Below are 72,089 nucleotides of genomic sequence, written 5' to 3'. Positions count from 1 at the left end.
CTTTCGGCGACCACGTTGTTTTGGGTCGGCCTCTGAAGCGAGGCGACCATCTCTGTCAGCGTCATCTTGCTGAAATAATGTCTGTAAGGTCTTTTTGCAAACAGGATACATGTTTTGGAATATTTTAACTCTGTACAGGCTTCCTTCTTTTAACTTTGTCAATGATGTTAGTATTGTGGAGTAACTACAATGTTGTTTATCCCTCCTCAGTTATCTCCTATCACAGCCATTAAACTCTGTAACTGTTTTAAAATCACCATTGGCCTCATGGTGAAATCCCTGAGCGATTTCCTTCCTTTCTAGCAACTGAGTTAGGAAGGGTGCCTGTATATTTGTAAGTGACTGCGTGTATTGATACACCATCCAAATAACTGCACCATACTCAAAGGGATCTTCAATGTCAGTGTTTTTTTGTTGTTGCCCCATCTACCAACAGGCACCCTTCTTCGTGAATCATTGGAAAACCTTCCTTGTCTTTGTGGTTGTATGTGTGGGGTACTGAGATGGATGAGGTAGTCATTTAAAAATCATGTTAAACACTATTTTTGCTAAGATGTCGAATGCTTCCCCAGTCTGGACGACCTGCAATGATACAGCGAAGATTTCTAATGCTCACTAGCTTCGTCCTGCTTCTCAGGATCATGCCCATACTCTAAATAACTCAACCGTCTAGTTTGCCTGTCTGTAAAGAGAAGGGTGTGTTGTATATTGATCCTGCTGCTCTGATTGGATAGAGCGAAGCCATCTTCATTCACCTGCTTTATATTTCACCCAATCACTTCTCATCACACTGCTTTCAGTTTTCACACAGTTTTTAACTGTAGTTTAGACACTGACAACAACCACCCAACTGCTGACTACAACCACACAACTATTGACCAAACAACTACTGAACGACACAACTACTAACCACAACCACACAACTACTGAACACAATTGCTGACCACAACCACGCAACTACTGACCACAACCACCCAACTACTGACCACACAACTATTGACAACAACTACTGTCCACAACAACACAAATACAGACCATAACTACTGACCAGTACTGACCACAACACCACAACTACTGACCACAGCTCGTGACCCCAACTCGTGACCACAACCATACAACGACTGACCACAACCACACAACTGACCACATCTACTGACCACCACTACTGACCACATACTACTGAACCACACAACTACTGACCACAAATACGGAACAAAACTACTGACAACAAATAATGAAGAAAACACCAACCACAACCACACAACTAGTGACCACATAAGTATTGAACCACACAACTACTGACCACAAATACTGAACAATACTACTGACCACAAGCACACAATTGCTGACCACACAACTACTGACCACAATTAAACAACTGCTGGCCACAACCACACAATTACTGAACATACAACTACTGACCACACACTTACTGAACACAACTACTGACCACAACCACACAACTACTGACCACAACTACACAATTGCTGACTACACAACTACTGAACACAACTACTGACCACAACTACTGACTACAACCACACCACTAATGACCGCAGCTACCGAACCACACAACAACTGACCATAACAAGTGACCGCATCTACTGACAAAAACTACTGACTACAACCACACAACTATTGACCACAACTATTGACCACAACCACACATTTGCTGACCACAACTACTGACAACAACTACTGACTACAACCACACAACTACTGATATAAAGAAAAGTTTCAAAAAACATAATGTGCGAGCAACATTAGGGGAAATGGATGAGAGATGGATGGAAATAAAAACTTTCTGGAAAATGTACCAAATCCTGACAGCATTTAGCAAATCCTAACTGCAAGTTAATGTCATTTATTCCTTGCATCTGTGATGCAGCGTCGATAGCTTTTGATGTAGCTGCTGTCAAACAACCACACATTTCATGAAGCAGCATCAGCTGAAAACCACGTTGACTAAATACTGCTGCTCACCATAATGGAGACTCAACTGTGATGCTACTTTCTATAACCTGGCTGTCCCCTAACTCTTTTTCCATGGTGCATCATAGACATCCAACCTGTAATTAATTACTGCACCAGCAGGGTCAAATAATAATAATCACAGTGGTTGTAGAAGGGGCAACAGGTCAGCACCTCAGGAGTAAATGTCAATTGGCTTTTCATAGCCGATGAACTGACTACAATGGTTCGCAAAGAAGGGTGCCTATTGGTAGATGGGGGAGAAAACAATTACTGCACCATGCACTAATGCTCACTGGTTTCGTCCTGCTGCTCTGATTGGATAGAGCGAAGACATCTCCATTCACTTGCTTCATATTTCATCCGATCATTTCTACTGAACACACAACTACTGATCACAACCACACAACTACTGAACACAACTACTGACCACAACCACACAACTACTTACCACAACCACACAATTGCTGACCACTGCTACTGAACCACAACACTACTGACCACAACTACTGAACCACAACACTACTGACCCACACAACTACTGGTAACAACTACTGACCTAACCTACTGACCACAACCACATAACTACTGACCACAACTACTGACCACTATCAATGACTATCAATGATATGAAAGTAAAGTTAAACTCTTTTTCCATGGTGCATTATAGACCGTTCTCACTTCGGTAATTTCACACTTAGCATTTTTTCCCTAACCTCTGACCTCGAGCACTCCTAAGCAGAGAGTAATGGTTAGATAGATGTGGTTTTAGTCATGGAAAATGTCCCGTCCCACGCATCTGAGTTAACTGAGAAAAGGGGACAGGGTATGAGAGAGGGATACCAGAGATCTAAAGATAAGCTACTGCTCAACACCTCAACCTGACTATGAAGACAGACAGCCATGAATCCCACCAGCCTGATCGCCACTACTCTCCTCTTCTATGCATTGTGTGTTCTGGCTCTCTGTGAATGTCAGTTGTCATCTATTTGGTTCTCTTTGTCATCTCTTTGTGACCTTACTGTGTAATCTTTAGTGTGGTTTATGCTGATCCAGTGGTACTGCAGTAATGTAGTTCTGTTATAGTATAGGAGAATGCCACGCTCAAGCTTTTCTTGATTTAAGTCAAATATATGTTTCACAGCATCCATTGATTCCAGTGTGCATGTAAATGAGAAGTGTAACGACACAAATCTTTACATTCACTTCACAGCCAGCTTTGGGGCAAGTGAATGCTGCTTTAAATACTACCCCAAAATGCTCCCAAAAGATTGAGTGGTGAAAGGACTATTCTAGTCTATGCTCTATAGATGGTGTCATGTGAGTAGGCTATTTACTATTTACTACATACTCTCCTTTATATAGTATATTTGAAGGGAATCTCAATTAACCAGTATGGGCCTTATATGATACTCATAATTAGTATTTCAGATTTGCCATTAATAACGGTGTCAGAAGATGTGCCAACCCGGATCAGGAGTGGGTGCATGATTTGATGCGTAGAGTTGTGCCTGTAATACAGGAGGGGTCTCGGACCCTGGAAAACAGAATCGAATCACCATCTATTGTATTACCTGGACACCATGCCTGTACGCTTTTGTCAAGTCAAAGCCACAACCTGTAAGATTTACAGGCATTTCAACAAATTATTTTTTATTTCAACTTAGAGTACATAAAATATTGTTGGATATGACTGACGAGAGGGATAATATTTGTTTTGGGATGGTATGCAAATCTGTATTTGTTTTGCTTTGTTATTGTGGGATGTACATTGAAGTTGTATAAGCTTATTAATTTGGAAAATAAAATATATCTAATTTTATACATGGCTTAATCCTGTAAAGATGATTTTTTATAAAGAACCACTGATGTGTAATTTCATGTAGGTGTTAGACTGTGCTGTACCACAGAGGGCAATAGATGTCCCTGTTTTCCCACAGTCCCGCAGCTGAGCTGACACTAAACATCAGCAATGCAATGTTCTAAAGATTACATCGCATTGAATAGGCATCTTTATGGTACGCTTGTTACGCTATTAGGCCCAACAATAACCACATGATGAACTGATTGAGGTTGAATGGAAATAATACATCCTATTTGGATATGATCAGATGTTATTTATGTTCTTGTCAGTTTTGCCACCCACTGTAATATAAGGTCTGAAGACCTCAGAATAAATTACCATATTGTTATTATCTACATGCACTTAATGTCAGGGGTACATTGACCTTGGTAATTGACCTTGATGAAGGAAATTAAGAGGTCAGTCGTGGTGGAACAACATCATATTAACATTAGCATTATTTATTACTCTGTGTGAGTAACATCCTGATGCAGACTGTGGCTCTCTCAGCTCCTAATACTGGTCTCTTTCTCAGAACAAGATAAAAAATGGAGGGCTACTTTCTAAATAAACGAACATGGACGCGATCAAATCAGATGTTATTTTATTTGTCACATGCTTCGTAAACAACAGGTGAAATGCTTACTTTACGGGTCTTTTTCCAATGATATAGAGTTAAAGACAAAGATACAAATAATACAATAAAAATATAAATAGTGACATGAGGAATAAATACACAGTAATTAACGAATAAAATAACGAGTAAAGATAACATGGCTATATACAGGGAGTACTAGTACCGAGTCAATGTGGAGGGGTACAAGGTCATTGAGGTAGCTATGTACATATAAGTAGGGTCAAAATGACTAGGCAAAAGGATAGATTTTTATTTTATTTTATTTTTTATTTCACCTTTATTTAACCAGGTAGGCCAGTTGAGAACAAGTTCTCATTTACAACTGCGACCTGGCCAAGATAAAGCAAAGCAGTGTGACACAAACAACAACACGGAGTTACACATGGAATAAACAAACATACAGTCAATAACACAATCGGAAAAAATATATTTACAGTGTGTGCAAGTGAGGTAAGATTAGGGAGGTAAGGAAATAAATAGGCCGTAGTGGCGAAATAATTACAATTTATCCATTAAACACTGGAGTGATAGATGTGCAGTAGATGAATGTGCAAGTAGAGATAATGTAAATAAATAACGTGGGGATGAGGTAGTTGGATGGCCTATTTACAGACGGGCTATGTACAGGTGCAGTGATCTGTGAGCTGCTCTGACAGCTGGTGCTTAAAGTTAGTGAGGGAGATATGAGTCTCCAGCTTCAGTGATTTTTGTAATTCGTTACAGTCATTGGCAGCAGAGAACCGGAAAAGACAGGCGGCCAAAGATGGAATAGGCTTTGGGGGTGACCAGTGCAATATACCTGCTGGAGCGCGTGCTACAGGTGGGTGCTGCTATGGTAACCAGTGAGCTGAGAAAATTCGGGGCTTTACCTAGCAAAGACTTAGATATCCTGGAGCCAATGGATTTGAATATGAAGCGAGAGCCAGCCAACAGGTATACAGGTCGCAGGGGTCAGTAGTATATGGGGCTTTGGTGACATAACGGATGGCACTGTGATAGACTGCATCCAATTTGTTGAGTAGAGTGTTGGAGGCTATTTTATAAATGACATCGCCAAAGGATCGTCGAGGATCGGTAGGATAGTCAGTTTTACAAGGGTATGTTAGGCAGCATGAGTGAAGGATGCTTTGTTGCAAAATAGGAAGCCGATTCTAGATTTAATTTTGGATTGGAGATGCTTAATGTGAGTCTGGAAGGAGAGTTTACATTCTAACCAGACACCTAGGTATTTGTAGTTGTCCACATATTCTAAGTCAGAACCGTCCAGAGTAGTGATGCTGGACTGGCGGGCAGGTGCGGGCAGCGATCGGTTGAAGAGCATGCAATTAGTTTTACTTGCATTTAAGAGCAGTTGGAGACCACAGAAGGAGAGTTGTATGGCATTGAAGCTCGTCTGGAGGTTAGTTAACAGTGTCCAAAGAAGGGCCAGAGGTATTAAGAATGGTGTCGTCTGCATAGAGGTGGATCAGTGAATCACCAGCAGCAAGAGATACATCTTTGATGTATACAGAGAAGAGAGTCGGCCCGAGAATTGAACCCTGTGGCACCCCCATAGAGACTGCCAGAGGTCTGGACGACAGGCCCTTCGATTTGACACACTGAACTCTGTCTGAGAAGTAGTTGGTGAACCAGGCGAGGAAGTCATTTGAGAAACAAAGGCTGTTGAGTCTGCCGATAAGAATGTGGTGATTAACAGAGTCTAAAGCCTTGGCCAGGTCGATGAATACGGCTGCACAGTATTGTCTTTTATTGATGGCGGTTATGACATAATTTAGGACCTTGAGCATGGCTGAGGTTCACCCATGACCAGCTCTGAAACCAGATTGCATATGGGAGAAGGTACGGTGGGATTCAAAATGGTCGGTGATCTGTTTGTTAACTTGGCTTTCGAAGACGTTAGAAAGGCAGGGTAGGATAGATATAGGTCTGTAACAGTTTGGGTCTAGAGTGTCTCACACTTTGAAGAGAGGGATGACCGCGGCAGCTTTCCAATCTTTGGGGATCTCAGATGATACGAAAGAGAGGTTGAACAGGCTAGTAATAGGGTTTGCAACAATTGCGGCGGATAATTTTAGACAGAGAGGGTCCAGATTGTCTAGCCCTGCTGATTTGTAGGGGTCCAGATTTTGCAACTCTTTCAGAACATCAGCTATCTGGATTTGGGTGAAGGAGAAATGGGGGAGGTTTGGGCAAGTTGCTGTTTGGGGGTGCAGGGCTGATGACCGGGGTAGGGGTAGCCAGGTGGAAAGCATGACCGACCATAGAAAAATGCTTATTGAAATTCTCAATTATCGTGGATTTATCGGTGGTGACAGTAATTCCTGGCCTCAGTGCAGTGGGCAGCTGGGAATAGGTGCTCTTATTCTCCATGGACTTTACAGTGTCCCAGAACTTTTGGGAGTTTGTGCTACAGGATGCAAATTTCTGTTTGAAAAAACTAGCCTTTGCTTTCCTAACTGTCGTGGGTTGTGGGTGAACAGGGTGTACAGGAGGGGACTAAGCACACAACCCTGAGGGGTCCCCGTGTTGATGGTCAGCGTGGCAGATGTGATGTTACCTATCCTCGCCGCCTGGGAGTGGCCCGTCAGGAAATCTATGTCATGATTCCTCCGGGCACTAGAGGGCGGCAGAGACAACCCTAGAGACTTTGTTTGTTACCCAGGTGTTTCTTATAATTTCATTATTGTTTCTCCTTTAAGATATGTGTGTTTTCTGTTCCCTTTTGTTAGCTCTTGAATTTAGTTTCTTGTATGTCTTCCCTGTGTAGTTTTTGAGCATTAGTGTTTATTGTTTTGGTTTTTGATTTTCCTGTATTGTTCCGTTCTCTATTTTTTCCAAGTCAAGTCTTTACGTTTTCTCAAGTCGCTATTTCCTGGTCTGGTTCATTCTCTGATCTTGGGTTCAACATTACCATGTCACAATCCAAGATTCAGTTGCAGAGAGAGGTGTTCAGTTCCAGGGTCCTAAACTTGGTGATGAGCTCAGAGGAGACTATGGTGTTAGTCAATGAACAGCATTCTTACATATGTATTCCTTTTTTCCATGTGGATGAGGGCAGTGTGGAATGGGTCCAGGGTGTCTGGGATGATGGTGTTGATGTGAGCCATGACCAGTCTTTCAAAATATTTCATTGCTATAGATGTGAGTGCTACATCATTTACAGTCATTTAGGCAGGTTACCTTGGAGTTCTTGGGCACGGGATTATAGTGGTCTGCTTGAAACAAGTTGGAATTACAGATCAAACTAACATGCAAACTCGTCAAGTAAATATGGACACCCTCTAAAATATGACTCATGATTCTGACAAGGAAGCATGTTGACTTCTTCTCAAGTGTCTCAACTCTCAAGTATGACTCATGCTATATAGCTCCTGAAATAGAACACATGATATGATGGGAACACAGTACTGAGCTCCTGTTAACTCAAGCCATACTGTGTTCAGCTGCTGTAGCTTTGGTGTAGCAGCAGAAAGAAAAACACACAGACGAGCTCCAGCAACAGTTGCCTTTCATGGTCTTCAGCCATGGCCTGTCTTAGAATGTTTACACTCTGTCATTCTTTCCATTTTAAGTTGCACGTTTGAACATCTCAGGTTTTGCCTAAGACAAATGTGTTGAAGTTAACTCTTCTTGCACGCCTCTTTAATAACTGCTTATGCTCGACTTACGTGCTGTGATCATTGCAGCTGGTTACCTGACTAAAATCACAATCTAACACTTTATATACACAGCCTCATTGCTCATATAGACTGTTCTATAATGAGCCCTTTCTAGGCTTTCTGGGCATGTGAGAAGGGTTAGTAGAACATGGGTCATGCCATGTGAGCACGTAATCCACATGGCTTATTAAGAGGACATGATCCATTTGTGAAACAAAGATGTCTCTCCAAAGAGAATCCTTGTACCTGAAAAGGTAGCAAGAGCCAGAATCCAATTCCACTAATTGCCCTGTTTTTTTTCTGTGAATGCGATGATATGTAGAGTGGATTGCTGCACAATCACCACAGTAATCATCCAGTTACAGCCTTCTGCACAATAGGGTACCAGGGGCTTCAAACAAACCCTGGGGTCTCAGCCAAACCTCTGTGATGTCAGCTTTCACTGACAGATGGAACCAAGTCAATTAGCATCATGGTATTAAAGAGGGAGAGAGAAAGAGGGAGAGAGAAAAGGGGAAGGAGAGGGGGAACAGGGAGAGAGAGAGGGGGGGGTGTATTTAATTGCACATGGATCCTTTCGTGCACTCCAAAGTGTGGGCAGGGCGTATTTTCTGACAGCTTGAGCAAACAGCTCGTGCCGACAGTGCGGGCCGACAGCGCATGCCAACGCCAAAGCCATGGAGGAGAATGCCAGCTCCAGCTTCAACTCTATCCACACACTGGGGCCTATTTCTGTGCTGGAGACACAAAGGAACGGGCTTCATTATGCCTGTGTCTACTCCTAATTGCTGCTCATCGCTGAGAGACAATATCTCTGTCCAACCCCAGGTGTTAAGACAGTAACACAAAGCCAACCAATTAAACATTAGAATCTTACCATCATTAAGAGAAGTGTTAGCAGGGGAGAAGCAACAGAGCCCATAAATGTTGTGAGGTTTAAACTGTATCTAATGATGCAGTATCTATTATCCTTGTGTGCAAATGTCATGGTATGAATATATGAATTTGCAGTGTTGGGGAAGATACTGTGAAAATATAGTTTGCCAAGCTACCAATTGCTTCACACTGGAAGAAGTTAAGAAGCTACACTAATGCTACCCTTCAGAAATATATAGTTTACTTCACTGAAGCTACTTTGAAAAAGTAGTGCACTACATCCAAACTACTTTGTGAAGAATTATCATATTTTAATCTGAAATGTCATTGAATACAAATGGCAAGAATAGATCCCTCTGTAGTCAGATGTTAACAGAATGTGTAATTAATCCTTTTAAACACAAAAAGGATGTTTCAGGTGAAAATTAGGCAGGTCTGATGCTGAAAAGAAAGGACATTCTTGCCTACTTATTTTTGCAAAGAAAAGTAGTTAGCTACACCCCTACATGGCAAAAAAAGTAATGAACAAGTGAAAACACTACCAAGATTTGTATTTAGTTCAACTAACTCCAAAATACTGAAAACTGAAGTCTCATTATTAATTAAACTACATGTACTACACTGCTACCCAACACTGTGAATTTATCATCTACAGAGCGCCAATAATGCTTTACTCTACTTAATGGAATTTTGAGTCAAATAGAAACTATTTTTAAAACCGGTATAAATTGATTTTGAAACATAAACTGTAGATTTGATATTTTAGACCAATATTATGACTATCTCTTTGTTTCATCGCTGGAAAGTAGTTAAAACAGTGTCTGTTCCACTTTAAGGTTAGGGTCAAAAAATGCACTTGTAGAGAGCACAGTGCAGCTCGATTCAGGAGGCGGGTATAATGGGAAAGAGAGACATGGGGTGAGAAATTAAGGACATTCCTTTCTTACATTTTGCCTATTGCGAACCAAACCACCAAGACTAAAGTTTCTGAATCACTATGTTGGCTTGCTTTAGAGAGTGCACCCTGGATGTCAACTAACCTATGTGGTACTTTTAGATTAGGGTAATATACAGGAACCTGCACTTTACTGTAATCTCATCAACAAACCTGTTGAGAAACGTAATTGTGTTTCCTTGTCGTGAGTGGCATCTCGGTCCCCCACACACTGAGGCATTAACACAATATTATTCCCTGCCTGCTAGACACTGGGACAAACTGGACTCGTTTAGCATTGGGAAGCATTTAGACAGTACTTCTCTGTTGTTCTGTTGAAAATTTCCAGTTCAGTTGGCAATGCCTTCCGTATTGAGCTTGTGATCAGTATGCACTTGCCCTACACTCTTCGAAAAAAGGGTTCCAAAAGGGTTCTTCAGTTGTCCCGATAAGAGCACCCTATTTGGTTCCAGGTAGAAACCTATTGGGTTCCATGTAGAACCCAATAGAGTGTATAGGTGTGGAGGGGCACCTATACAAAGAGTGTATAGGTGTGGAGGGGCACTCTGCCTTCCCAGAAACAACAGGAGAAGAGAACTGAACGTGTACATTATTAGAGTAGGGGTGTAATACAATTAAAACTGTGAACTATATGACCCTGTGATGCATGCGTGTCTTTGCATTTTGAAAATTGAACTGAAGCTTGACAACCGCTGAATATAAGATGTTTTGCTGTCTGGGGTTGAAAGCACCTGTTGGTTGTGCCCAGTCGTGCTCACAAACACACTGGCATAGATGCATGACAAGCCGATGAATGTTTCTCATGCAACACATGCAAAGACGGTCCTTAGTTGACAGTTGTCAGTGATGAGGAATTTGGAAAGCAACTATTTTTGGGACAACATACGGAAGGATATCACTTACTGTTTTCAATACATCACAAATCAGACAGGCAATATGATTGAGGGACGTAAGCAGAAAGTAGTCCTGTCCTTCTTGCTGGGCTTCCAAGGCTCTCTCTCTCTCAGTGAGTGACAGGAAGCCTAAATTGTAGGCTTTTGAAGTTCACCCCAACCCTGCCTTGGGGTCCCAGCTCAGCTGGATCCTCCCCACCTCACCTTTCCAGCTCCCCCTGCCCTAGCCCCTGCCCCAGCCTCAGATCTGACTAGGGATTATCCATTATTTACAGTAGCATTATGCACAGTAACTGCTGCTCAGAACCAGAGGCGGACTTAATGATTTGGAGGCCCCAGGCAGAGGCCAATCCAAGGCCCTCCCATGTCGCTTCCAAACAGTCATGGCTCCTGGACGAAGGGCTGTTCAGAGCTGGCTCTTTTAGGTGAACGAACCAGAATGAAAATGCTAACAGATAAGACTTGAAATGCCCTTCACTGGTAAAGGTCTTTGCAACACCACATAGAACAGGATTGGTCAACAATTCTTGCTCAAATTTAATGGAGGGTCTTACATTTTGGAGGGGGGGGGGTGATTTGTTTGTCAAAAGCAATTTGTGGGCCAAAAAAAAGGCAGCTATTTAAAAATATAGACTATAGGTGCATTATCATTTATAGATCATTGCTATCTGCTATTAGTTAGTGAGGGATGCACTGATGTAGAAACTCTGGGCTGATATTTTTCATTGCAATATCGACCTTCCTGTTCATACATTTACATTTACATTTAAGTCATTTAGCAGACGCTCTTATCCAGAGCGACTTACAAATTGGTGCATTCACCTTATGACATCCAGTGGAACAGTCACTTTGCAATAGTGCATCTAAATCTTAAAAGGGGGGTGAGAAGGATTACTTATCCTATCCTAGGTATTCCTTAAAGAGATGGGGTTTCAGGTGTCTCTGGAAGGTGGTGATTGACTCCGCTGTCCTGGTGTCGTGAGGGAGTTTGTTCCACCATTGGGGGGCCAGAGCAGCGAACAGTTTTGACTGGACTGAGCGGGAACTGTACTTCCTCAGTGGTAGGGAGGCGAGCAGGCCAGAGGTGGATGAACGCAGTGCCCTTGTTTGGGTGTAGGGCCTGATCAGAGCCTGGAGGTACTGAGGTGCCGTTCCCCTCACAGCTCCGTAGGCAAGCACCATGGTCTTGTAGCGGATGCGAGCTTCAACTGGAAGCCAGTGGAGAGAGCGGAGGAGCGGGGTGACGTGAGAGAACTTGGGAAGGTTGAACACCAGACGGGCTGCGGCGTTCTGGATGAGTTGTAGGGGTTTAATGGCACAGGCAGGGAGCCCAGCCAACAGCGAGTTGCAGTAATCCAGACGGGAGATGACAAGTGCCTGGATTAGGACCTGGTGCCGCTTCCTGTGTGAGGCAGGGTCGTACTCTGCGGATGTTGTAGAGCATGAACCTACAGGGTTCATTGAGAACTACAGGGTGTTGTCCAGGATCACGCCAAGGTTCTTAGCGCTCTGGGAGGAGGACACAATGGAGTTGTCAACCGTGATGGCGAGATCATGGAACGGGCAGTCCTTCCCGGGAGGAAGAGCAGCTCCGTCTTGCCGAGGTTCAGCTTGAGGTGGTGATCCGTCATCCACACTGATATGTCTGCCAGACATGCAGAGATGCGATTCGCCACCTGGTCATCAGAAGGGGGAAAGGAGAAGATTAATTGTGTGTCGTCTGCATAGCAATGATAGGAGAGACCATGTGAGGTTATGACAGAGCCAAGTGACTTGGTGTATAGCGAGAATAGGAGAGGGCCTAGAACAGAGCCCTGGGGGACACCAGTGGTGAGAGCACGTGGTGAGGAGACAGATTCTCGCCACGCCACCTGGTAGGAGCGACCTGTCAGGTAGGACGCAATCCAAGCATGGGCCGCGCCGGAGATGCCCAACTCGGAGAGGGTGGAGAGGAGGATCTGATGGTTCACAGTATCGAAGGCAGCCGATAGGTCTAGAAGGATGAGAGCAGAGGAGAGAGAGTTAGCTCTAGCAGTGCGGAGCGCCTCCGTGATACAGAGAAGAGCAGTCTCAGTTGAATGACTAGTCTTGAAACCTGACTGATTTGCATCAAGAAGGTCATTCTGAGAGAGATAGCGGGAGAGCTGGCCAAGGACGGCACGTTCAAGAGTTTTGGAGAGAAAAGAAAGAAGGGATACTGGTCTGTAGTTGTTGACATCGGAGGGATCGAGTATAGGTTTTTTCAGAAGGGTGCAACTCTCGCTCTCTTGAAGACGGAAGGGACGTAGCCAGCGGTCAGGGATGAGGATGAGTTGAGGTGAAGGCGAAATGGTCTGAGGAGAGGAGGGGAGAGCGGGCAGGGTCTCCGGAAATTTGGTCTGGAGAGAGAGGGAGGAGGGGATAGGATGAGCAGAACCGGTGTCGTTTGACTTAGCAAACGAGGATCGGATGTCGTCGACCTTCTTTTCAAAATGGTTGACGAAGTCATCTGCAGAGAGGGAGGAGGGGGGGGGAGGAGGATTCAGGGGGAGGAGAAGGTGGCAAAGAGCTTCCTAGGGTTAGAGGCAGAAGCTTGGAATTTAGAGTGGTAGAAAGTAGCTTTAGCAGCAGAGACAGAAGAGGAAAATGTAGAGAGGAGGGAGCGAAAGGATGCCAGGTCCGCAGGGAGGCGAGTTTTCCTCCATTTCCGCTCGGCTGCCCGGAGCCCTGTTCTGTGAGCTCGCAATGAGTCGTCGAGCCACGGAGCGGGAGGGGAGGACCGAGCCGGCCTGGAGGATAGGGGGCATAGAGAGTCAAAGGATGCAGAAAGGGAGGAGAGGAGGGTTGAGGAGGCAGAATCAGGAGATAGGTTGGAGAAGGTTTGAGCAGAGGGAAGAGATGATAGGATGGAAGAGGAGAGAGTAGCGGGGGAGAGAGAGCGAAGGTTGGGACGGCGCGATACCATCCGAGTAGGGGCAGTGTGGGAAGTGTTGGATGAGAGCGAGAGGGAAAAGGATACAAGGTAGTGGTCGGAGACTTGGAGGGGAGTTGCAATGAGGTTAGTGGAAGAACAGCATCTAGTAAAGATGAGGTCGAGCGTATTGCCTGCCTTGTGAGTAGAGGGGGAAGGTGAGAGGGTGAGGTCAAAAGAGGAGAGGAGTGGAAAGAAGGAGGCAGAGAGGAATGAGTCAAAGGTAGACGTGGGGAGGTTAAAGTCGCCCAGAACTGTGAGAGGTGAGCCGTCCTCAGGAAAGGAGCTTATCAAGGCATCAAGCTCATTGATGAACTCTCCGAGGGGACCTGGAGGGCGATAAATGATAAGGATGTTAAGCTTGAAAGGGCTGGTAACTGTGACAGCATGGAATTCAAAGCAGGCGATAGACAGATGGGTAAGGGGAGAAAGAGAGAATGACCACTTGGGAGGGATGAGGATCCCGGTGCCACCACCCCGCTGACCAGAAGCTCTCGGGGTGTGCGAGAACACGTGGGCGGACGAAGAGAGAGCAGTAGGAGTAGCAGTGTTATCTGTGGTGATCCATGTTTCCGTCAGTGCCAAGAAGTCGAGGGACTGGAGGGAGGCATAGGCTGAGATGAACTCTGCCTTGTTGGCCGCAGATCGGCAGTTCCAGAGGCTACCGGAGACCTGGAACTCCACGTGGGTCGTGCGCGCTGGGACCACCAGATTAGGGTGGCCGCGGCCACGCGGTGTGGAGCGTTTGTATGGTCTGTGCAGAAGAGGAGAGAACAGGGATAGACAGGCACATAGTTGACAGGCTACAGAAGAGGCTACGCTAATGCAAAGGAGATTGGAATGACAAGTGGACTACACGTCTCGAATGTTCAGAAAGTTAAGCTTACGTAGCAAGAATCTTATTGACTAAAATGATTAAAATTATACAGTACTGCTGAAGTAGGCTAGCTGGCAGTGGCTGCGTTGTTGACTTTGTAGGCTAGCTGGCAGTGGCTGCGTTGTTGACACTACACTAATCAAGTCGTTCCGTTGAGTGTAATAGTTTCTACAGTGCTGCTATTCGGGGGCTAGCTGGCCAACTAACTTGAAACGGAATAATACTTTGCCTTCAGAAAGTATTCACACACCTTGACTTTTTCCACATTTTGTTGTATTACAGCCTGAATTTAAAATCTATTCAAATTAGATTTTTGGGGGCACAAGCCTACACACAGGACCCCATAATATAAAAGTGGAATTATGTTTTTCAAAATGTTTACAAATTAATAAAAAATGAATAGCAGATATGAAATAAACAGACAAATCATAATATAAGTCCAAAATATACAATCCCCAGTTGATGCTTCAAGGTTATATTTGACTCAACATTCCATGACGTTCACAAAGGCACTGTTGGCAGAATAGATGATGAAGTTCACTGCATGAATCATATAGTTCACCACTACCTTACTTGGTAGTCCAAAAAACAGGTTGTAAATCACAGCTGGCCTGGTATACTGTTTGCTGGCTCCATTCGGGATTCACTGTTTCAGTTTCAATGAGTCAACATTTTGGACAAAAACAGACGAATGTAACTAAGGCTGGGAATGTCAATACAATCAAATTAGCAAGGACATTGATCACAAAGCAGTCATAACGTGGCAAATCGGCTAGTGTATCTATTTATGTAGCAAGCTAAAAACAAGGAGCCTAACATTAGCTAGATAGCTAGCTGCTAGGATGTCATGTCATGTCATGTCATTGGAGGAATAGATGAGTGACTGACTTTTTCCCTCCTATCATATTTTGGTGGCAATACACAGCTAGACATGCAGGTGTGATTTGGTTAGCTAGCAATAACTTGAATAACTGCTATCCAGTTAGCATCTCTCTTGCATTCGCAAATTTACTCTGGCTATCTATTCCGATTTCAAAGCACTCTCGTCTGAGTGTGCCAGATTGCAGAATAACTGATTTATGAACGAGCAACACCCGGTCAGTAAATGTAGATAACATGTAAACAGCCTAACCAGCTCTGCTACCATGAGTAAAATGGTCAGAGTGAGGTGTTCTCTAATTTGTGTCTGGAAGTAGCTAGCTAGTGATGGAGTCAAATTGGGGTCATGATAGGGGCTGTACCAAGTGTTTGATGTATTATAATAATTGATTATGCTTATGTTGTATTAATAGAAGGGGAGGGGTTATAAGACCCCTCCCCACTACATTTATAGGATCCTAGACTACAGATTAACAATATTTATTCATTATAAGATTTTAAAATTGTTCCACAGTATTTTCTAAGTCTCTGCCTCTTATGAAGAAATGGTCTGAGAAATGTGTGAGTTATTGCATGGGGTCTGTGAGAAAGCACTTCAAAGATAAACATAGAACCCTGGGGAGTAAAAGAGATAAGAGGCTAGTCAGACATACCTCTATAAATCAACTTGGGGGAGTGGACATTTACTGCTGAGGCTTTAGAAAACACTGGAACTATTGTATAACTCTTGCAAGTTTGTATAGCTGTGTATGTATGGACTTGGTCTGAGGAGTAGCAGGTAATGATGTATGCAGTGACATCACAGGGGGTTGACTACAAGCATGATAAAAGTAACTTGGACTTTTCCTATTTTGCAAAACTCAGGAGAAACATTAATTGTATGTGTGATGTTTGATCTTTGACTTCTGTCTACAGCTGTATTTTGATTTAAATTGTTATGATTTATAAGTGCATATTTTGAGTGTCCTTATTTGTTAAGTAATTAAAATGGAGCACAGAACAACGGAACCAACACTAGCAAGCAAGCCAACTTTAGCCAGTTAGCTTGGGTGCTTGGTTGGGACAAGAATGAATGCATTGGTTGCGGCAGGTAGCCTACTGGTTAGAGCGTTGGGCCTGTAACCAAAAGGTTGCTCGATTGCATCCCTGATTATAAAAAAGAATTTGTTCTTAACTGACTTACCTAGTTAAATAAAAAAAACATTTTTTTTAAATGGTAGGCAAGCTGCAGAAGGACAAGTAGGCTACAATTCCCCATCGTTTTTCAGTGCAATTTTGACGGGCATCTAGCTGAAAAGGTTTGAGAGGGTTTATCTAATCTTCCTTTGTTAGATTTTAGCTAATCTTTCTCTGGCTAGCATTAGTGCTTGATCTTGTTGTTATTGATGTGCATAACTGAGGGAGAGAGAGCCTACTTTTTCATGGTTGTTTGATCAATAGGACTGTAATGTCACCAAATGTAAGAGGACTCCTGTGGTATTTACATATTGAAATCCATTCAGGTGTATTTTGTGGCTTTTGGCGAATGCTTTCTAATGATCTAAAATTGTGCTGTTGCAACTGCCTGCAAACACACAGTCCAGTTCAAAGTGAATGATGACAGGCCTGTGTGACAAATGGCTTGTTTGTATAAAGGCCTACTCCTTGCTGTCCCCGGTCCACCTGACTGTGCTGCTGCTCCAGTTTCAACTGTTCTGCCTTGTTATTATTCGACCATGCTGGTCATTTATGAACATTTGAACATCTTGGCCATGTTCTGTTATAATCTCCACCCGGCACAGCCAGAAGAGGACTGGCCACCCCACATAGCCTGGTTCCTCTCTAGGTTTCTTCCTAGGTTTTGGCCTTTCTAGGGAGCTTTTCCTAGCCACCGTGCTTCTACACCTGCATTGCTTGCTGTTTGGGGTTTTAGGCTGGGTTTCTGTACAGCACTTTGAGATATCAGCTGATGTACGAAGGGCTATATAAATACATTTGATTTGATTTGATTACTGTAGCTCTGATTGGCTATGGCCCACCGGTCTGCGTAGACGAGAAACATGTTTTTATTAGGTTTTATTTCCTGCAGTGTCTAATGATTGTCCAAATGAACGGCCGCTTTCCCACTCTATATTGCCATAGAATTGCACAAATTCCTTAGTATACTTAATTCCCAGACATTCTAAGAGTTGTTGAAAACATGAAAATGACCATATCTAAGTGCTTGCTTGTCAGAAAATGTTTAATATTATATTCTTCATGGGGGTGTATATGAACAGATTTGAATAAGATTTCATGTTGCTAAAATGCTGTTGGTTCCACTTTACGTCAACTTTACGTATTCAACCCCTTTATTATGGCAAGCCTAAATAAATACAGGAGTAAAAATACCTCATCTGTACTCATACAATACAATTATCTGTAAGGACCCTCAGTCGAGCAGTGCATTTCAAACACAGATTCAACTTCAAAGACCAGGGAAGGTTTCTTGTTTGCAACAAGGCACTAAAGTAATACTGCAAAGAATGTGGCAAAGCAATTAACTTTTGTCCTGAATACAAAGTGTTATGCTGGGGCAATTCCAATACAACACTTTACTGAGTACAAATTTCCATATTTTCAAGCATAGTGGTGGCTGCATCATGTTATGGGTATGATTGTAATTGATAAGGGAGTTTTTCACAATAAAAAAGAAACGGAATGGTGCTAAGCACAGGCAAAATCCTAGAAGAAAACTTTGTTCAGTCTGCTTTCCACCAGACACTGGGAGATTAATTCACCTTTCAACAGGACAATATTTCTTTTTAAACAAGGCCAAATCTACAAAGTAATCGCTTACCAAGAAAGGGAAAGGAAAGATACCTAGTCAGTTGTACAACTAAATGCCTTCAACTGAAATGTGTCTTCCACATTTAACCCAACCCCTTTGAATCAGAGAGGTGAGGGGGGCTGCCTTAATTGACATCCACGTCTTCAGCGCCCTTGCTCAGGGGCAGAATGACAGATTTTTACCTTGTCAGCTTAGGGATTCAATGCAGCAACCTTTCGGTTACAGGCCAAACGCTCTAACCACTAGGCTACCTACAGTGACTGTTACAGTTTGACTTAAATTGGCTTGAAAATCTAGTAGGAACAGAGAGACATGATCTGATTGGCCGATTGAAGGCGGGGGATGGCTTTGTATGTGTCACGGATGTTTGTATAAACATGTTCTAGCACGTTGTTTCCTCTCTCGTGGGGCAGGATACATAATTTGTTTTAAAATTGCTTGGTTAAAATCTCCCACGACAATAAAGACTGCTTCCGGGTGTGAGGATTATTTCTGGCTAATGTTCTTGTAAGTGAGTGCTGCCTTGATGTTTGCTTGTGAAAGTATGTACAGAGCTGTGAAAATAACCCACGTGAATTCCCTCGGCACATAGTGAGGTCGGCATTTTAGCATCAGAAACTCCAGTTCAGGTGAACAGGAACTCTTAGCAGAAGGCGCCATTCAGTACATACGGAAAATGGAAAAAAACAAAGACACAGCTTTGCCTGATGTCCGCCTGCAATTGAAGCCTTAGCCATTAGGATACTAGGAAGATGAAGCCGTGTATATACTGTATCAGCTATATTTTATTTTATTTTATGGGCTTTAACCATTCTAGCACAGAGATAAACTGCAACCAAGTTTCTATGTTTATAAGGGTAATTTGAAAATATGTAATATGACTTGAGTATGGGAAAGGTGCATTACTCAATCAAAACTGAATCAAAAAATGAGTAATGCATAAGAAATATTGTAAAGTTTGGGAAAACATCAGGAAACATCATCAGGTAATACTTGTGAGCGTAGAAAAACAAAAGATAGCGCCAAATTCAGAGAAAGAAAACAAAAATCGCTCCATTTCTCACAACCTGAGACGGTCACAACTGCTATATAGCACACATTGGAGGAGTGACTTCAGCACACATCAGAAAAATGATATATTATTAAACAAAATTATGCCAAGTTCACAAGGCCCCTGATGATGTGAGGCCCCAGCCAATTGACTGAATTTCCTAATGGTAAGTCCACCACTGCTCAGAACAGGGGGTATAGAGAATACAGTGGAGCGTAGAGAAAAGCTTTCCCCTCCCATCAGTCCTGCCGATAAAGACCCTTCATTGAAAGGTCACTCTGACACGAACAACGAGGAAACAGGGCAGCCCAACAACAGCCTAAATATGAGGAGCTGCTATCTCGGAAGTCTCACATACTGTGGAAAATATGAGAGAATAATCAACGCTGCTGTGCTCATTGAGAGACTCAAATGAAATATACAATTAATTGATTGTGCATCTCCTTGATGCAATGAGCCTTTGTGAATAAAGTCACAGTGCTGAATAGCGAGCTACTTCAAAGGGAGTGTTATGTTATGAATAAGATAGTCTTTATTACATTAGAAGGGTTGCTCTTACTCCTCTCACACTGAGGCAGAATGGGAAGGCTAATGAACCACTGTTGATCTATTACTGAATCTAACCATGTTATTAAGCAAATGGCATTGCCCTGTGAGAAGAGAGATTCTCACCGATCAGAAGGTTGTGCTTTGAAAGGCTGGCGTTTCCTCCCGTACACCTCATGTATTTTTCAAAGTCAGGTATAGTTATTCTGTGTGAAATGCTACATCAAGTCAGGTTCTCTTATTCAGAACTGTAAAATCAGACTCTGGATCAGTGGTATTCAACGTCGGGGTCGCAACCCTTAGAGGGACGCGGGGGAACTGCAGTGGGGTCGCGAATATATATATATATATTATATTAAAAATAATATTTTTCAAATTATCTTTCTCAAAAAAGTTTGTATATTATCCCATACAATAATCTGAATATATATATATATATATATATATATATATATATATATGATGATAATAATAATTACAAACAAAGAATTAAGAGTTCAGATTATTGTATGGGATAATATACAAACATTTTTGAGAAAGATATTTAGAAAAGTATTATTTTCATGAGTAAATATATTTCTTGGTTTCGCATTGATGGTGAACACTTACGTCATTTTAACGCGTCATCCGGTTTAATCTGCCTGATACACAAGCTAGCATTGAGGCTAACCAGAAAACACATAATATGTCACCTATCTCAGAACATCATTTAGGAAATGGGAAATACATCTCACATCCTAGCAAACTTTGCAAAGTACACTGAACAAAAATATAAACACAACATGCAACAATTTCAAATGTTTTACTGAGTTATAGTTCACATAAGGAAATCAGTCAATTGAAATAAATTCAGTAGGCCATAATCTATGGATTTGACATGACTGAGAATACAGATATGCATCTGCTCGTCACAGATACCTTAAAAAAAAATAGTTTGGGACGTGGATCAGAAAACCAGTCTGTATCTGGTGTGACCACCACTTACCTAATGCAGCGCGACACATCTCCTTCACATAGAGTTGATCAGGCTGTTGATTGTAGTCTGTGGAATGTTGTTCCACTCCTCTTCAATGTTTGTGTGAAGTTACTGGATATTGGCGGGAACTGGAACACGCTGTCATACACCTTTGATCCAGAGCATCCCAAACATGCTCAATGTGTGAAATGTCTGGTGAGTGTGCAGGCCATGGAATAACTGTGACTTTTTCAGCTTCCAGGAAATGTGTACAGATCCTTGCAATATGGGGCCGTGCATTATCATGCTGAAACATGAGGTTATGGTGGCAGATGAATACATTTACATTTAAATGTAAATGAATGAATGAATGGCACGACAATGGGTCTCAGGATCTCGTGTACGGTATCTCTGTGCATTCAAATTGCCATCAATAAAATGAAATTGTGTTCATTGTCTGTAGCTTATGCCTGCCCATACCATAATATATGCCATTTATCAGATGCTTTTATCCAAAGCGACTTACAGTCATGTGTGCATACATTCTACGTATGGGTGGTCCCGGGGATCGAACCCACTACCCTGGCGTTACAAGCACCATGCTCTACCAACTGAGCTACAGAAGGACCACCATAACCCCACCGCCACCATAGGACACTCTGTTCACTCTGTTGACATCCGCAAACATCACCTACACAACACCATACATGCTGTCTGCCTGGTACAGTTGAAACTGGGAGTCACACTTCTCCAGCGTGCCAGTGGCCAAGTCGGTTACGACGCCGAACTACAGTCAGGTCAAGGCCCCGGTGAAGATGACGAGCACGGGCTTTTATTTCTTTCATCACATTCCCAGTGGGTCAGAAGTTTACATACACTCAATTAGTATTTGGTAGCATTACCTTGCCTTCCACAAGCTTCCCACAACAAGTTGGGTGAATTTTGGCCCGTTCTTCCTGACAGAGCTGATGCAACTGAGTCAGGTTTGTAGGCCTCCTTGTTTCCACATGCTTTTTCAGTTCTGCCCACAAATTTTCTATAGGATTGTGGTCATGGCTTTGTGATGGCCACTCCAATACCTTGCCTTTGTTGCCATTTTGCCACAACTTTGGAGGTATGCTTGGGGTCATTGTCCATTTGGAAGACCCATTTGCTACTTATATAGCCTCTACAGTATATAGCCTTTCTTATTTCTTTACCTATTGTTCACCTAATACATTTTTTGCACTATTGGTTAGAGCCTGCAAGTAAGCATGTCACTGTAAGGTACACCTGTTGTATTCGGCGCACGTGACAAACTTTGATTTGACAAACGAAATATATCCCATATGCATCGGAGTCATGTCTTTCCCAGGCATCTTACACAAACAATTAGCCAGCTATCTAGCTAACTAGCCAAGCCAGTCCATCTGCAAATCTGTGGGTCAAAGCCACCAGAAATATGCAATAAAACTAGATGTTATCAAAATACATGATTAAAAAACACAATTAAAAACACTTACAAATAATAAAATATGTGCATAGTTAGAGTTTATAAAGTGAGACCCATAGAAATATAATTATTTCTAACTCTATGGTGAGACCAACCAATCTTCATAAATCCAAATTAGCACCCATTAAATGGATGCAATGCATCTTTGAAATGCTTTAGGGCTGTGTTGCAGGGATTTCAGCATATTCCCTTATTATAGTTTTAATGACACAAATCCCTCATACAGGACAGGATGCTAGACAAGAAGTCCCCTAGACACAATATGCCCCCTTCTATCTACAGTTTTCACTGTTGCTAGGCGACCTCGTTGTGATGAAGAGTGACTTAATGGTTGGAGGGTTAGGTTATGATTATTTATTGACAATTACATTTCCCGGTCCACTCCTTGTGAAACGCTATCTGTTTGACCTCTACCGTCTCACCACACAATATCAAGGTCCCATTTCTGCCAACAATTCTACACTCACAAATGGTTTAAATTGTTCAAAATCCCCAATTCGTATACAGCATGTTATATAGTACCCTAATGGAATAATACCACCCGTACTTTACTGGAAGAATCAAATTTAGATTGCCAGAAAAGATTTCTCAAATTATTATTATGGGTTCTTATTTCTGTCATAAAGACATTACAAAGCAATCATGTTCACAAGACAAGGACAACATAATTAGGCCTGCACATGGAGGAAGGAACCAAATTACACCAACCCTAAAGAAAAAAAACACATAGAGGATCGTGCTCAATAAACCAGTCGATCAGAGAGAAATGTCTAAGTGGTGACTTCCAATAAGGCAGAGGGTCACTGTACTAAGGTCAGAGTAAAAGGTCCTCCTGTCATATCCAGTGACTGTCCTTGTGTATCTCTGGGACGGTGCCCTTGATTTGGACCCATACGGCCCTTTTGAGAGTGTCCTCCGATGAATTATAGCTTAAACCCAGCTACGAGGAACACTGATAGGATAACTCGAGTCCCAGTGATGTCAGTTCTGATCTGTGGGCCCACTGGAGACATCAGGCATGATGGTACAGCAGCAGTCAGGGAGCAGGAGCAGGGCTAAGAGACCAGTGGATCATTTAAAAGGTTCAGGACAGCCTTAATCTATAACATGTCAAGCTGTCTCACCTTTTTCTCACTCTCTATTTTCTCTCTCTTTCTCTCACAGCCAAATATTTAATTAAGTAATGAGACAAGGTATAAGGGCAATCCATTACGGCTCCGTTCGAGTTGAGATTACTCATGGTCCAATAAATGTACCTGTAGCATCTAAAAATTGGATGTAATAGTTGAATAGCCTGTGACGTATTCAACATTCATCAATAATTGTAGGTGTTGGTCCAACGCCAAAAACGGTGAAGTTGTTATATCGAGGGAGGAGCATTTTTTGTATATGATTTTTCTTTATATGACAATATATACGATTATTTGTATAGGATTTTTTTTTTTTATAGGATCTTTTGTATATGTCAATGAAATATTCTTCTGAATACCGTAAAACTACTTGGCACCTTCAAATCTTTCTCTAACACTGTCCACTCAGGCAAAATGCTAAACTTGGAACCAATCAGAACTCCCGTGCTGCTTCTATCGAAAACGTAAACACAGCCTCACGTGAAATCGTGATCTGCTGTTAGTGTGTTAAGAGTTACTAACATTAGCTCCCAAAGACTGATATAAGATAAATATTTGTTTTCGAGTGCACTTGAAGTATGCAGCATGCAATACGAATGGTCTTGATCATATGAAGAGGTAACTTCATTGACCATTTAGACAATTTATTGAATGCGCCTGCTCGGGAAGCTAGTGTTTTATTAGCTATCGGTGAATTCCATTTTGAGTCATGATTGTCTCATTTCAAGCAACTTGCTGCAGACTTAAAGAAACATGCAATTATACCATTTGCATACAAACTCAAATAAAAGCAAATAGATAGAAAGATGTGTGTGTCATGTATGCTAGAATGGAGGTCTAAAAATGACAGATGCATATTAGCCAATACATATGGCATAGCCTACACATATAGCATACCTTGCAAAACAATATTATCTTAAATAACATTTCAAATCAAATTGTGTTTGTCACATGCACCGAATACAACAGTTGTAGACAAAGTGAAATGCTTACTTAGAAGCTCTTAACCAACAATGCAGTTTTAAGAAAAAAAAGTGTTTAGTAAAAAATAGATAAGTAAAAAGAAAAAGAACAAATAATTAAAGAGCAGCAGTAAAATAAAAGTAGCGAGTCTATATACAGTACAGGTGATACCGGTACAGAGTCAATGTGCGGGGCCACAGGTTAGTTGAGGTAATGAGGTAATATGTACATGTAGGTAGAGTTAAAGTGACTTAAGACAGTTGTACAATGTCTTCTGCAATAAGATAACCAGATGAGTTCTCAAATAGCAGCTAACCAGCACAATGATGGGCACACATAATGTTAGATCTATTTACAGTGCATTTGGAAAGTATTCAGACCATTTAACTTTTTCCACATTTTGTTACAGCCTGATTATAAAATTGATTCAATTGTTAATTTTTTTGCAAATCTGTTAAAAATACATAACTAAAATATCAAATTTACAGAAATATTCAGACCCTTCACTCAGTACTTGGTTGAAGCACCTTTGGCAGTGATTACAGCCGAGTCTTCTTGGGTTGTGACGCTACATGATTGGCACACCTGTATTTGGGGAGTTTCTCCCATTCTTCTCTCCAGATCCTCTCAAGCTCTGTCAATTGGATGAGGAGCGTCGCTGCTATTTTCAGGTCTCTCCAGAGATGTTCGATCGGATTCAAGTCCGAGTACTGGCTGGGCCACTCAAAGACATTGAGAGGCCACTCCTGCGTAGTCTTGGCTGTGTGTTTAGGGTCGTTGTCATGTTAGAAGGTGAACCTTCAACCCAGTCTGAGGTTCTGAGGCTCTGGAGCAGGTCCCCTCCCTTCTCCCCCGATTGCTCAGTTTGACTGGGCCGCCAGCTCTAGGAATAGTCGTAATAATAGTTTTGGTACCCCTCCCCCCAAATCCTGTCTCAGAGTTCTACAGACAATGCATTGTTAACTGTGGGACCTTGTATAGACAGGTGTCTGCCTTTCCAAATCATGTCCAATCAATTGAATTTACCACAAGTGAACTCCAATCAAGTTGTAGAAACATCTCAAGTATGATCAATGGAAACAGGATACACCTGAGCACAATTTCGTGTCTCATAGGAAAGGGTCTGAATACTTATGTAAATCAGAAATGTCTGTTTTTTGTTTTATTTTTTGTTTTATCCTCCAAACACCGGCATCGAGGGAGTATTATCGCTTTTATACAATGGGTTATCAACATATTCAAATAATGGTACATATTTTCATAAAAAAAATGTTATTTTGATGAATTTATTCATACTATTTCATCCTTCCACAAGATATAGTCTCGACACAAATCTAGGTTTGCTACCCAAGCCGGATGGTTGTTCGTTCTATCGGTCCGGTTGCCATACTGGCTGGCAATGTTCTTATCCCATGCTTGCTAGCTAGCCAACTATTGCTAACTTAGTCACGTCAAACAGTGCAGCCAGAATAACAACAGAGTAGTTGCATTTGTTTCTGTTGTATAGTGACATTTATTTGGATACATCCATAACAATGAGCTAATGATGCGCGATTTACCTGGCATAGAAAATGTGCTCTCTCGTCAGGACACTGTTGTTCGAGAGCTAGCCAACAACACAGCTAACATAATCACTTCAAACTGAAGCTGGAAAGACTGCAAACTAGCTGCACTTCATTTAGTTATACCTGTTTTCTATTGATAGTTCTTTGTATATATCCATAAAAATTTCACTGATTCATCATTTCGACTGGCTGAGAAAAGCTTTCTGCCTGTCTGTCTCATCCCGACTCCCATCACACTGATTACTATGGGACAGCTGGAGATCGAATTTGAATATTGAAACAATTTTGCAAATGTCGGAGAGACAGGCGGCAAGGTATATATATTATACAAATATCCGCTGTTGAAAATCAAATGCTAGTCTAAATAAATTTACAGACCTCTACATGCTTTTTAAGTAGGAAAACCTGCAAAATCGTCAGTGTATCAAATACTTGTTCTCCCCACTGTATATGCATATCCTATCTTCCGGGCCTGAGTAGAAGGCAGTTTAATTTGGGCATGCTTTTCTTTTCATTTTTCAATTTAAAGTTTTATTATGTTTTCTTGTTTTTCAATCAACCAACAAAACACATTCTGTAACGGCATTCCTCCTCCTCTTCTGAGGAGGAGAAGCGAGAAGGATCGGATGACCAATGCGCAGCGTGGTAAGTGTCCATAACGTTTAATTTAAGATATAAACTGAACACTATGAAATATAAAACAATAAACGTGAACATGAACGAAAACCGAAACAGTACCGTGTGGCAACAAACACTCACACGGAAACAAACACCCCCAACTCAAAAGTGAAACCCAGGCTACCTAAGTATGATTCTCAATCAGAGACAACTAACGACACCTGCCTCTGATTGAGAACCATACTAGGCTGAAAGAGAAACCAAACATAGAAAAACAAACATAGACTGTCCACCCCAACTCACGCCATGACCATACTAAATAAAGACAAAACAAAGGAACTAAAGGTCAGAACGTGACACATATATATATATACACACATATCTTACATACATGTACATATATATACACGTACACATATACACACAAAGAACAATTCAAAAATAAACATATATATAAAACTTGCAGCAGCACTATCAAGGTTCTTATTAGCTATTTCTAGCCTTCGCTGAGACAACGAGCAAATAATTAGTTTTTAGATTTTACAGCACCTTACACAACATGTATCTGCTCCTTTCCCTAATCACCCCATTCACTCTGTCCAATTTGAAATAGAGTTGAGTAGTGGAGACCAGAGTCTATCAAACTTGGGCTGTCTCTTGTGGAGGTCATAAGTGAGCTTTTCAAGAGGGAAAAGTCAACAATCTGGTAACTCCAGGGGAATCCATCTGGGCCTGTGGACTTATTAGGTGGCATGGAGGTAATTGCCTCCAGGATCTTCACAGGAGTGAAGGGGGAGTTGAGATCTTCTTGGTCGGTCTCTGATAGTTTAGGTAGCGAGATTCCCTCTAGGAAGGAGTGGAGTTCTGCCTCCGTGTGTTTTCTCTCAGAGGTATATAGTTTGCAGTAAAAATCATGAAAAGTTCAATTGATCTTTTTTTGGGTCATATGTGACCCTGTCCTCTGCTGTTCGCATAGCCATGATTGTACACTCTGACTGCTCTTTTTTTAATTGGTAAGCAAGCAATCTACTCGGCTTATTGCTATACTCATGGTATTTCTGTTTGGTGAAGAAAACTTTTTTTTAAATCTCCCGAGTGTAGTCCAAATTCAGTTTGGCTTTGGCTGCTTTAAGATGACTCCAGGAGGTGCTGTCTGGGGATTGTTTATATACTTTTTCCACAGCATTCCAGCTCCCTCTCGAGATCTAGCCTGTGTGCTTCCATTGCTTTTTTCTTAGAGGAAGCATATGCAATTAGATGACCTCTTAGTGTGGCTTTAGCAGCGTCCCACATTGTGGCCGGAGAAACAGGAGAATCTTTGTTGTCTTGTGTGTAGTTGTCTATCCATGTAGTTACCAATGTATGGAACTCGTCATTTGATAGCATGGAGGTGTTGAATTTCCAGCTCTTTGACCTCGGGATTTTTGCAGAGGTCAAAGTGGAGGTGGACAAAGGCGTGATCTGAAAGTGCTATGGGGACGGATTGTACATGTGGCTGAATTTATTAAACTCTTTGGGATAAAAATGTAATCTATACGGGAGTAGGTGTTATGGACATTAGAGTAGTATGTATAGTCCATAGATGAGCTAATAGTCTCTCTCCAGATATCTATCAGTCCCATCTCTTTAGTGAGAGAGTTCAACATAGGGTTGGGTTAAGGGTACAATTAAAATCTCCGGCCACCATGCCAAAGGAAACACAATGCTCATTGAACAGGGTTATCATTTTTGACATGAAAGCAGGAGTATCTTGTACAGTACATAAAATAGGACACTGGTAGCTGTCAGTATAGCCAGCTATCATTCTAAACTTATCTAGCCAGCTAGCTATCTTGCTAAACTTATCGAGCTAGCTAATGTTATCTGTTGTTGCTGGGTTTTTTTATGCACCGAATTCAAAGGTTTTGCCAACGAGCTCCATGGTTGGTTCTGGAGCTGGATTTGTCATAGGCATTGATTAATGGAAACCTCTGCCATAGATAGAAAGCACTGGGCTATCTTTGACTCCGAAGTTGTGGTATCTTCCATAAATTGTGTCTGCTTATCTGCCATAGAAATAGTTAGAAAGAATAAGATAACGCTCCGGTAATATGGATAACTATTAAAAATAGCTGATATGCGTTTTTTATACATTGTAATGGATACGGTGCAACCTTTGGTAGGTAGGTTGCTGACAGGCTTTGGTTGTGGTACAGTAAAGCCAAGTCAGCCCATGCTCATGGTTCTCACAGGGGAATTGAAATCATTTGTATTTATTTTGATTTATTTCACCTTTATTTAACCAGGTAGGCAAGTTGAGAACAAGTTCTCATTTACAATTGCGACCTGGCAAGATAAAGCAAAGCAGTTCGACACATACAACAACACAGAGTTACACATGGAGTAAAACAAACATACAGTCAATAATACAGTAGAAAAATAAGTCTATATACAATGTGAGCAAATGAGGTGAGATAAGGGAGGTAAAGGCAAAAAAAGGCAATGGTGGCAAGTAAATACAATATAGCAAGGTAAACAATGGAATGGTAGATTTGCAGTGGAAGAATGTGCTATGGTGACCAGCGAGCTGAGATAAGGGGGGACTTTACGTAGCAGGCTCTTGTAGATGACATGGAGCCAGTGGGTTTGGCGACAGTGACAAAGCGGATGGCACTGAGATAGACTGCATCCAATTTATTGAGTAGGGTATTGGAGGCTATTTTGTAAATCACATCGCCGAAGTCGAGGATCGGTAGGATGGTCAGTTTTACAAGGGTATGTTTGGCAGCATGAGTGAAGGATGCTTTGTTGTGAAATAGGAAGCCAATTCTAGATTTAACTTTGGATTGGAGATGTTTGATGCGAGTCTGGAAGGAGAGTTTACAGTCTAACCAGACACCTAGGTATTTGTAGTTGTCCACATATTCTAAGTCAGAACCGTCCAGAGTAGTGATGTTGGACGGGCGGGCAGGTGCAGGCAGCGATCGGTTGAAGAGCATGCATTTAGTTTTACTTGCATTTAAGAGCAATTGGAGGCCACGGGAGGAGAGTTGTATGGCATTGAAGCTCGTCTGAAGGTTTGTTAACACAGTGTCCAAAGAAGGGCCAGAGGTGGATCAGAAACTCACCAGCAGCAAGAGCTACATCATTGATGTATACAGAGAAGAGAGTCGGTCCAAGAATTGAACCCTGTGGCACCCCCATAGAGACTGTCAGAGGCCCGGACACAGGCCCTCCGATTTGACACACTAAACTCTATCAGAGAAGAGGTTGGTGAACCAGGCGAGGCAATCATTTCTGCCGATGGGGATGTGGTGATTGACAGTCGAAAGCCTTGGTCAATAAATACGGCTGCACAGTATTGTTTCATATCGATGGATAATAGGCTATATTGACTTTTTTGACATGACATGTAACATTTTGGGGTATATTCAGAGGTGGAAATATTCCATGGGAATTAACGGGAATATATGAGAATTAACGGGAATAAATGGGAATTAATATAAATACCAATTTAAATGTAGATGATTTTTGCATTGGATATATTTACCATATCATATGGAGACAGAAACATACAGTGGCTTGCGAAAGTATTCACCCCCCTTGGCATTATCCTTTTTTTGGAATGGAATTCAAATAGATTTTGGGGGGGGGTTGTATCTTTTGATTTAGACAACAACACTTTGAAGATGCTAAATATTTTTTTATTGTGAAACAAACAAGAAATAAGACAGAAAAAACAGTAAACTTGAGTGTGCATAATTATTCACCCCCCAGTCAATACGTTGTAGATGCTGCAATTGCAGCTGCAGGTCTCTTGGGGTATGTGTCTATAAGCTTGGCACATCTAGCCACTGGGATTTTTGCCCATTCTTCAAGGCAAAACTGCTCTAGCTTCAAGTTGGATGGGTTCTGCTGGTGTACAGCAATATTTAAGTCATACCACAGATTCTCTTTTTTAAAATATTTTATTTATTTGAATTTGAACCCTTTTTCTCCCCAATTTCATGGTACCCAATTGTTGTAGTAGCTACTATCTTGTCTCATCACTACAACTCCCGTACGGGCTCGGGAGAGACGAAGGTTGAAAGTCATGCGTCCTCTGATACACAACCCAGCCAGCCGTACTGCTTCTTAACACAGCACTCTTCCAACCCGGAAGCCAGCTGCACCAATGTGTCAGAGGGTACACCGTGCAATTGGCAACCTTGGTTAGCGCGCACTGCACCCGGCGCACCACCCGGACGACACTAGGCCAATTGTGCGTCGCCCCACGGACCTCCCGGTCGTGGCCGGTTACGACAGAGCCTGGGCGCGAACCCAGGGACTCTGATGGCACAGCTTGCGCTGTGGCCATACCACAGATTCTCAATTGGATTTAGGTCTGGGCTTTGACTAGGCCACTCCAAGACATTCAAATGTTTCCCCTTAAACCACTCAAGTGTTGCTTTAGCAGTATGCTTAGGGTCATTGTCCTGCTGGAAGGTGAACCTCCATCCCAGTCTCAAATCTCTGGGAGAATGAAACAGGTTTCCCTCATGAATTTCCCTGTATTTAGAGCCATCCATCATTCCTTCAATTCTGACCAGTTGATGATGCTGCCACCACCATGCTTCCCTGTGTGGATGGTGTTCTCGGAGTGATAAGAGGCATTAGTGTAAGGGGTGCGTAACTGGTGGTAGGGAAGTCAGACGCAGGTGAGCAGAACTAGGTAATAGCCGGAGCAGTTTAATAGTAAAACCAACGGCATAAGAAATACAAAATATGGGCACAATAACCCGATGCGCACCAGTCAAACAAATGTGCACAAACACTTACAACAAACAATATTACACAAAGACATGGGGGGAACAAAGGGTTAAATACACAACACTAAATGAGGGAATGAAAACCAGGTGTGTGGGAAAACAAGACAAAACAAATTGAAAATGAAAAATGGATCGGCGATGGCTAGAAGACCGGCAAAGTCGACCACCAAACACCGCCCAAACAAGGATAGGCACCGACTTCAGCAGAAGTCGTGACAGTTAGACAGACATTTGTGCCAGGCGTTTTCCTTGATGGTCAAAAAGCTCATTTTTAGTCTCATCTGACCAGGGTACCTTCTTCCATATGTTTTGGGAGTCTCCCACATAACTTTTGACGACCACCAAACGTGTTTGCATATTTTGTTCTTTAAGCAATGGCTTTTTTTCTGGCCACTCTTCTGTAAAGCCCAGCTCTGTGGAGTGTACAGCTTAAAGTGGTCTTATGGACAGATACTCCAATCTCTTCTGTGGAGCTTTGCAGCTCCTTCAGAGTTATCTTTGGTCTCTTTGTTTCCTCTCTGATTAATGCCCTCCTTGCCTGGTCCGTGAGTTTTGGTGGGCGGCCCTCTCTTGGCAGGTTTGTTGTGGTGCCAATTAATAGTGCTCCGTGGGATGTTCAAAGTTTCTGATATTTTTTTATAACCCAACCCTGATCTGTACTTCTCCACAACTTTGTCCCTGACCTGTTTGGAGAGCTGCTTGGTCTTCATGGTGCCACTTGCTTGTTAGTGTTGTGGACTCTGGGCCTTTCAGTACAGGTGTATATATACTGAGATCATGTGACACTTACATTGACTTTATTGAACTAATTATGTGACTTCTGAAGGTAATTTGTTGCACCAGATAGTATTTAGGGGCTTCATAGCAAAGTGGTGAATACATATGCATGCACCACTTTTCCGTTTAATTTTTGTTTAATTAAAAAAAAAAAATTCACCAATTTGGACTATTTTGTGTATGTCCATTACATGAAATCCAAATAAAAATCTATTTAAATTACAGCTTGTGATGCAACAAAATAGGAAAACGCCAAGGGGGATGAATTATTTTGCAAGGCACAGTGTGTTCCCAAACAAGGACCAGTTGTGCTCTGAGGCGGCTGATGTTGGTGGGATTTGGAGGATGATGGAGGCAACAGGGGAAAGAGCCTCAGATCCACAAAGTCTCTCCACCAGGTGGCTGATGAGATATGTTGGCATGACTGCCATATTACATCTCCATCCCAAAGCCCTTACTTGAAAGTGTACTTCGCCAGACTGCCAAGAACCTTGCCCTCATCCAGACCAAGGTGGTGAGACATGGTAGTGATTACACCATAGGCCTTGTTGATCTCTGCACCCGACAGGATGCTCATGCCAGCATACTTGGGGTCCAACATGTACACTGCTACGTGTATGGGCTTCAGGCAGAAGTCTTCATGCTTTTCAATGTATTTCTGAACTGTAGTTTCCTCTGCTTGGAGCAACAGTGAAGTAGGCAGGGCAGTACGGATTTCTTCTCTTACATCTGCAAGCAGAGTCTGAACATCAGACAATATGGCATTGTTTCCCTCAATCTGTGCAGTGGCAACTGCTATAGGTTTCCGGAGTTTCAGGCTGCTTACCACTCTCTCCCAAAATACATCATCCACAAAGATCCTCATGATGGGGCTGTCCATATCGGCAGACTGTGATATGGCCATTTCTTGCAGACTCCTTCACCTCCAGGAGACTGTCAAACATGATGATAACACCACCCTAACAGGTGTTGCTGGGCAGCTTCAATGCGGTCCTCTTATTCTTCTCACTTTGCTTGGTGAGGTAGATTGCTGCTATAACTTGATGACCCTTCACATACCTAACCATTTCCTTGGCTATCTTGTAGAGTGTATCCATTGGTTTCAGTGCCATGATGTCCATAGAGGAGCAGAATAAATGCATGAGCAGCACAGCCAATGGTGTGATGTGAGGGTAGGACTCCTCCACTTTAGACCAAGCAGCCTTCATGTTCGCAGCATTGTCTGTCACCAGTGCAAATACCTTCTGTGGTCCAAGGTCATTGATAACTGCCTTCAGCTCATCTCCAATGTAGAGACCGGTGTGTCTGTTGTCCCTTGTGTCTGTGCTCTTGTAGAATACCGGTTGAGGGGTGGAGATGATGTAGTTAATTATTCCTTGCCCACAGACATTAGACCACCCATCAAAGATGATTGCAATACAGTCTGCTTTCTCTATGATTTGCTTGACCTTCACTTGAACTCTGCATCATGCAATTAGGTTGAAGGGTTAAGAGTTAGGGGAAAGGTTAGCTAACATGCTAAGTAGTTGCAAAGTAGCTAAAAAATAGTAAGTAGTTGCAACGTTGCTAATTAACTAAAATTGTAAAGTTATCTGTGATGAGATTTAAACATGCAACCTTTAGGTAAAGCATGTCTGGTTGATAAAGCATGTTTGGTTGGAGGTGTGTATGCTGGGCGAAGATCATTCAGAAATCTCTTTCAATACACATTGCTTGTGAGCATCAGAGGTGAACCAATTGCATACACAGCTTGAGCAAGACATTCATCAGCATTTCTCTGACTACGTTCCTCCACTGAGTCAAAAAAACTTCTGATTCCAGGAGGACCATGAGCTGTTGCTATCGATAAGGTGTCCGATTCATAATTTTCACTTTGAATAGAAGTAGAAGGACTTGTCAGAGGTTGCTTGTTGTAAGGGCTGAGGAAACTTTATGCACTTGGCCAGATGATTCTCCATCTTTGCTGCATTCTTCACATATGATTTGACATAGTATTTGCAAATGTACCTAGCTTTTCCTTCTATGTTAGCTGCAGTGAAATGTCTCTACATATTAGATAGTGCCTGAGGCATTTTCCTGTAAAGATTAGAAAAAAATGAGTAAAAAAAACAAATACAATTTCATGTACAGGTAAATATTTAAGCAGTTAGATTAAACAACATGTATGGAAACAGGTGAATTAACACTCTTCAGTTAGCAGGCTCAAGCAAGCTGAAACCCACATGGTAGAAAAAACAAACTAGCAGAAATTGTTAACAAGTTAGAAATGATTTAAACAATAGGCTACTATTTACTAGTTAACAAAAATCATGTATGTCATATAAAATATATTGACTCCACCCAGTATTGTAATCAAAGCTTACCAGAAAGCATGTAGTCCTTGGCTCAGACAGTGTAGTAGTGTGGGCTCAATAGCATCTCAATAGTGTGCAAGGTCTTGAGAATCAGCTGTACATGTGATTGAAGAGTGCACTGCACATGTGATGGAAGAATGCACTGTGCATGCAGAGGGTTGCAATTCCATTGAATTTGAGATAGTTTAACCAAAATATGTCACAAGACCTAGAATTGCCTTGTGTATCCCACCAAAAAAAAAGTAACTTTTTGATCAATTTAAGCAAAATTACCAAAATTCCAGGGCTTAACTTCCCATGGAATATTTACGAAAAAATTACAGAAATTTACCGGAAAGTTTCCGACCCTTTGCATCCCTACATGTAACTATAAATTCCTTGAATTTTCTTTTGCGGGTGCCTTTTCATTATCTGGATAGACACTTGCAGTTTTTAGCTGACGCTACACCAATCAAAGCAGTGGAGCGTGTTGTGAAGCAAAACTTTAGTGGTAAAAAATATTCATCTTTATACCATTTATAAAATGGTCAGATATACAGTATATATTTCGAATACACACTAGCAAAAAAACAAGTGAAAATGGACAAATTCTCCAATGAATTATGAAAATATTCTGGTAAAAAAAAGTGGCAAAGTGGAATAGCTTTTCACCTGTTTCTGATTAATAAACAATGCCTGTGAACAAACCTAGTCCTGAAACGAAACGTATGCTGAAGAATTTGTGTCATATTATAGGAAAAGACTGCATTCACACGGATTTGCACAAAGTCGGCAGTTCGGATTTGTCACTTCAAGCCCAATATCATACGTTGATTAAAATAATGACTTATTGACTTAAATCATTGTGCAACATCATGGGTAAGCTCTGGCCATAGTCTTCCAGCTCAAACAAGTGGATTTCTACTGGTGTGGGCATTTTAAGTAACCTTCTGTCTTATGTAACAATACCAAATGTAACATATCATGCTAATTTGAGTGTCATGTATGTTGTTTACTATGTTACGTTTAGTCTATGAGACCAGCCTAGTTGTTTTCGGTCTCTCTTTATGTAGTGTTGTGTTGTGTTGTCTCTCTTGTAGGGATGTGTGTTTTGTCCTATATTTATATAACTATTTTAATCCCAGCCCCAATCCAAGCAGGAGGCATTTTGCCTTTTGGTAGGCCGTCATTGTAAAGGAGAATTTGTTCTTAACTGGCTTGCCGAGTTAAATAAAGGTTGAATAAAAATAAATAAATAAGAAATAGTTAAACTGTGCAAGGGAGCAGATGCTCAGCGCTTGTTAGTGATGGGCATTCCCCGTTTTTTTAGTGAGTCGGATCTTTTGGCTCCGTTTACTTTATGAACGCCTCTTTGTTCAGTAAGCACAGTGCAAAAAAAATGAAAAATATAAACAGTCTAATGTAAACGCTAAAAAGTTGCATACCGATATGTCAGATTGTGAAATGTGGGTTAAAATTTTAAAAAATGTACATGACGAAATGAAATCGCTTGCAAAAACACTACCTTTTGCTCCCGCAGTGAGGATTTACCATCTTCAGATAATGTTTTTTATAATATATACATGTAATGTCTCGCGCTCAAAAGGCAGCAGTAGCAGTACGCAAATCAGTGAGTCAAATGAACGGCTCTTTCACAGATGCGATTCGTTTCCCAACAAAAAGAGCCGTTTAAAAAGAGCCTTTCGTTTGCGAACTACCCATCATAAGTGCTTGCGCGCCGCTTACGTGCACACAGTCCACTTCATGCAGTTTGTAATTTTTGGAGAGGTGTGCTAATCCTGTGTTGCGGAAGGGAGTCTTTGACAGATAGAGAATCAACATTAATACATATTTCACACTTTGCCTGTTTACCCTCAACATGGACCAAAAAGACACCGAAATGAATGAGAAGGGAGTTACTTCTTCGACCAGTGGAGTTGTGGTCCAAGTAAGAGAGAAGAAAGGACCTTTGCGTGCAGCTATTCCATACATGCCATTCCCAGTAGCTGTATTATGCCTATTTCTCAACACATTTGTACCTGGTTTAGGTGAGTTTACACTTTGATGTTGCTACTTTTTAATCACATCATGTGTTGTAGTTTAGAATGTTTAGAATGTGATACTTGCATAATTTTTGCAAACGTTTTGTTGTCATCAGAACTTCGTTTTTATTATCACAGTGTTTTACCATTACGCTCGCCTGGGGTGTATTCATCACGGAGATTGTTTACCGTTTAAGAACCAAATGGATGCAAATAGAGCAAACGGAACGAAACTGGGCGGGATTTACCAGAATTTGTCCAATAGAAACTCTCGTTTGCGTTTTCCGTTTGGAGTTAACGATTTCTGTTGCAAAACGTTTTGTAGCAACAGAATCGGCGTAATGATTACACCCCTGATTCATGTGGGGTTGTTGTAATGTTTGCGCCAGGAGTTGCCTAAACATTTTTAGAAAACGAGACAGTAAAACTGATAGAAGTGTCTCTTTTGGTAAAGTTGACAACCTCGGGAGTTTGGACAGCATGATGCGAACCAGTCCTCTGGTGAGATGTTCCCTCCTTTGCCAGTGATGCAAGAGAGGTTATAGCTTTAAACAAAGCAAAATGCACATTAGTGATACAAACCCCCAAAAGGCAGGTTTATGGAAACAGTTGTGGCAAACCTTTGGCCAATTTGTCACATTTGCTGCATACTCATATTTTCACATTTTAAATTAGCTTTGTGGCAATCTGTTGTAACTTGCGAACTACTGGCAAACAATTCTGGGAAACTTGTGGAGAACATTTTGCAAATTTGCTGCAAACTCCGTATGAATATGCAAATTAGACCCGGTTTTGGTTACTTTGTGTTAACAACATTGAAATGTTTTATCTACATTAACCAAATCACATAACTTAGTTCTCAAGAGAAAAAAACGTAAATATAAAATGTGGTAAATATACTGAACATTTGAACAATAATCAGCAGCATGGTAATGAAGAAAAGAGCAAAGACTGGATATTTCTCAAATAAATGGTTTAGTTAATGTTTTTATGTAGCTTACATTAGACAAATGGGAAAACTTTGGGGGTGTTGACCTTAGGATGTTTAAAGGTGCAACTACATAAATATGTACATGAGCCAAGTGATAACTGAGCAATAGACTTCAACCATTGGAAGTTTAAAAGATAATTAACAATGTTATGAATTAAAAACAAAAACAAACCCAGTTCAGAACTATTGCCTTTTTAGCGAACTTTGGAGATGGCAGCCCTGTGGAAGCCCTTTGTCCAACGCTTGTTGAATGCATGCACTGAAACAATCAGAAAACATAAAACTAACTAAATCAGGACACTGAAAGCAATTAATTTAGCTGACACATTTTTGTTTCCCTACCATCCCAGCCCCTCCCTTTCCTACACACAATCAGGGTACAGTGTTGAATTTTAAATAATTAATTTGTTTTGTCTGCATTTCAGAAAATAGAGAATTGTCCACAATGTACAATAATATATATATTTTTTAAATAGCACGTTGAAACAAAGCCCTATTGTCTAAGTATGTGTTATTTCATAAGATGACAATCAATCATATCTTATGAAATCTTAAAATGTATGTATATTATTTCATGAACAAAACAGTCCAAACAGCTGAACTTGATGTGCACACTCAGATTGCAATCTGATAAAAACAAAGCATGTGTGTGTGTTACACTGTCCTAAGTGGTATCAACACAGATCTGTCTATCAGACTGTGCCAGAGCAAATCCATAGATATTCACATTCACTGACACACTTCAGCTACAGTATCTTAGGTGACAGCACACATAATGATCTATATTTGGGTAGAGTCAAAACATTTTTACACAGTTAACAAGTGTAAAATATTACGTTTGAAGGTCACTCTACTAAGGACATGGACTAATGACTGTCATTACTTATAAAGCACTTTTCACAATTTCTAAAATGTCGCATTTCTATTTAAAATAAATATTTGTGATAGGATGAAAGGGTAGAGGAATGTGCTTCAGCCCAGCTTGAACAAAAAATGTCATTATATATGTTAATCATACACATGTTTAAAGATATTAAAACAAAGGGGATACCTAGTCAGTTGCACAAGTGAATGCATTCCGCATTTAACCCAACCACTCTGAATCAGAGAGACACTCATGGCTCATCCATTCATTGAGTTAGTCACACTATGAAATGCTACCAAATAAACCAAAATTCATTCATAATACTGTGAATATATAGTTTCACAGACATATTGTTATTTTTTTTCTGGTTTGTCGGAAATCATTAAGAATAATATAAAACCAGTCTGCACACCACCAAGGTGAACTGGTTTAGTTTTGACTCTTGGTTGACAGTGTTGGGGATGGGTAATGATTTGATGCTCAGTGCCAAATCAACACAACTGGATAAGAAGAGGTCTAAGCCATCAGGTGCCCAGTTTAGGAAAAAGAGGAAAGAAGAGGAGAAACGCTCAAAAGATTAAAAGGTATGCAGCTATGTCATCTCTTTATGAGTATAATATTATGCATGTAATGAAGTAGGCTAGTATAATACTTATGTTTGTTAGTCTATATTACTTGCTATGCTATTACACATAGGGTGACAATATTCAATTTTCTGTCCAACTAGCTTACATAACATTGGATGTAATTTCACACAGTTTCATCATGATAATGTGTGTAACCTGCAGCAAAATGATTACAACATAACTAGCACACCATTGATTTGGTTCACTTTCATTGAGGTGACATCATAAAGGTGAATATGCACATTGTATTGTGTTGACTAGGTCCTGAGCTCAGTAAGGGGAATTTCCAATGCTGTAGGATATCTTAAGACGTATATATTATGCCGATATCTTGTATCTTTTGTGATATATTGTGTCTTTTGGGGTGTCTTATGCCTAGAATTGGCCAAGGATGTTGTATGGTTCATTTGGTTCCTATTCTGAAAGTCTGATAAATTGTGCATAATGACATGTATATTTAATTGTGCAACAAATGGATTTAGGGTGTCACTCATATACTGTATTCCAATGTAAATTCAGGGGCACTTCTGAAATATTTTGGAGCACCCTCTGGCACTGGCCAGGATGAGAAGCCATGTACCTCCTCAGCCACACAGGCCTCTTCAGAAATGATCTCGGGGCCTCAGGATGAGGAACCATCCACCTCCTCAGCCACACAGGTGTCTTCACAAATGTTGTCTGAGCCTGAGGATGAGGATGAAGACCCATTCACTTCCACTTCTCCCCAGAAGGATTCTTCAGGTGTGTTTGTGCGCACGCACATGTGTGTATCCCTATATATTTTTTCTCCCTACGTTTCCATTTTGTAGGTAACAATGATACTTTTATTATGTACAGTGGCAAAAAAGTATTTAGTCAGCCACCAATTGTGCAAGTTCTCCCACTTAAAAAGATGAGAGGCCTGTAATTTATCATAGGTACACTTCAACTATGACAGACAAAATGAGAAGAAAAAAATCCAGAAAATCACATTGTAGGATTTTTTTATGAATTTATTTGCAAATTATGGTGGAAAATAAGTATTTGGTCAATAACAAAAGTTTATCTCAATACTTTGCATTTCGCTACACTCACATTAACATCTGCTAACCATGTGTATGTGACAAATACATTTGATTTGATTTGTTATATACCCTTTGTTGGCAAGACAGAGGTCAAATGTTTTCTGTCAGTCTTCACCAGGTTTTCACACACTGTTGCTGGTATTTTGGCCCATTCCTCCATGCAGATCTCCTCTAGAGCAGTGATGTTTTGGGGCTGTTGCTGGGCAACACGGACTTTCAACTCCTTCCAAAGATTTTCTATGGGGTTGAGATCTGGAGACTGGCTAGGCCACTCCAAGACCTTGAAATGCTTCTTATGAAGCCATTCCTTTGTTGCCCGGTTGGTGTGTTTGGGATCATTGTCATGCTGAAAGACCCAGCCACATTTAATCTTCAATGCCCTTGTGGATGGAAGGAGGTTTTCACTCAAAATCTCACTATACATGGCCCCATTCATTCTTTCCTTTACACAGATCAGTCGTCCTGGTCCCTTTGCAGAAAAACAGCCCCAAAGCATGATGTTTCCACCCCCATGCTTCACAGTAGGTATGGTGTTCTTTGGATGCAACTCAGCATTCTTTGTCCTCCAAACATGACGAGTTTAGTTTTTACCAAAAAGTTATATTTTGGTTTCATCTGACCATATGACATTCTCCCAATCTTCTTCTGGATCATCCAAATGCTCTCTAGCAAACTTCAGACGGGCCTGGACATGTACTGGCTTAAGCAGGGGGACACGTCTGGCACTGCAGGATTTGAGTCCCTGGCGGCGTAGTGTGTTACTGATGGTAGGCTTTGTTACTTTGGTCCCAAGCTCTCTGCAGCTCTCTGCAGGTCATTCACTAGGTCCTCCCTTTTGGTTCTGGGATTTTTGCTCACCGTTTTTATGATCATTTTGACCCCATGGGGTGAGATCTTGCGTGGAGCCCCAGATCGAGGGAGATTATCAGTGGTCTTGTATGTCTTCCATTTGCTAATAATTGCTCCCACAGTTGATTTCTTCAAACCAAGCTGCTTACCTATTGCAGATTCAATCTTCGCAGCCTGGTGCAGGTCTACAATTTTGTTTCTGGTGTCCTTTGACAGCTCTTTGGTCTTGGCCATAGTGGAGTTTGGAGTGTGTTTGAGGTGGACAGGTGTCCTTTATACTGATAACATGTTCAAACAGATGCCATTAATGCAGGTAACGAGTGGAGGACAGAGGAGCCTCTTAAAGAAGAAGTTACAGGTCTGTGAGAGCCAGAAATCTTGCTTGTTTGTAGGTGACCAAATACAGATTTTCCACCATAATTTGCAAATAAATAAATTAAAGATCCTACAATGTGATTTTCTGGATTCTTTTTCTCTCATTTTGTCTGTCATAGTTGAAGTGTACCTATGATGAAAATTACAGGCCTCTCTCATCTTTTTAAGTGGGAGAACTTGCACAATTGGTGGCTGACTAAATACTTTTTTGCCCCACTGTATGTGGGATGTTCCACCACTATAAATAATGTGAATAAAGTGTGTAAACTAATACCCATGTGCTCTCCATTAGAAATGCCTGTAGCAGCATCCCCACCAAATTCTGCTGCTGAGGATGATTCACTGTCTACAGACCCTGCTGACAGGCCTTCAGTTCTGACTGACAGAATTCGGACACAACTAGTTTGCAGAGGACCAAGTGAGGTACCACCTAAAACTTCCCATAATTAAAATTCCTCAAACATACAAATATTTTACACCATTTTAAAGATACACTTGTTGTAAATCCAGCCGCAGTGTCCGATTTCAAAAAGGCTTTACGACGAAAGCACACCAAACGATTATGTTAGGTCAGGACCTAGTCACAGAAAAACACAGCCATTTATCTAGCCAAAGAGAGCAGTCACAAAAAGCAGAAATAAAGATAAAATTACTAACTAACATTTGATGATCTTCATCAGATGACACTCATAGGACTTTGTTACACACTACATGTATGTTTTGTTCGATAAAGTTCATATTTATATCCAAAAATCTCAGTTTACATTGGCTTTAATTTAACAATTGACTATTGAATATTTTAAGATTTTATTTAAACATTGAAAAGTTCCTTGTTTTTAAGTGTTATTTAAGTAATAAATGGAAAGCAAAGTTATTTGTCTCCCTCTTTTTCTGATCTGGAAAAATTATCCGATCCGTGACTCAACCGTGATCCGATCCGAACTATGAGTTTTGTGATCCGTTGCACCACTACTTGCCATCGAAGACCATGACCCTGCTTGAGCTGCTGATATTTATACACGAAAGGGAGCTCTTAGAAATGTATCCACATTTGTGGACTGCTCTCAGAATTTGTCTTACTCTTCCTATTCTGCCCTTGAGTTGCGTTCCCATGCAAAACTAGACAGATAGCTAACAACTAAGTCTTCAATAAAACTCCCAAGGCGTGACTTTTCTTGAATGAATATATTGAAAACGTTTATGTTGTGAAACTGCAAAATACAGAAAAGAATATACTTTAGTGTTCAATTCACACCGACATACTGTAGCTGTACATTAAACATTTGAAGTTGCATAAATACAAAGCACGCGCTAAGGTACCATGCATCTGGCATGATGCCAAACCATATGGCTAATTGTTAACCATATGGTAATTGCTCCTTTCATTACTCTAATAATGTATAACCATCTATGTAGAATAACAAAGCATATTACACTAAAAACAGTAACAAAACTACAGTATTGTATATTTTACAATTCGTTTGCATGACGCATGAGCAAAGTAATACAGCTAACGACATACACAAAAGGCATTGCAATTTGTGAGTAAATGCAACCAACATTGATATGTAAGAAACTCTATCAATAACAAGATTATCATCATTAGCTAAATGCTTGAATCGAACTTACAAACAAATATTTTTCCAAGGCTGAAGCGTGACAAGAAATAACTACATTGAAAGACCTGCACTGTAGCGTTGTTTGTAGCTGCTTCTATGCGTGCAAAACAAATTCTGAACTTCCCGTTTGCGTTGTCTTTCTAAGTACCAGAAAGCGCCACTAGGGGGCAAATAACACCATTGAACACAATGAAAATCCAATTTAACCATTGTAATAAAATAATCTGTTACCTTCTAACAGGATGGCAGCACACTTCCAGTGACCGTAGCTGAAGCAGAGAGGAGCTTTTCAAAGCTCATCAAATTCTACCTGAGGTCCACCATGTCACAGGAATGCCTTAGTGGCCTTGCTGTCATTAGTATTAACCATGCAATTGCTGGGCAGATTTCTTATGATTATGTAATTGATGACTTTGCATCAAGGAAGGCAAGAAAGGTCAGGGTTTAGATGGCAGTTGTGCAATTTAGTTTGTTTCTTGTTTGAAGTGCAATACACAGGTTCTCTTCTTTATAAGTGTGTTATTCTAGTTGTGTATTTGTGTGATATAGGATTCGTGCGATTTAGTTTTATTTGTGGTTTTTGTGCGCAATAGGGAAATAGTGTAATAATTTGATTCTAACTTTTATTTGTATTTATATACTACATTTTGTTTCTATTTGTCTTTGTTATGATTATTTATTTGTGTTCCAAATGTCTGAATAAAAATTACAGTTAGTGCAGAATTGTGCTTTTTTTTTTTTTGGGGGGTTGCACAGGGAGCCATACAAGCTAGAACCGCCACTGGCCATCTGACTGTAGGCTATGGGATTTAAAACAATCCACATCTTTTTTAAAGAGGCTAATGATGCTCTGTGGCCAAATCATGCTTTCTGGTGTAGCAGCCTATTTTGAATGATTATATTTATTTCTGTATAGACAAGAGTAAGCTAATTAGGCTATATAATTTTTCATCATTTCATCATGCTTTCTGGTGTAGCAGCCTATTTTGAATGATTATATTTATTTCTGTATAGACAAGAGTAAGCTAATTAGGCTATATCATTTTTGCAATTCAATTTATTTTAGGGAAACTTTAGCTTCACATAGCCTTATGGAGACGCCGCCTCTACCTTTTAAAGTGGCATTAACACAACCAGTTTTCATCTGACTGTCAAACAGTCACTTAACAAAGGCGCTCCTGCACGCTACTCGAGTACATTCGTTCACTCACAAAACAATTTCAGCATCCAAACCTCAACAGTGAACTGTGCACCCGCAATTTGATGAATGGAAATTGACATCTGTTACAAAACACTTACTTGTAGTGTAATGTTGTAGTTCTGCTATTGTTATTAGGCCTACACATCTAGCCTGAATTGATGCATCCACTGTTATCCACGTGCGCCTCGATCTCAGCCACTCATCTCTGCCTTGTCGAGAGCATCTCTGCCACTCATCTCTGCCTGGTCGAGAGCATCTCTGCCACTCATCTCTGCCTGGTCGAGAGCATCTCAGCCACTCATCTCTGCCTGGTCGAGAGCATCTCTGCCACTCATCTCCGCCTTGACAAAATGTATGTGTACTCCTCAAACCACAACTCAATTTGAAGCGTATACCACCTGGTTTCCAGTCAATTCACTAATGTTTCATGTGGCTGACATGCATTAATAATAAATAATGGCCTAATAGACTTAAGTTTTTGGGGCATGTTGTATTCATTGTGATAGGCTCATGTTTTACCGGTACAGTATACCCCCAATATTTATTTTACTGGATGCCGGACCGTACTTCCACCCCTGCTCTCAACAGTCTAACTGCGGGGGATTCTGTTCCTGATGTACTGTGGTCTGTATAAAAGTTGATATCCAACACATAATAGGACTTGAAACACACAACCAGTGCCCCAAGCAATGTACCATGCTCCAATGCCTGTCCACTAATGACTGTATACACGTGTGAGCAGAGACAATTGTCCCCAAGAGCTAACACAAATGGGTAGGATCTGGTCACCTCCGCCTGGTGCAGTTAATCAACCATGTTGGTCCCATCCTGAACTTGTGCAAAGCTTGGGGACACACTGACAATGCCATCTCACACCATTTATTGTTGTATACTATATAACCATTTACACTTCAACATCAATATAAACACCCAATCCCAGTTTGATGCCTACATCTTCCATTCATTGGGGGCTTAGGCTCATAGGTTCAATTACATAACAATGTCTTGGAGTGTGCATTTAACCAATTTTGGAATGCTGTTCCTTTCATTCAAGGTTTACAAATGCTATCATCTAATTTCACCATCTATCTCCCTATGCCTATCCACTATTTAAACGTACAGGCCGCAAGTCAATGAAAGACGTTCTGGTCTCTTCGAAGGTGGGTCTTTCTGCCAGACTTACAGCACTTGCTCCTTCCATCAAGTCTTAAAGCGATGTCACCTTGTGTATATGTAGAGAAGAATGGTTAGTGAATAACTTGATTGTTTCAGGCAAAAAATGAATGAGTATCTGAGGCACCACCAGGAGGGTCATTTCTAACTATACCTGCACTTCAAAGAGAAGATCTTGGGCCTGCAATATTTTTTTGTCCTTGAAGACAGCGATCCAGTTCTCAGTGAGTTTCCCCGAAGCATCGAAGCAATTACTTTTTCATTGCAGTTCATCATTAGTCTGGCTAACACCTAACTTTCAAAGTTTGGAATGGCTCTTTGATATTTTCGGCTCAATGCGACAATAATGAAGGGGGCTGTGCTTTTAATGGTCGGCTCTCCTCTGTGTCTTTCTCACTCAAACACCCACACGTACAGACACAGTCAAACCTGAACGCCGCCCCCTTGTATTACAATGGTTGGATATTCAAATCCAAACGATGGGAGGTCTCAACCCAAGGAAAAAAAAACATTTGAGAGAACCAACCCTGTCGCACAATTTATGAGCGCATTAAAAAAACAGCCTCCTCTCCCTGCGCTGAGACCCGTGGGTTGCCTCAGCCAGGCTAGTAAATCACAGCAAACAGAATCATATTCAAGTCTAATGCTTTTGTAAACAATTAAACCCACCATGCCTGGTGTATCCAGCAGACGCAAATCCTCTCAAACTATTTAGACTGTCTTGGCCCCATTCTGTCTTGTCCTCTGAGCCCACTGGATCGCAGTCTACTTCATGTAATCTGCAACTTTGTTTGTAAGCTAAAGGTTGTTCTTCAACAACTCAGTCATCTGGGCTGTCCTCTCGAGCACAAAGTATTCAATCAATTAAAAATTCATTTTAACAATCAGTTTTCAAAATAGACAACAATGCTTTCAACATGTACCTGGCAAGACTCGGCTAAAGCTTTGTGTTGCTTGGTGTGTCCACAGTCCTATCCACGTGTGTCCCGAGGAACTTCCCTTGTGAATAAAAAAGGTGGCATTTACAGAATACTCACTGTGTGTAAGTCTTTCATATTCTTCCACTCCAGCCATCACCATGAACCCGTCCTCCCCAAATACGGTCCCACCAACCTCCTGTGGTTTCCTGGTCTAACTCCTCCGCTGCAAAAGAGAAAGGGGGTACCTAGTCAGTTGCACAACTGAATGCATTTAACTGAAATGTGTCTTCCGCATTTAACCCAACTCCTCTGCCCCTCTAGGCTTAACCACTAAGGGGGACATTTTAAGGAATAGTTTCACCCACATTTCTAAATGACGTACTGAACTAGCTACATTAGCTAGCTACCTAATTATGACAGGACAACCTATTTAACATGAATGACTATAAAATTCATAATTCATAATTTTTCTTACTTACCGTTCAGTTTTCAGTCTTCCAGACACATTTCTCAGTCCTCAGTTTGATTGGACTCAATCTGTATTTTTGCCTTGTAACTGATTGCTTCTAGAATGAGAGAAGGAACAACATGATCAAGATGAGCTAGCTGCTATTAGTTTAAAGAAATTAAAGATCTAATTGTTAAAGAATGAATGTATGGGCTACATTTGAGAATACATAGGTAGGGAAAGGGTACTGCAGAAGGGAAGTTTTTTTTTTAAATCAGCTCATTTTATTGCTACCTTAGCTGCTCTGCTAGCTAACATGCTACTGAACTGTGACAGTAGCATATCGACATGTGTATTGGTATAAAGACAGCAATGTATTCACCTCAGAAAATAAGATGTAAGGGAAATCATTAATTAGCCAAAAATTTTGCAAATTGTGCAAAAATATGATAGGTAGCTAGTAAGTGTACTCACAGCATGGACATGCACTCAGAACATGAGCGGACCAGCTGGCAAGTGTCTTCACTGACATTTTCAACCTCTCCCTGACCGAGTCTGTAATACCTACATATTTCAAGCAGACCACCATAGTCCCTGTGTCCAAGAACACCCAAGGTAACCTGCCTAAATGACTACTGCCCCGTAGTACTCACGTCTGTAGCCATGACCCTGGTCATAGCTCACATCAACACCATTATCCCAGAAACCCTAGACCCATTCTAATACCGCCCCAACAGATCCACAGATGACGGAATCTCAATTGCACTCCACACTGCCATTTCCCACCTGCACAAAAGGAACACCTATCTGATAATTCTGTTGATTGACTACAGCTCAGCTTTCAACAACATAGTGCCCCTAAAGCTCATCACTAAGCTAAGGACCCAGGGACTCTACACCACCCTCTGCAACTGGATCCTGAACCCCCAGGTGATAAGAGTAGGCAACAACACATCTGCTATGCTGATCCTCAACACAGGGGCCCCTGAGGGGTGCATGCTTAGTCCCCTCCTGTACTCCCTGTTCACCCACAACTGCGTGGCCAAGCACGACTCCAACACTATCATTAAGTTTGCTGACGACACAACAGTGCTGATCACCGACAACGATGAGACAGCCTATAGGGTGGAGGTCAGAGACTGCCAGTACAGCAGCCTCTCCCTCAGCATAAGCAAGACAAAGGAGCTGATCGTGGGCAAAGGAGCTTCAAGCTCCTTGGTGTCCACATTACCAACAAACTGTCACAGACTGTTCTCTCTGCTACCGCACAGCAAGCGGTACCAGAGCACCAAGTCTAGGTCCAAAAGGCTTCCTTAACAGCTTCTACCCACAAGCCATAAGACTGCTGAATAATTAATCAAATGGCTGCCCGGGCTATTTGCATTGACCCCCTTTATTTATTTTTTACGCTGCTGCTACTCGCTGTTTATTATCTATGCATAGTCACTTTACCCATACCTACCTCAATTACCTCGACTAACCTGTACCCCCGCACATTGACTCGGTACCAGTACCCCCTGTATATAGCCTTGTTTTTGTTATTTTATTGTGTTACTTTTTTTACTTACATTTATTTAATAATTATTTCCTTAACTTTTATTTTCTTAAAACTGCACTGTTGGTTAAGGGCTTGTAAGTAAGCATTTCACGTTAATGTTTTCACCTGTTGTATTTGGCGCATGTGATAAATAACATTTGATTTGATTTCAGTGGCACTGACAGATTGAAACTGGTATCAACAAAATGTTTTTCACCCTATCCCATAAAACATGATATTGCTAACTAGGCATCATTTAGCTAATAAAATGTTAAAGTTGATTGGGAAGCTTAATTAATAAGTTACTCACTCACTGGACAACTTTGTTAGGTAGCAAGCTAGATAGCTTGGCTTCCGTTTTCCAACAGATTTCCAACAGATCTCTAAGAGCCGACTCTTGTAGATGAACGTTGGGAGCTGGCTCGCATATCAGAAGAGCCAAATCTATTTAGAAATATATGAAAAAATTAAGATATGACTGATTAAAAGATTTAAATGAATATAATTAACTAATTCAAAGAACGAAAAAAAAATAATAATAATAATATAGGTCAAAAAGCTACTGCAGTTTGCCTTACCACTGACTGCTGGACATCAAAGGTAATCACTTCTTACATGTCAGTTACATGTCACTTCATTGAAGATCTTTCGATGTCCAGCTGTCTTCTGGACTGCTTTGAGTTCAGCGACAGACACACCTCAGAGAACTTGGCAGAGGAACTGTTGAGAGTGGCCAGAGAATGGCAAGTAGATGTAAAAGTGGTCTGTTGTGTTAGCGACAATGCAGCTAACATAACCAAAGCCATGAAAATGTTCAAATGGACCCATCATCCATGTCTTGCCCAGACAATCAACCTGATTATAAGAGATGCTCTGAAGGTGATGAAGCCCACTGTGGACAAAGTGAAAGCAGCTGTGTAATATTTCCACAGAAGAACAGTAGGTGCTGAAAAACTAAAGTCTACACAACGCCAGATGGGGATTGCTGAGCTGAGGCCTAAACAAGACTGCACTACAAGGTGGAATTCAACATGTTTTATGTTACTATGCCATCATCTCATTATTTAATGCCCAGGAATGGGAGGTGGTAGTCCTGGAAACCTTTGAGCAGGGTATATGAGCAGTAGATGAGAATGTAGTGAGCAGTAGATGAGAATGTAGTATCAGTAGACCAAACATGAACCTGAACTAAAGTTACTGTTCTCTCTTTTCAGCTATGTGACAGCCTCAAAAATGATAGTCCTATATAAGGGTCTGCAGCAAATCACAGCCAGCTGCCAGAGAGAAGCAAATGTGACAGAGTTGATGGACACCCTATGTTCATCAATGGACAGAATGTTCCACATAATGGAATATAATCACGTGCTATCAGAATTCTCTGCACTTGACACCAGGTTTAAGAACTTAGCCTTCAGTGATGCCAGAGCAATTGATGAGGCTCTTCAAAGAATGACCTCAGCAGCAGGGAGGGACAGCTCCAGCAGTCAGCTGGCTCAGGCACCAGGGCAACAGGAAGAAGAGGGATCAGATGGAGCAGAAGCACCAGCAGTAGTGCCGCTAACATCCGCTGTTTGGATGCTGTTTGACGAGACAGCAACTGGGGATGCAGCACGAAGGAATCCCTCAGCAGATGCCATAATGGAGGTCCGGTCCAAAGATCTGCAGATCCTTTGAGCTGGTGGAAGAACAAGGCCTCTGTCTACCCACGTCTTACTAATAAAGTAATGACAGGGAGAGACTGCATAGTGGCCACATCGGTTCCCTCTGAGAGGGTCTTCTCGAAAACGGGACAAATAATTACTGAGAAAAAAGTGAGGCAGCTTACATTTCTGAATGCAAATCTCTCATAAAAGCTAAATATGGTCAGCATTGCTGTGTGCTGCTGGTTATAACATGGCAATACAGAAGAGAGAGAAATGAGGGACCAGTTTAATGTTTTAAGTGGGATGCTGCAGTTTTGCACATTGTTATTTATTTTTCTTTGATATGGTGCAATATTCTATTATTATGTTGTTCAGATTGTATTCGTTTTGAATGGTTACATTTATATGCACTTTGTTTATATACATTAAAAAGTTATACTTTAAATGCAAATGATTAATAGCATTCTTTTTCATAACAAACCAATGCATTTTTAAATACATTGTGGTTAAGGTAGAGTATGATTTCATTTAATAATTTAATTAGAATTGTTTGTTTTAACACCAATCGTAGTCAAACTATCGCAAACTGTTTGACGTGAAAAAATACAAAACATATTTTTTAAGGAGCTGTTTGGGAGCCAAAAGAGTCGGCTCACTGAAAAGAGCCGGAATGCTCATCACTAGTCATCAGTGGTTACTGGTGTTTGAACATGTTGCCACAGGTTTGCCACAAGTTCAAATTGAATCTTGATTGAATTGTCTTTCAGAAAACAAAATGGGTGACTAAGGTTTGGCAAAAATTCACCACGAGTGGCAAACATTTGCAAACTTCTGGCAACATTCTGTGGCACACTATTTAGTTTGCAGCAAATTTTCCGCAACAAATTAATTTTTGTAAGGGTAATCATTAGAATAATATTTTCAAGACATACAGTGTAATTATAAAAACAATTGTGCAATGTAGGTTGATGAAAATGATACATAATGTACTTTAGAAAGACATTTCATCAGCAAACTATTAGGCCTACTCCCCTCTTCACCTCAATTAGGATGGATTCATTGAGAGTCCCCTTTTGCTATGCAACCAATTACCTTCAAAAGTCACAGTTAGTTAAATAAAGTCCACCTGTGTGCAATGTAAGTGTCACATGATCTCAGTCTACATACACCTGTACTGAAAGGCCCCAGAGTCTGCAACACCACTAAGCAAGGGAAACCACCAAGCAAGCGGCATCATGAAGACCAAGGAGCTCACTAAACAGGTCAGGGAGAAATTTGTGGAGAAGTACAGATCAGGGTTAGGTTATAAAACATCCTACGGAGCACCATTAAATCTGTTATACAACATGGAAAGAATATGTCACCACAACAAACCTGCCAAGAGAAGGCTGCCCACCAAAACTCATGGACCAGGCAAGGAGGGCTGTAACGTCGTTCTTCGTTTGTCGAAAGAGAGTCGGACCGAAATGCAGCGTGGTGGTTACTCATGACTTTAATAGAAAAAGTGACACATGAAATAACGATACAAAATACAAAACAACAAACGGAACGAGAAACCTAATTACAGCCTATCTGGTGAAACTACACAGAGACAGGAACAATCACCCACGAAATACAAAGCGAAACTCAGGCTACCTAAATAAGGTTCCCAATCAGAGACAACGAGAATCACCTGACTCTGATTGAGAACTGCCTCAGGCAGCCAAGCCTATACAACACCCCTAATCAGCCGCAATCCCAAATACTACAAACCCCAATACGAACCACAACATATAAACCCATGTCACACCCTGGCCTGACCAAACATATAACGAAAACACAAAATACAATGACCAAGGCGTGACAGAACCCCCCCTCTAAGGTGCGGACTCCCGGACGCACCTCAAAACCATAGGGAGGGTCCGGGTGGGCGTCTGTCCATGGTGGCGGTTCCGGCTCGGGACGTGGACCCCACTCCATTATTGTCCTAGTTCCTCCCCTTCGCGTCCTGGGATAATCCACCCTCGCCGCCGACCATGGCCTAATAGTCCTCACCCAGAACCCCAGTCCTTCAGAACTCAGTTGGAGAGCATGGCGTGACAGGGTAGTGGTTCGGGACCACCCATCGTAGAATGTATGCACACTGACTGGGCTTTGGATAAAAGCGTCTGCTAAATGGCATATATTATTATTATTATTAACTGAGGGCAGCTCGTGACGGGCACGGGACTGAGGGGGCAGCTCGGGACTGAGGGGAAGCTCGGGACTGAGGAGCTCGGGACTGAGGGGAAGCTCGGGACTGGGGAAGCTCGGGACTGAGGGGGGCTGAGGGGCAGCTCGGGACTGAGGGGCAGCTCGAGACTGAGGGGCAGCCCGGAACTGAGGGGAAGCCCAGTACTGAGAGAAAGCCCAGTACTGAGAGGAAGCCCAGTACTGAGATGAAGCTCAGGTAGGTAGTAGGCTCCGGTAGATCCTGGCTGGCTGGCGGATCTGGAAGATTCAGGTTGACTAGCAGATCTGGAAGATTCTGGTTGACTGGCAGATCTGGTAGAATCTGGTTGATTGGCAGATCTAGAAGATCATGGCTGACTGGCAGATCTAGCTGCTCTATGCAGACTGGCAGATCTGGAAGAGACTGGTTGACTGGCAGATCTGGAAGAATCTGGTTGACTGGCAGATCTAGAAGATCATGGCTGACTGGCGGATCTAGCTGCTCTATGTAGGCTGACAGCTCCTTGCAGACTGACAGCTCTTTGCAGACTGGCAGCTCTGGCTGCTTTATGCAGACTGACAGCTCTGGCTGCTTCATACAGACTGACAGCTCTGACTGCTCCATGCAGGCTGACAGCACCCTGCAGACTGGCAGCTCCTTGCAGACTGGCAGCTCTTTGCAGACTGACAGCTCTGGCTGCTTCATGCAGACTGACAGCACCTTGCAGACTGACAGCTCCCTGCAGACTGGCAGCTCAGGCTGCTCCGAACAGGCAGGAGGCTCCGGCAGCGCGGTAGAGGAGGAAGGCTCTGATAGCGTTGAACAGGCGGGAGACTCCGACAGCGCAGGAGGGAAGGAAGGCTCTGATAGCGCTGAACAGACAGGAGACTCCGGTAGCGCAGGAGACGAGAAAGGCTCCGACAGCACTGAACAAGCGGGAGACTCCGACAGCGCAGGAGGGAAGAAAGGCTCTGGCTGTGCTGAACAGGCGAGGCGCACAGAAGGCCTGGTGTGTGGTGCTGGAACTGGTGCTACAGGATTGAGGACACGCACAGGAAGCCTGGTGCGGGGAGCTGCTACCGGAGGACTGGTGTGTGGAGGTGGCTCTGGATAGACCGGACCGTGCAGGCGCACTCTTGAGCACCGAGCCTGCCCAAGCTTACCTGGCTCGATGCCCACTCTAGCCCGGCCAATACGAAGGGCTGGTATGTGCTGCACCTGGCTATGCACCCGCACTGGAAACACCGTGCGCTCCATAGCATAACATGGTGTCTGCCCGGTCTCTCTAGCCCACCGGTAAGCACAGGGAGTTTGCGCAGGTCTCCTACCTGGCGTGACCATACTCCCTTTAAGCCCCCCCCAATAATTTTTTGGGGCTGCTTTTCGGGCTTCCACCCGCTTCGCCGTGCTGCCTCCTCATACCAGCGCCTCTCCGCTTTAGCCGCCTCTAGTTCTTCCTTGGGACGGCGATATTCTCCCGGCTGCGCCCAGGGTCCTTTTCCGTCTAATATCATCTCCCAAGACCAGAAGTCCTTATGTTGCTGCTCCTCACAATTAACAGGGAGAGTAGGCTCAGGTCTGACTCCTGACTCTGCGCCCTCCCCCAATAAATATTTGGGGTTTACTTTCGGTTTTCGCTCTGTGCCGCCGTGTCTTTTTTTTTGACTCCATTCGCCTATAGCCCTCTTCGCACTGCTCTAGCGAATCCCAGGCGGGCTCCTGCACTCTCTCTGGGTCGGCCGCCCACCTGTCTATTTCTTCCCACGTCGTACACTCAATGCCATTGCTGTCCATAACATCCTCCTTTTTCTGTTCCTGCTGTCGCTGCCTGTAACCACGCCACTCGGTCCGTGTGTGGTGGGTGATTCTGTAACGACGTTCTTCGTTTGTCGAAAGAGAGTCGGACCGAAATGCAGCGTGGTGGTTACTCATGACTTTAATAGAAAAACTGACACATGAAATAACGATACAAAATACAAAACAACAAACGGAACGAGAAACCTAATTACAGCCTATCTGGTGAAACTACACAGAGACAGGAACAATCACCCACGAAATACAAAGCGAAACTCAGGCTACCTAAATACGGTTCCCAATCAGAGACAACGAGAATCACCTGACTCTGATTGAGAACCGCCTCAGGCAGCCAAGCCTATACAACACCCCTAATCAGCCGCGATCCCAAATACTACAAACCCCAATACGAACCACAAAATATAAAACCAATGTCACACCCTGGCCTGACCAAACATATAACGAAAACACAAAATACAATGACCAAGACGTGACAAGGGCATTAATCAGAGAGGCAACAAAGAGACCAAAGATAACCCTGAAGGAGTTGCAAAGCTCCACAGCGGAGATTGGAGTATCTGTCAATAGGACCACTTTAAGCCGTTATCTCCACAGAGCTGAGCTTTACGGAAGAGCAAACACATTTGGGGTTCGCCAAAAGGCGTGTGGGAGACTCCCCAAAATTTGTTTCAGTCTTATAGAGATTCACCTTCCAGCAGGACAATAAGCATACTGCTAAAGCAACACTTGAGTGGTTTAAGCGAAACATTTAAATGTCTTGGAATGGCCTAGTCAAAGCCCAGACCTCAATCCAATTGAGAATCTGTGGTATGACTTAAATATTGCTCTACACCAGCAGAACCCATCCAACTTGAAGGAGCTGGAGCAGTTTTTCCTTGAAGAAGGTGGACAAAGTAATGACTTTGGAGGGGTGTGAATAGTTATGTGCTCAAGTATTCATTTTGTCTTATTTCTTGTTTGTTTCACCATTTTTTTAACATCTTCAAAGTGGTAGGCATGTTGTGCAAATGATACAACCCCCCAAAAAATACATGTTTATTCCAGGTTGTAAGGCAACAAAATATGAAAAATGCAAAGGGGGGGTGAATACTTTTGCAAGCCACTGTATTTAGTCAATTTTGTCTTATAATCCTTGTTTATTCCCAATCCTTTTTAATCTTCAACTCTTCCTCATCTCCTAATTGTCAAGAGGGGATGCTGGGCAACCCCCCAAAGGTCCATCTGTCTTTGTACCGATGCCACTGTAATATCTGGAGTGTGGAGTTAGAGAAGCTTTGAGTAAAAGTAATGGGATCTGTATGGTAATGATTTCCAGTTTCTCAGTGGAATGGCACACTGCATGCACCACGTAGCATCAACATAACTTTGATCTCCACACTATCCTCCACTGACCCTAATGAGGGCTGTGGAGCCCAGGCCCACTGATCCCTTTCATATCAGGCACATCTGAAAGGAGAGGACACAGGAGCGGCTCGGGACCCTGTTAAAAGAACTACTGCGCTGTTCTCTGCTGGGGCCATTCACTGACTGAGTCACTGTTATTATTTGATCATTTCTCTATTCAGTATCTGTTTCCCCAGAGCCAGATGGAGGCTACACCCAGTCTGTCTTAGTCTAATTACAGATACATGTATCCATGGTTATTGATCACAGTTATTGACCGTCAAGCAAGTGGCCCGGGTACTAGTTATGACATGTCCGTCCTTAGACTGTCTGTGTGGTGATTCAATGGCACTGAGTGTGTAACATTAGAAATGTGTCTCCCATGTGACATATCTTTGGCATCCCAGTAATGTCGTTGTGTGCCTGGCTGGCCCAGATGTCATGGGGTGGTCGGTTCCACCAGTGAAAAAGAGCTGTCCTCCCCTCAGTCAGGACTAGCTATAATGAGCATTGAGACTGAGACTGCCACCTGCCAACACGCATTCCCAGTTCCCACGTCACCCAGCAGCAGCTGAGGGCTCTGTGACTAACGTGTCACTTCAGCTTTGGTCCAATCATCAGTCTGAGTCTTGTTGTTGTGTTTGGACCCATGCCCTGGCAGGCATTGCTGTCTCATCAGCCAGTTTATACTAAACAGGCTACAGCATCTTCACACCACCTTAACACCACAAGGCCATCACGTCAACTGGGATGTCTCCAAGTCCGAAGACTGAAAGAAAATAAATACATGTAGCCACATTCACAGGAGCTGGGCTTAGTTGATATTTGTATTATTATGAGAGATTGATCTTTGCGAGGCCCAGATTTAGACTGGTCTCTGTTGGGCTGCTGAGTTGTCACAAATCTCTTCCCCTCTTGAGTCAGTGAGCCATATCTAACACACCCTGTCCTTGTGTTTTCTGTCATTGCTAGTGGCATGTGCTGTGTGCCAAATTAAGTTAAACAAAATCTTGTTAATTTGCACTGGATTTGATATTGCTATAATTGAAATAAATATATTTGCTGAACTGACTAAATAAATTAAAATCTGCTGGCATGTTTGTTAGTACGTCACCAGCAGCTTTCTAGAGAGAGATAACCAAGTGGAATATTAATATTTATTATTAATTAGGCTGCCTTGCGAGGAAGATCAGATAGTGTGAGGACAGAGGGATGGGGATTCATTGACTGAGGGAAATGGCATTAGTTTTCATCCCCTGTGATCCTTATCTGTTTGGCGAGGCCCGTCCAATTGGAATTCAGTTTCTCTATCAGCTTTCGCCTTTCATACTTCAATCGAGATCAAAGACTGTTCGTAGAAACACCGTTCAAAGATATGCCAATGGAAATGTTAAAATTAGACTTTGGTATCTGCTATTTTAACTGTTCAGCATAGACCTATCCTCATTTTCGGCTGCATAAAGGTATATACAAGTAAATACAGTATATTAGGTCAATTAGGTCAACTGTTCATTTGATTGGTCTTGGTGGAGAATTAAAGAAAGACTCCTCTTTTAGTTAATTTTCCTCTACCTTTGTGTCTTCCCATTGTTTACATCATGTCAAGCTGTTGTGGAGGGAAAGACAGAGAGAGACAGTTGGATACATCATATAATGGTATTTTGACCATAGCAAACCATTACAATGGGATTCGCATAATGAAAAAGGCAGAATCAAAAACAACTTAGGAACCCAATTGGAAAGCCCAGAGAGACTCTTAAAAGTAAAACCACTGAAGCCCCTAACCTGTTACATAGCAGTTTTTAGTGCTTATGTTTATCCCAAGGCCTTCTGAATGGTTACATGGCCCCTATTGTATCACTCCCATTGCACTCCCTCCCCATGGCACAGCTGCGGTTTCCATGACAGCAGCTAAAGCCTACCAGAACAGAAGGCTTTCCCTACCTGTCTGCTCCATGGACGGTTGTGCCTGTCTTTCTGGAGTAGGATGCATAACAGGGAGATTACGGGCTGTTTTAGGGAAAGCTAATTGCGTACACTTGAAACGACCACTCACATTTTTAAACCCTAGATGAAGTGATTGAAAATGAATAATGACATAGTACTGGGCTTTAGTAAACTTGTAGTACAACCCATGACTGACATGCTTAGATTGAGCCCCTACATGCACAAGCATCAAATGCATGTCTAAGCTTCTCCACCGCCAGTCATGAATAAGATGCTGCACTAAGACGTAACGTAACTTTGACATCTCTAGAACACGAGTCATGACGTGAGTGAACACAGTAGGGCATATGCAGTATCTTACAGTACAATAGTGGTGCATCCAACACATGGAAAAGTGAACTTGCTTTATTAGGACTGAGAGAGAGAGAGAGAGAGAGAGAGAGAGAGAGAGAGAGAGAGAGAGAGAGAGAGAGAGAGAGAGAGAGAGAGAGAGAGAGAGAGAGAGAGAGAGAGAGAGAGAGAGAGAGAGAGAGAGAGAGAGAGAAAGGGAGTGAAAGAGAGAGAGAGTGAAAGAGAGAGAGCATGAGAGAGAGCGTGAGAGAGAGCATGAGAGAGAGCGTGAGAGAGAGAGAGAGAGAGAAAGAATGAGAGAAAGAGATGCCATGGAGATGCTTGGTCCTTGGTCCGGCACCACACCTGGCTTACATATCCTCATCCCAACAGAATCACAGAGGGTAGATTTATGTTTCACCCTTTAGATTAGTAAGACAATGTCAGGCACACTCCTTCCCTCTCTTCATCCATCCTGCTTTAATACTGTACAGCAACCAGGTGGCCATTAGACATGTAAATACACTGGGCTATAAAACATTTGCCGTCCGTGGTGAGTGGTTAAAGTGAGGTGTCAGAGTATGTACGGTACCAGCTGCATGCTGAATGATTAATGACAAGCCCTCTCTAAGAAATACACATGAGCCTTCCTTCCTTGAAGCAACTTAATCAGTTCCATCCGGACACATTCACATTTCCATTACTGAAAACAGAGGAAAATGAGGTCTGGGTACACATCACAAAAGGATTCATAAGATTACAGATCCCTCATATGATGCACGAGCTTCGGGCTGCATGCGGACATGTTGATGTGCTCCCCCAGTCTTTAATTGTGTTGACTGAACTCCCATAATGGCTTTGTGTCTTGGGTAAGAAAATATATTGAATTGTGGGTTTATTCAGATGCAGACAAGAAGACACTAGGTTACACTATTTGTGATCATGGGTGAGAGTTGACTAATTGATCTTTGACAGTGGGAATGCATTAAATTCAAAACTCCTTGAGGAGCTCTGTTAGTCCATTTAATCAGATTAACTACAGGCTTTGGACCAATGCTCATGTTGTCCTTATCTGCTCCACCTCTCTAGAAATAAGACTGTTGGTTGTCCTGTGGGAGACATAGCACTGGTATCATTGGCTGTCCCCCATCAGGAGAATCATGTTCCAGTCTCTCCCTTAAAATTGACTGTATTGTAAGATAACATTGTTAGCATTGATAAACATTGATAAAGTGGTGTCTAATACCAGTGGGAGAATGGTGTCTGTTGCCAAGTTTTTCTGACTCTCCTTTAGATGTAGAAATGTTCTACAACCCACCACAATTACAACAGATAAATGGAGTTGATATGAGATACTGTCTTTTATAACACAGTCAATCAATCTAGTATATTTTAATTCATACTGGATCTCTTTCTGTTCTAGATTCTGGCCATTCTCAATTAGACAGGTCATACATTGTAGCACCTGCAGCCTGTTAGTGTCTGGTGGCGATGTCTCAGGCCCAGAGTGCCTTCTAGGCTTGTCCTGGAACTTGAGCCCCTGCTTAATGTCATAAATTGAGGTCACTTATGCTCATAGAATTGTCCATTTCGGGTCTGTGCGCCAGGAAGGCTGGGAAAATTGCACCATCAGAGCAGACTACACATCTGCATGTAACCTCAAGGCTAATACCATGTCTCCCAGGCACACACACACACACACACACACACACACACACACACACACACACACACACACACACACACACACACACACACACACACACTGTCAGGATTTGGCCAGGGTTGTTCCGGTTTTTGGTCACTAGATGCCCCCATTATGCCTTTTGACCTTTTGTTTTCCCTTGATCCCCATTATTATTTGCACCTGTGCCTCGTTTCCCCTGATTGTATTTAAACCCTTTGTTTTCCTCTGTTCTTTGCTCTGTGTTTGTATGTTAGCACCCAGCCCTAGTACTCTGAGAACTCTTGTTTATCCCGGTGGACTCTCTTGTGGAATTCTGTTTTTTGTTCTTGTTTGTTTTGTTTTTTTGAGTATCTTTTGAGGCTTTTTGTGCTTTACCTTCCACCTTGTGGATTTACCTTTTTTGTCTTGGAGGATTACCTTTGTTCTTGTAGGATTCCTTTTGAGGTTGTGGAGTTACATGTTTTCCTGAAGAACTTCATTTTTTACTTCATTAAATACACCGTCTCAAGTACTGCTGTGTCTGCCTCATCTTCTGGGTTCTGCCGACTATTCGTGGCTCAGTTGGTTAAGTGACTGTTTCTCACTCCGGAGACCCGGGTTCGTAACCGGGTCCTGACACACACACACACACACACTGTTACCAAGCTGTCACAGACAGTGTGTTAGCATCTGGGGACCAAAAACACACAGCAAGGCACAGAATACTGTATGTGGGTCATGCTTTGATGCAAGCCCAAATGTCCAGTATTTTTATACTCTGTCGGCTGCCCCGATATGTTAGGAGGAGCCATAAAGATATAACCATAACAAAATTATGTTTATGTCCCTCTCCAGCTTGCTAGAGCATGGATGTTGTGGTATGCTGCCTCAATGAGAGAGAGAGAGCAGATCTGGGAGGAAGTTGAGCCCAGGCAGGGAGGGAGGCCCAGTAAGAGTGGGTGCAGGTTCCTGGGTGGATGATTGATGGGGTGTGTCTGCTAGTAAGGTTGACAAATGCCCTCACCTGCCTGGCTTATATAGGTCTAAAGTGAGTGGAGATGGAGAAGGGGTGGGAAGGGTACGGTTGTTGTGAGGCAGGGGAGTATGTTTAGCTGAGGTCATTTTCTATTTCCATCCTGGCGTATCCAATGGTCTCTCTCTGTATGGGTTAGCACACGCCTGTGAATGCTTAAGGGTTCAGTTTACTCGTGCATTTTTTGCCCAAGCCTTCGTATGTTTACTTTACAAAGACAGTGTATCTAAATATTGCGGGAAACTGACCTTTTTTAATCATTCTGAAACTACATCATGTACAATGTTCCATCATAAATGTGAAAATCTAAGCTTTGAGTAGCACAGGCAAAAGTACCATTAAAATCATGAAGAATTAGCTTTTTAGGTTATCGAACACGTTAGCACCTAGACTGAAGTGTGGAACAGCATACGAGGCCCATTGTTGCTCAGTACTGTTGGCATTGAGTTTGAGTTGTTAAATAGGGCAACTGTAAATAATAAAACCCCTCTTACTGTAGATCAAAGCAACTCAACTTTCCTTTAAAAAAAGTGTTATCTCTCTCTTTCTCTCTCTCTCTTTCTCTCTGGAAAGTAGAAGCATTCACAATACTGGAGGGGACAAAACACACACACAAACAAACACAAACAGGCAGGGAGAGAGAGAGGCAAGAAAGCCTTTGTATAAAAGTTCTGCTTCCTCACTGAGCTTAGATGAGTTCCCCTTTAATTCTGTCCCAAGTGGTCCCTTCCAAGGCCACTTGCAGTGAAAGTTCTCTCTCTCTCTCAAAACAAGGACTAAATGGGATAATTAACCTTCCACATTTTCAGTTGGCACTAAGTGCAAACGCTTCAGAAAATTACAGTCATCAGTGGCGTAATGCATGACGACGATGACACTAACCATACTCCTGGCTCCTACTCCACACACAGACTCTGTGCACGGGTGGGCGGGAGGAGGGAGGGAGGGATGGATGGATGGAGGGGTTGATGGGGGTTGAAATGTTGCTAATGAGGATTGGCCTGGGTGTGAAGGCGTTAGTAAGTCAGGGAGACAGTTGACTGTGGACAATGCTCTCCGTCTGTTAACAGCTTAGTGTCACAGATATAGAGGGAAAGAGAGAGAGGATAAGAGAAGAGAGAGAGACAGAAACAGAGAGTGAGACATCATTAGTGATGAAAATTCCACCAAGACATTTAACTTTCGTTCGCATTTCTTGTCATTTTAGGATTCTTGAAAGATGGGACGATCTCATATTTTTCCCCCAAATATTTGTATTCATAACATTTTAAATATATATTTTGATAGACCAAAGTACTGTATCAGCTATCACACCTAATTATTGCATTTGTTTATAAAATGCAACTAACTGGATTCATGTCAACTCTGTCAGACACCATAAAAGGCATTTCATTTTTAAATGTATTGTTCAACAAGTGTTTTAAATGTCTTGATTGTTTAATCCTAACATTACATTATTCAAATATGTAATACAGGTCTCGAAACATGTTTTTATTTTATAGTGCTATGTAATGCTCCAGGGCTAATTTTGTTAGCATTTTAGTTTTTCTAGATTCAGAGCATAAAACAACATTTTAAAAAACAAACATTATCTAGCACAGCAAATACTGAAATAGTTTAAGCATATGTTATTTTTCAAATAAAGGGGGATGTTAAGGGCGTTACCCATCAGTGACAGAGTTGACAACAGATACTTAAAATATACATATTTTTGCCTCTGAAAATAAAAGTTTAATGCAAGAATTTGTAAAACAAAGAAATGGTTCATTTGAAAATCACCCCAAAAAAGAAACATTCGATCAGATCTTTCAGAACTTTGATGGAGTTGACGATAGGCAGAAATCTTACGGAATCGTATTTTTCATCTTCATTCAAGTGGTACACAACATTTTTGTTGTTGTTTTTCCTCAGTTGCTTTATGACTTTAAAACCTAATTTAAATAAACATATTTGAACCATTATTCACATGCTATCTTAATCTATCAGGGAGCTGGAGTTAATAGTTTATGGTTGTGACCTTGGTGATTTCAACTTTGTTTGTTTAAATGTATCAAAAGTAGAGAACTTTACAAACCATGAGTGGTTTTGTTGTACTACATGTAATGAGGACATGATGGTATACAGTGCATTCGGAAAGTATTCAGACCCCTTTACTTTTTCCACATTTTGTTACATTACAGCCTTATTCTAAAATGGATTAAATAAAAATAAAATCCTCATCAATCTACACACAACATCCCATAATGACAAAGGGAAAACTGTTTTTTAGAAATGTTTGCAATATTCAGACACTTTGCTATGAGCTCAGGTGCATCCTGTTTCCATTGATCATCCTTGATGTTTCTACAACTTGATTGGAGTCCACCTGTGGTAAATTCAATTGATTGGACATGATTTGGATAGGCACACACTTGTCTATATAAGGTCCCACAGTTGACAGTGTATGTCAGAGCAAAAACCAAACATGAGGTCAAAGGAATTGTCTGAAGAGCTCCGAGACAGGATTGTGTCGAGGCACAGATGTCGGGAAGGGTAGCAAAACATTTCTGCAGCATTGGAGGTCCCCAAGAATGCAGTGGACTCCATCATTCTTAATTGCAAGACGTTTGGAACCTCCAAGACTCTTCCTAGAGCTGACCACTTGGCCAAATGGAGCAATCAGGGGAGAAGGGCCTTGGGCAGAGAGCTGACCAAGAAGCCTATGGTCACTCTGACAGAGCTCCAGAAGGACAACCATCTCTGCAGCACTCCTCCAATCAGGCCCTTATGTTAGAGTGGCCAAACAGAAGCCACTCCTCAATAAAAGGCACGTCAGCCCGCTTGGGGTTTGCCAAAAGGCACCTAAAGGACTCTCAGAACACGAGAAAAAAGATTCTCTGGTCTGATGAAACCAAGTTTGAACTCTTTGGTCTGAATGCCAAGCGTCATGTCTGCAGGAAACCTGGCACCATCCCTACAGTGAAGCATGGTGGTGGCAGCATCGTGCTGTGCGGATGTTTTTCAGCAGCAAGGGCTGGGAGACCAGTCAGGATGAAGGGAAATATGAACGATGCAAAGTACAGAGAGATCCTTTATGAAAACCTGCTCCAGTGCGCTCAGGACCTCAGGCGAATGTGCACCTTCCAACTGGACAATGACCCTAAGCACACAGCCAAGACAATGCAGGAGTGGCTTCGGGACAAGTCTCTGAATGCCCTTGAGTGGCCCAGCCAGAGTCCGGACTTGAACTCGATCAAACATCTCTGGAGGGACCTGAAAATAGCTGTGTATGGACGCCCCCCCCCCCATCCAATCTGACAGAGCTTGAGAGGATCTGCAGAGAAGAATGAGAGAAACTCCCCAAATACAGGTGTTCCAAGCTTGTAGCATCATACCCAAGAAGACTTGAGGCTGTAATCGCTGCCAAAGGTGTTTCAACAAAGTACTGAGTAAAGGGTCTGAATACTTATGTAAATGTGATGTTTACATTTTCTAGTTTTAATACATCTGCTAAAATGTCTAAAAACGTGTTTTTGTATGCTTTGTCATTATGGGGTTTTGTGCGTAGATTGATGAGGAAAACAAACAATCAATTTCATCCAGTTTAGAAGAAGGCTGTAATGAAACAAAATGTAGAAAAAATAAAGGGGTCTGAATACTTTACGAAGGCACTATAGCTGATCCTGCTCATTCCTGATTCATTTAGGATTTTAAACAATTCTGACGGAGTTCAGATCTCTGAACATATTCTTTAGGAATCACAGTTTTGAGATAAATATTATTTAAATTCAGAGAGCACTATTGTAAGAAACTTCATAAGGCCCTTTTTCAGTTAATATGAATTATTGCCTGTTTTAGGAGAGTTCGACGTTGGGATCCTTTGCTCTGGACAAGGGCATTTCAGAGCATAGAGCTGACATGGAAATGAATAATATTGAAAATATTTATAAAATTCCAAAATTTCAATAAAAAAAATGTTTTATAAAATCAATGACATTGCAGAAAGCTCCTATATACATTTACATTTACATTTAAGTCATTTAGCAGACGCTCTTATCCAGAGCGACTTACAAATTGGTGCATTCACCTTATGACATCCAGTGGAACAGCCACTTTACAATAGTGCATCTAAATCTTTTAGGGGGTGAGAAGGATTACTTATCCTATCCTAGGTATTCCTTAAAGAGGTGGGGTTTCAGGTGTCTCCGGAAGGTGGTGATTGACTCCGCTGTCCTGGCGTCGTGAGGAGTTTGTTTCCCTCCTCAGTGGTATATGTTTGCCCAAATGTTTGCCCAAATAATGCAAAAAAATTGTATTTCTTTTTTCAATAAAAAAATGGTTTTCCCTGCCAGAAAAGGATTGTCCCGGTTTTCAAGAATCCCTGCATTACTAATTTATTGTGCTAATGACAGCTGTAATGATGTATGATGTTATAAATGACATTGCAGAAAGCTCCTATATCTGTGACCAGATGCTGTACTAATGGTTTTAGGCCTTTTGCAGTGTGTACCAATAGACATAACATTTGTGGGTGGTAGTTAATAGCTGCCCCCCCCCCCCAAATATATATATATTTCATTAGCCCACTGTTGTATACAGTCCTAAAATGTTTTGCATGTCAGCAGTCAAGTTGATGCCCTCACATTCCTACGTGTGCTCTGGTTGTATTTAGAATTACTGGGAGGAGACTGTTTTCCGTCATCTCTCATGAATTTATATTTTTTACTCTCCAGAACCATGGCATCATTTAGATTTGTAACTGATTCATTTACAGCAGGATGTAGCCTTCATTTGAAAAGGACACAGCAATTAAGCAGCATCTTAAGTCGGTCCGAAATCACCTGACCTGCCATGTTCAATCTCACATACATAACCCTCTAAATGATTTGGATGAGATCCTTATATCAATCAATTAAAGAACATATTACAAAGATTAAGATTATGGTCCTTCTAACATTTTGTGTAGAATTGATTCTCTATGCCCCCCCCCATATAAACCTACCAATCTGATCAAATGATTAAATGGGCTCACCATCTGAACAAGCCAAACTTGGCACAGGACCAGTGAACACAAGGACTGCTCGTTCCCTGCTGCCAACAGATTTTTGGGCTCTTTCCCTGTAAATTATGTTTATCTGTGTTTGGACGAAAGGCTATTCTTAGTCTGATTGGCCCGTTGTAAAGGAAAGGGAGGCAGACCTCTGGCACTAAGAACTCTATGTGTCTCGTTGGATTATTGAGGATGATTAATGGTATGTCTCATTGATCAACCAGATTGAAATGAAACATAGTGGAAAAGGGGAAGGTTATTTATCCGTCCACTTCCTTTAGTTCCTATTTAGGGGAAGTAACCCTGAGTTATTTGACGATTGAGAATAGTTCATATTGTGGAAGCACTGATATTTTCCTCTTAATTGTGGTTCTCCTCCTGGCAAATGACCCAGCAATGACAGAGAATAGATGTCCCTTACTTCCATCCATTTTGTTTTGGGATTATCTGTTTGATTTCCCCCAAAAAGGTAGACTGTGACTACTGCAGAATCAAGCTAGTTAAACAGGCATTATCTTTGGAATTCCTTTTCCTCTCCTTCCTAAAGGATTATTTAGGGACGGGTGTTGTAAATTAGCATTAGCTATACGCACACGCACACGCACTCTCACACACACACACACACTGTGGTCCCTATTCAAATCAACCATAAAATATGTTGATGCTAATTAAACATTATCCTAGTCACATGAGAAAGCTCCAACCCAACCCTCTGACCTAGAACTGTAAATAATATGTAATTTAGCTTTAGATCCAGGGCTGTAGGTGTGTGTGTGTGTGTGTGTGTGGGGGGGGGGGTGTCAGGACCTGTATGAGTTGGCGATAGAAAGGGTTTGGTTCAGATCCCCAAAGGCACAATGAGTTGCATCAGTCTCAGCCATATATATTTCAAGCTTATTATTCAACCTTAGCCTAATTGACTGAACAATGTTTTGGGCCATAAGTCAGTATACATAGTGTTACTCTGCTGCGTATGAATTCATACTGTATTTTAAACTGCCTTTTCTCTTTGATCTCCCAAAATCCTGTCTTTGTGAATTTTCTTTGTCCCAAGTCCTAATATGTGTGCATGTTTGCGTGCGTGCATTCGTGCCTCTGCGTGTTCTCTCTGCAGGTACGTTCGTGTCTGCCTTCACGGTGCTGTGCGGAGCGCGGACAGACCTGCCTGACCGCCACATGTGCTGTGTGTTTTGGCTGAACATCGCGGCAGCCTTCATCCAGATCCTCACAGCCATCGTCATGGTGGGCTGGATCATGAGTATTTTCTGGGGCATGGACATGGTCATCCTGGCAAGTAGGTGTCTCTCTGCCTTATGCATTTCCACGTGATTGAGGTAACTTCAGAAAGTCTATGTGGATTAGGTTTATTATTGTGTATCAACGGTCTTTACGGGACATTTTCAAGGAGCCCATCACAAGACAGGTTAGAAAAGGTCCAGAAAGGTCATATGGGGACCCCGCACATGAACTGAACACACATGTACTGAACACAGAGTTCCAGCTGATGTCAGCAGGGATGCGTTATAAGGTGCCTAGATGCAGGCGGAACAGATACGAACATTCCATGAACTAATGCATTTTTGTGTGGGTGGGGAGGGAGTGTATGATGATGGTGTTGATGGTGTTGTTTGTATGTTGCGTCAATTGATTTGATGTATTTATGTGGAAGCAGCAGCACTCTTATTGTCCAAGTCAACGTAGATAATAGCATATCTATGTTCATGGGCAGGGTTAGGAGTTCTTCTTGACCACAGGAAAAGCTCCTGGTCCTGTTCATGGAGGGTTGTGTATGATATCCTCTCTATACACTTTGCAGCCACAGCCCCAACAGACAGGTTTTTACATGTGGTTTGATGGGTGCTGTAATTATCCCTCTCTCTCTTCAACGCTCACTGCAGATTGAATTGCGTAGCTAAAGGCACTTCTCTGAATGTAAATGTCAAAATATCTCCATCTCTTTAAGAGGAAATGACCAGAATAGATATATTGGCTCACATTGTGGATGTGATACTTGGCATATAGATCCCGCTCTTCCGCTTGTACTATCTTGTGTCTGCTTTATGTTATCACTTGAGGCAGTTTCATTCAAATGAACCATGCTCTATAGCTACAGAGTTCTCCCCATTGGTTCCACTGATGCTTCTCAGATTGGCTTGGATTTCATTAGTAGAGTTCTCTCTCTCCATGCCACATAAGGGGATGGATTCCTTTGAATCGTGACAATTGCTATTGTTCGCAGAGAGCAGGCCTTTGTCAGGATTGCAATGTGGTATTAATTGCTGTGAGCGTGAGAGGAACACTGTTGAGCATATTTGTGTTGTTATAATTAATCCTGTTATTGAATTTAACCACTGAGCTCCGGATCTTGCCTTCTAACTAACTTATCTTCTTTTCATATCGAAGAGGGCTGTTTTCAACAGTGTTTGTTTACTACAGTAATCTTTCTCTGGACATTTTCTAGAACATGCTGTTCCACTGTGTAACATGCAGCTTCTCACAGTCTAATTATGAATTGTTCTCATGTTTCTTCTCTCTGTTACTCCTCCTAAATGGATGAAAGTTTCTGATGGTAGGTACTGCATGCATAGTACTACACAGCTGCCTCGTCTCACTCGCTGTCACCATTGCTTTTTCCTACTCCTTAAACTCTCCATCTCCGTCTTTTGTGCCTGTGCCTCCATCACCTCCCCTCTGGCTGTACCTCACACTGTTTGGGTTTGATGTCCTCCGTCGTGCTCATTATAACGCTCCCCTGAATGTCCTCATCCCTGTCCCAGTCCGAGCATGCTTTGCAGCTTGCATCGTCACAGATCAGCGAAGACACTATGCTTCTGAGCTGTTCTGGATCTGCAACTGAGATCAGGACTCTGCCTCAGCAGTGCATGTCTGGGAAGAGTTCTCTAAAGGATTTTCCAATAGTATATATTAAAATGTAATTCTCTTATATCTTAAAGTTTCACTTGGAAACATTATGCCATACTCAGTTTACTCAGGTTATTCAGGGGTCACTTATACCCCAGGCCATTGCACTCAGTTTATTCAGGTGATGTGTAACCTCACTACGCCCTCTCTCTCATCCAGGCTATAGGGATCAGAGGGTTCCCCAGCAGGTTTAAGGCTGGCCCAGCCCAGCTCAACGTGAAGCCTTGATGTACAGTTGTCTCCTATCGCAACATCCCCCTGGGGGAGAGCCAAGGCAGGATGATATTCACAGGCTTAACCCCACCCTACCTACTGTACCATATCGCTTACTGCTACTACTGCAGCTGCAGCTCCACTTCACAGCTCAGTGGTAGAATGAGGAGCACGTCAACATTGATGGAGAGGTGTTTTCTACATGTGCCCAAAGTGTCCTGTGAAGAAAATAACAGAATGAATTATGAATATGTGCCAACTGTATGTACAGTACTATACCGTGTGCTAAGGACTATCCATCCTGTCTGGGGCACTAATTCAGTGTTCAGGGGTCTTTATGAAACAAATAAATGTGCAGTTTATTCCTCTGTGTATGTTATCAGCTGTTCAACCACACTCTTATTATGACTAGTAGACTTCAGTAGACTGAAGATGGTATCAGTGCCTGTCAAGTCCGCCAGGATTGTATAGTATGTGATGTTATTAATGGTCCAATGCCGCCGTTTTTATCTCAATATCAATAATTTCTTGGTAACAATTAAGTACCTTACTGTAATAGTTTTCCATTAACATGGTCAAAAAGAAACAAAAAGGGCTTCTTAGCGAAGGGCAATTACTCAAGCAAGAATTCCACTAGGACTGTCTGGGAGTGGTTTGAGTAGGGAGGGGAAAACTGAAAATGAGCTGTTATTGGCAGAGAGGTTTGGAACTCTCTTTCTTATTGGTCTATTAACTATTTTAACGCATGGTGATGTCACCATGGAAGGCCAAAACTCCATCCCACCAAAACAGGCTGACATTTCAGGCAGCCATTTCAAACAGCTCTTACACTATAAGGGCATTATCATAATTCTTACAAATTCACAGTATTATTCCAACCTCATAGTGTGGAAATATATATAAAACACAGACAAATCTCATTTTTGACTGCACTGGGCCTTTAAAACGTATGGCATATGGAGATGCACTTGTTTTACATCGAGTAATATTCTGCATGGATACCTTTGTATCGTTTTTCAGATATGTCTATCGTATATAAAGACTACTCACATCACACGCACACACATTTATAGCCTTCTGTGACTTTTGTACTACTATTTAATGGTTGTTGTTTCTGTTGTTCAATGTCAGTGTATTGTTCAATCATTCTGGGCCAGTTGCCATAGATACTGTCCATTAATTAAGTGTCTGCGTGTTACACATGGAACTAAAATGAATGTAATTGGTTATTTTTGCCTCGTGCAAATGGCAGGAGAAGAGTGAGACACAACTACAGCGACCAGTTGTGCTGTATGATCCATTTAAATAGTGGTATTTTTAAGCTAGAAATAATAGAAAAGTGGAAAAACATAGATGGTAGCATTGTTTTGAAGACATCTATTTTTTAAACACGTTTATTACAGTCAGTTCCCTTAAATAGACCCAGGCGAGAGCTGACAGGAGCGTGAAAAAAGTGTCAGAGGAATGTAGCTAGCAGTCGGCCAGATATTACATTTTGTTCAGATGGATACTTTAAAGTTATGCAGTTTAATCTTGTACTTTGTCAAGATTCAAGAATGGAAGCATTTGTCAGTGGCTTGTGTTTGAAGAAGAGTGTGTGATAAGTTTATTTCAGTATTACGGATAACAAAAGTGTAAAGAAAAAGATTTAGCTCCAAACATTGATATGTCACATTTCATGATCCCTGCACTTGAATGCAATGGATTGTGAAGAATATAAAATCCTCATTGGAGACTGAAACGACTTTCACAAAAGGAGATATTCAATGTATCTGTGACATTTAAAGACCACTTCTAACTGTTCAATTATTTTACAGAATAAATAAGATGATTGCAACAAAAAGCTGTAATATCACATTGGTGTACAGAATATCAAATATAAGTGACACGCTCAATAAACAAAGTATGTGATGAAAAACTCTGTTTTTGTACTGAATATGTGGAAGTTTTAACAGGCTCTCTCTTGTCTTGATCGGCCAGAGCTGTTACTAGACCGTTCCCATTGAACCAGACTGTTAACAGCAGATAGTTAACACAATTTTTTCCCCCTCATAAGCAGACCTGTTGTTGAGAGGTTTCTGGTACTTCTCCACTTGCTACGATAACAGCACTTGAACAAAGGTGCCATTGGGGGACACAGAGGCTTTGAGGGACGGGAGGATAGTGAGGGAGGGGTCAGCCATTGTGCAGAGCTGAGCGGGAGAGTTGATAGAGTCACAAAGGTGCCATTATGGGACACAGAGGCTTTGAGGGACGGGAGGATAGCGAGGGAGGGGTCAGCCATTGTGCAGAGCTGAGCGGGAGAGTTGATAGAGAGACAAAGGTGCCATTAGGGGACACAGAGGCTTTGAGGGACGGGAGGATAAGCGAGGGAGGGGTCAGCCATTGTGCAGAGCTGAGCGGGAGAGTTGATAGAGAGACAATGGTGCCATTAGGGGACACCGAGGCTTTGAGGGACGGGAGGATAAGCGAGGGAGGGGTCAGCCATTGTGCAGAGCTGAGCGGGAGAGTTGATAGAGAGACAAAGGTGCCTGCGCGCTCTAGTGGTCAGTACAGGGCCCAAAAGTATTAGAAAACCTCGGTAAGGCTTGTTGTGGGTAGGCAGACATGGCTTCACAATTGTCCTAAGACCAATTGTCTCAGGTTTATGATGGAATGTTGTATAACAGGGTATTTACGTAGAGCAATTTGTCTTTTGCGTCTCACATTTTATTGTTGAAAATGCAACCAGACTGTTTAACAATGTGTCATTGATGAAGCGTGCTAGATAATGGTTATCCTTGGATATCCTCTTTTTTCATCTCTATTGAATCAACAGTAAAAAGGATATTGTTACAGTATTTGTCTTTCATGTCTTGGAAGGATTCCTTCCCTCTGATAGTGGGCTATTAGATCCCTTTTCTACAAATTTGGAATTCTCTCTCCTGGTTGAACAGACATTTCATGTTGGATCTTTTCAGACAGCGACCGACAGTATACAGCATTCTATTAGTGATTAGGAGACAGTAAGGTGACGGACGGTAAGATGGTGATACACCAAGCCGGTAGAGATTTGATCCCAGAACCTTCGGTGGGAGAAGAAAGAGCATTTGTCTATTGTTTCAACCATGACATTACAGGCCAGTAGGGGGCGCTCTGACCTTTATAAAACGACTAAGACACTGCTCATCTCAGCAATGGTGCCACTGAAAACCTGACTATGCTGATCTCTAGTAGAGTCTTCATGGTTATAACTCAAGGTGCCTCACGTTACTGGTTGACACAGATGTCTAATGTCATTCATTTTCACACATCACCTATCTGATGGAGTCCTACCTCTCAGCGGGCTGTTCATTTTCTGTCTCAGAGAATGTGAGTGAATGTAAGGTAATGGGAGACAGTGCTTCCTCGATCCTTTGGATATGATGAGGCCTCAGCTCTGCTTCTTGTCTGAGGGTTATCAGAGGTATGACATACATTTCCTCTGGGTTTCTGTAAAGTGGGACTCCAGCATTCCACGCTCTCTGTTTCCTATGATGCTGTTGGCTGAGGAATGTACAAGAAGTGTTCTCACCATCACCAGCTGCTCTGTTTCTCAGTGACATCACTGAATAAACAACACATGCGTATGTAAAGTAAAGGTAATCCTTTGTGATGTATGC

The 72,089-nt window shown here is 41.9% G+C and overlaps 1 protein-coding gene and 1 long non-coding RNA gene across 4 annotated transcripts; one reads left to right on the top strand and one right to left on the bottom strand.

The window, feature by feature from the left end:
• Nucleotides 1-36,152: 36,152 nt before the first annotated feature.
• Nucleotides 36,153-70,358, top strand: LOC118398625 (protein stum homolog). 3 transcript variants are annotated; one of them, XM_035794151.2, is made up of 4 exons: nt 36,153-36,614; nt 39,610-39,831; nt 41,671-41,801; nt 43,239-43,720. In XM_035794151.2, exons 1-4 carry the CDS (start codon nt 36,446-36,448, stop codon nt 43,443-43,445), a joined length of 729 nt encoding a protein of 242 aa, XP_035650044.1. In that variant the 5' UTR covers nt 36,153-36,445; the 3' UTR covers nt 43,446-43,720. The 3 variants fall into 3 exon arrangements, 2 of the variants coding, with proteins under 2 accessions (XP_035650044.1, XP_035650046.1); XR_008071118.1 differs by lacking the exon at nt 36,153-36,614 and adding an exon at nt 36,627-39,048; XM_035794153.2 differs by lacking the exons at nt 39,610-39,831; nt 41,671-41,801; nt 43,239-43,720 and adding exons at nt 66,428-66,607; nt 68,395-70,358 and having other exon boundaries at nt 36,178-36,614.
• Nucleotides 45,062-45,864, bottom strand: LOC118398627 (uncharacterized). The gene is made up of 2 exons (XR_004828649.2): nt 45,526-45,864; nt 45,062-45,420 (listed from the first exon to the last, which is right to left on the bottom strand). It is a non-coding gene; the product is annotated as an uncharacterized LOC118398627 (long non-coding RNA).
• Nucleotides 70,359-72,089: the final 1,731 nt, after the last annotated feature.

Source organism: Oncorhynchus keta, chromosome 19, assembly GCF_023373465.1.
Source record: "Oncorhynchus keta strain PuntledgeMale-10-30-2019 chromosome 19, Oket_V2, whole genome shotgun sequence".
NCBI lineage: Eukaryota > Metazoa > Chordata > Actinopteri > Salmoniformes > Salmonidae > Oncorhynchus > Oncorhynchus keta.
Note: the sequence above shows the minus strand (reverse complement) of the source record. Positions and strands in the feature narration are given on the sequence as shown.

Excerpts from the sequence above, each read along its gene's own strand:
- LOC118398625 (XM_035794151.2), top strand. The coding sequence starts at position 36,446 with ATGGACCAAAAAGACACCGAAATGAATGAGAAGGGAGTTACTTCTTCG. Across the intron at positions 36,615-39,609 it reads CACATTTGTACCTGGTTTAG|GGGCACTTCTGAAATATTTT; the intron begins GTGAGTTTACAC and ends ATGTAAATTCAG. Across the intron at positions 39,832-41,670 it reads TCCCCAGAAGGATTCTTCAG|AAATGCCTGTAGCAGCATCC; the intron begins GTGTGTTTGTGC and ends GCTCTCCATTAG.